We start from the raw sequence: 72,089 nt of genomic DNA on the forward strand, positions 1-72,089 counted from the left end.
ATCCAACACTGCTGCCACCACCTCCCATCCAACACTGCTGCCAACACCTCCATCATCAGCACGTCTGCCACCACATCTCCATCGAATTTCACTGCTGCCACCACCTCCCCTTCCAACGCTGCTACCACGACATCCCCCTCCAACACTGCTGCCACCACCTCCCCCTCCAACACTGTGCCACCACCTCCCCCTCCAACAGTGCTGCCACCACCTCCCCCTCCAACATTGCTGCCACCACCTCCCCCTCCAACACTGCTGCCACCACCTTCCTCTCCAACACTGCAGGCACCGCCTTCCCCTACAACACTGCTACCACCAACTCCCTCTCCAACACTGCTGCTACCACCTTCCCCTCCAACACTGCTGGCACCACCTTCCCCTACAACACTGCTACCACCACCTCCCTCTCCAACACTGCTTCCACCACCTCCCTCTCCATCACTGCTGCCACCACCTCCCTCTCCAACACTGCAGCCATCACCTTCCCCTTCAAAACTACTGCCACAACCTCTCCCCAGCGTCATTGCTGCTACCATCTCCCCCTCCAGCACTGTTGCCACCACCTCCTCTCCAACACTGCTGCCACCACCTCCCATCCAACACTGCTGCCACCACCTCCCATCCAACACTGCTGCCAACACCTCCATCATCAGCACGTCTGCCACCACATCTCCCTCGATTTTCACTGCTGCCACCACCTCCCCTTCCAACGCTGCTACCACCACATCTCCCTCCAACACTGCTGCCACCACCTCCCCCTCCAACACTGTGCCACCACCTCCCCCTCCAACACTGTTGCCACCACCTCGCCCTCCAACACTGCTGCCACCACCTCCCCCTCCAACACTGCTGCCACCACCTTCCTCTCCAACACTGCAGGCACCGCCTTCCCCTACAACACTGCTACCACCAACTCCCTCTCCAACACTGCTGCTACCACCTTCCCCTCCAACACTGCTGGCACCACCTTCCCCTACAACACTGCTACCACCACCTCCCTCTCCAACACTGCTTCCACCACCTCCCTCTCCATCACTGCTGCCACCACCTCCCTCTCCATCACTGCTGCCACCACCTCCCTCTCCATCACTGCTGCCACCACCTCCCTTTCCATCACTGCTGCCACCACCTCCCTCTCCATCACTGATTCCACCACCTCTCTCTCCAACACTGCTCCCACCACATCCCTCTCCATTACTGCTTCCACCACCTCCCCCTCCAACATTGCTGCCATCACCTTCCCCTCTAACACTACTACCATCACCCCTCCCCTTCAACATTGCTGCCACCACCTCCCCCTCCAACACTCCTGCCACCACCTCCCCCTCCAACACTCCTGCCACCACCCCCCTTCCAACAATGTTGCCACCATCTCCTCCTCCAAAACTATTGCCACCACTTCCCCTTCCAACACTGCTGCCACCACCTCCTCCAAAACTGCTGCCACCACCTCCCCTTCCAACACAGCTGCCACCACCACCACCTCCAACTATACTGCTGCCACCACCTTCCCCTCCGACTTCTACCACCACCTTCCCCTCCAATTTCTACTGCCACCATATTCCCTTCCAATTTCTGCTCCCACCACATTCCCCTCCAATTTCTGCTGCCACCACATTTCCCTCCAACGGGTGCTGCCGCCACCTTCCCCTCCAACTTTTCCTGCCACCACTTCCCCTTCCAACACTGCCGCCACCACCACCACCTCAGAAATGGTGCCACCACCTCCCCCTCCAACACTGCTGCCACTACCTTCCCCTCCAACACTGCCGCCACCACCTTCCCCTCCAACACTGCTGCCATCACCTTCCCCTTCAAAACTACTGCCACCACCTCCCCCCGGCATCACTTCTGCCACCATCTCCCCCTCGAGCACTGCCGCCACCACCTCCCTCTCCAACACTGCTGCCATGACCTTCCCCTTCAACACTACTGTCACCATCTCCCCCCAGCGTCACTGTTGCTACCATCTCCCCTTCCAGCACTCTTGCCACCACATCCTCTCCAACACTGCTGCCACCACCTCTTCTCCAACACTGCTGCCACCACCTCCCATCCAACACTGTTGCCAACACCTCCACCATCAGCACGTCTGCCACCACATCTCCCTCCAACTTCACTGCTGCCACCACCTCCCCTTCCAACGCTGCTACCACCACATCCTCCTCCAACACTGCTGCCACCACTTCCCCCTCCAACACTGTGCCACCACCTCCCCCTCCAACACTGTGCCACCACCTCCCCCTCCAACACTGCTGCCACCACCTTCCCCTCCAACACTGCTGCCACCACTTTCCCCTCCAACACTTCTGCCACCACATCCCCCTCCAACACTGCTGCCACCACCTTCCCCTCCAACACTGCTGCCACCACCTTCCCCTCCAACACTGCTGGCACCGCCTTCCCCTACAACACTGCTGGCACCACCTCCCTCTCCAACACTGCTGCCACCACCACCCCCTCCAACTTCACTGATGCCACCACCTCCCCCTCCAACACTGCTTCCACCACCTTCCTTTCCATCACTGCTTCCATCACCTTCCTCTCCATCACTGCTTCCATCACCTCCCTCTCCATCACTGCTGCCACCACCTCCCTCTCCATCACTGCTTCCACCACCTCCCTCTCCATCACTGCTTCCACCACCTCCCCTCCAACACTGCTGCCACCACCACACCCTCCAACTTCACTGCAGCCAACACCTCCCCCTCCAACACTGATGCCACCACTTCCCCCTCCAACACTGCTGCCACCAATTTCTCCTCCAACACTGCTGCATCCACCTCCCCCTCCAACACTGCTGCAACCACCTCCCTCTCCAACACTGCTGCAACCACCTCCCTCTCCATCACTGCTTCCACAACCTCCCTCTCCATCACTGCTTCCATCACCTCCCTCTCCATCACTGCTGCCACCACCTCCCTCTCCATCACTGCTTCCACCACCTCCCTCTCCATCGCTGCTTCCATCACCTCCCTCTCCATCGCTGCTTCCATCACCTCCCTCTCCAACACTGCTTCCACCACCTACCTCTCCAACACTGCTTCCACCACCTCCCTCTCCATCACTGCTTCCATCACCTTCCCCTCCATCACTGCTGCCACCACCTCCCTCTCCTTCACTGCTTCCACCACCTCCCTCTCCAACACTGCTGCCACCATTTCCCTCTCTATCATTGTTTCCACCACCTCCCTCTCCATCACTGTTTCCATCACCTTTCTCTCCATCACTGCTTCCACCACCTTCCTCTCCAACACTGCTGCCACCACCTTCCCTTCCAACACTTCTGCCACCACATCCCCCTCCAACACTGCTGCCACCACCTTCCCCTCCAACACTGCTGCCACCACCTTCCCCTCCAACACTGCTGCCACCGCCTTCCCTTCCAACACTGCTGGCACTGCCTTCCCCTACAACACTGCTACCACCACCTCCCTCTCTAACACTGCTGCCACCACCACCCCCTCCAACTTCACTGATGCCACCACCTCCCCCTCCAACACTGCTTCCACCACCTTCCTCTCCATCACTACTTCCATCACCTTCCTCTCCATCACTGCTTCCACCCCCTCCCTCTCCATCACTGCTTCCACCACCTCCCCTCCAACATTCCTGCCACCACCACACCCTCCAACTTCACTGCAGCCACCACCTCCCCCTCCAGCACTGCTGCCACCACCTCCCCCTTCAACGCTGCTGCCACCACTTCCCCCTCCAACACTGCTGCCACCACCTCCTCCTCCAACACTGCTGCATCCACCTCCCCCTCCAACACTGCTGCAACCACCTCCCTCTCCAACACTGCTGCAACCACCTCCCTCTCCATCGCTGCTTCCATCACCTCCCTCTCCATCACTGCTGCCACCACCTCCCTCTCCTTCACTGCTTCCACCACCTCCCTCTCCAACACTGCTTTCACCACCTCCCTCTCCATCACTGTTTCCATCACCTTTCTCTCCATCACTGCTTCCACCACCTCCCCCTCCATCACTGCTTCCACCAACTCCCCCTCCATCTCTACTTGTGCACCACCTACCCCTCTATCTTCCCTGCTTCCACCACTTCCCTCTCTGTCACTGCTTCCACCTCCTCCTCTTCATCACTGCTTCCATCACCTCTCCCTCCATCACTGCTCCCATCACGTCTCTCTCCATCACTGCTTCAACCACCTCCCTCTCCATCACTGCTTCAACCACCTCCCTTTCCATCACTGCTTCCACCACCTCCCTGTCCATCACTGCTTCCACCACCTCCCTGTCCATCACTCCTTCCACCACCTCCCTCTCAATCACAGCTGCCACCACCTCCAACTCCAACCTCATTTCTGCCATCACCTTCCCCTCCAACACTGCTGCCACCACCTCCTCCTCCAACTTCACTGCTGCCACCACCTCCCCTCCAACTTCACTGCTGCCACCACCTCCTCCTCCATCTTCACTGCTGCCACCACGTCCCCCTCTAAATTTACTACTGAAACCACATCCTCCTCCAACTTCTCTGCTGCCACCACCTCCCCCTCCAACGTCACTGCTGCCACCACCTCCCCTTCCAACTTCACTGCTGCCACCACCTCCCCTTCCAGATTCATTGCTGCCACCACATCCCCCACCAACACTGCTGCCACCAGCTCCCTCTCCAACACTGCTGCCACCAGCTCCCTCTCCAACACTGCTGCCACCACCTCCCCCTCTAACTTCACTGCTCCCACCACCTCCCCCTCCAACACTGCTGCCACTACTTCCCTCTCCAACACTTCTGCCACCACCTCCCTCTCCAACACTGCTGCCACCACCTCTCTCTCCAACACTGCTGCCACCACCTCCCTTTCCAACACTGCTGCCACCACTTCCCCCTCCAACACTGCTGCCACCACCTCCCTCTCCAACACTGCTGCCACCACTTCCCTCTCCAACACTGCCGCCACCACCTCCCCCTCCAACACTGCTGCCACCACCTCCCCCTCCAACTTCACTGCTGCCACCACCTCCCCCTCCAACACTGCTGCCACCACCTCCCCCTCCAACTTCACTGCTGCCACCACCACCTCCTACATCGCCAACCTTCAACTCCTCCTCTGTTTCCATCTCTCACTCCAACAATCATTTCATTTCAAAAACAAATTATTTTATCCCAAATTCAAAAAAAGAATAGCTTGAAGTGAAAAGAACTATACTAAGTAGTTGTTCCTGTTTTTTTTTTTTTTTTTTTTTCACAAATTGGCTCTAGGCCAGTTTCTGGTATCGGAGCTTCTTTACATCTTTTCCTTAACGATTTATTTTGCTTATTCCACCTTCTTGCCCTCCTCTGTATTATTTAAGGTATTCTGTTATCATCTTATTCTGCATCTATAATACGCAAAGTGGTATTAACTTAGTAAGCTATATCCAAAGAGTAAATTATTAAGAAAAAGTCCTACTGAGCTCCCTTACCAGACGAGAATACGTGCCAATATCTAAGGTCTCCACTTCGATGAGTTTGAGCTGAGTAAAGTCGTCTGGAGTTAGTAAGATTATTAATACTCTTCTTAGTTTTTTCTTAGTGCTTTCTTAGTCTAATCTCCCTGCTTTCTTAGCATAATCTTAATGCTTTCTTACTTTAATCATAGTGAATTCTTACTTTGATCTTAGTGCCTTCTTAGTATGATCTTAGTGTTTTCTTAGTTTATTCTTAGTACTTTCTTAGTTTAAGCACAGTGTTTTCTTATTTTAATATTAGTGTTTTTTTAGTTTAATCTTAGTGTTTTTTTAGGTTAATCTTAGTGCTTTTTTAGTTTAATCTTAGTGCTTTCATACTTTAATTTTAGTGCTTTCTTAGTTTAATCTTAGTGTTCTCTTAGTTTAATCTTGTTGCTTTATTAGTTTAATGTTAGTATTTTCTTAGTTTAATCTTTGTCTCTGGATTTTTTTATTTAGCTAGGGGAAGACTATTCGAACTGGAGGGGTTAGATACAGGCTCAAATTCTGTTTGGTAAGGGAAGTTCCCCAACACTTCATCCATAGCGAGTCATTTCTAATACGGCTGGCTAATATCGTTTTACACGTTATTTATGCAGTGTATGGCTATGTTTGAAGGATTTATTTAACTCAGAACAGTACAGGAAGGAGTAATTAGCAAAATAAGTCGCTTTAGAAAAGGTGTTAGGGAGCTTCCTTGATTGACGAAAATATTAGCCACACCATTCATTAACCCCTTCACTACTGCCCTCTTACCCTGAATAAAATCAACGCAAGATAGTAAGGATAAAGATAAATTAAGTCACTGGCTTCAAGGTCAGAAATGTAGTCGGTTTAGGAAGCTCCGTAGCACCTCTTCCATAACTACTTATTTCTGGATATGACTGGTTAATATCCGTTATACATTATTTCTAGAGAGTACAGCGATATTGGATGGATAAGCTGTAATATGCAGAGTAAATCGCTATAGTACGCAGCCTCCTCTGCCACTTTGAATATAACCCTGTGAGTTATGTGGTTGTGTAATTTTTGTTTGTTCTTACCTAATTGTTCTTACCTAATTGTATCTTTACAGGAATGAGTCAAGCTCGTATTGTCCCGTGTCTTAGACCATATTTATCGTACATATCCTTAAATTTGTGAATTGCTTTGGCACACACTATTTCATTCGGTAGTGCATTCCATTGATCAATTGCTCTGTTTGGGAAACTGAATTTCCTTACGTCTTTATCACCTCTCTTCTTATGCAGTTTTTTGCAGTGTCCTCTTGCTGATGCTTCTCCATATGTTAAGTAATCATTTATGTCTTTTTTCTCCTTTCCTGATATGCACTTATATAGCATTATCATGTCACCTCTTTTCCTTCTCTCCTGTAGTGTTGGTAGATTCAGTTTATTTAGTCTTTCTTCGTAGCTTAGGTCCCTTAAGCTTGGTATCCATCTTGTAGCGGCCCTTTGAACTTTTTCAATCTTGTCTATATGCTTTTTGAGATGAGGACTCCAGACTATTGATGCATATTCCAGGGTTGGCCTAATGAATGATGTTATTATCCTTCTTAGCATGTCTTCATTTATGTATGTGAATGCTATTCTCATATTTGCAAGCAGTGTATACATGTTCAGTACCTTCTCGCTGATGTGGTCAGCCGGAGATAGTCTGTTATTGATAATCACACCTAGGTCTTTCTCTCTTTCTGATGTGTATAGGGTTTTATTTCCTAACTTATAATCCCAATCAGGTCTTTTTCCACTTTTACCAAACTTGATTACATGACACTTGTCCACATTGAATTCCATTTGCCATGTACTACTCCATTCATGAAGTTTATTTAATTCTTCTTGTAGCTCCCTACAAGAGTCTGTGCTAGTAATTCTCCTTTGTATTTTTGCATCATCTGCAAACATATTCAGATAGCTGTCATTTCCAGTGTTACTGTTTATATCATTTATGTACACTAGAAACATGATTGGTGCCAGCACCGAACCCTGTGGTACTCCACTAGTCACTTCTTTCCATGATGAGTAGTTTCCTCTTAGTACTGTCCTCATTTCTCTTTTTATGAGAAAGTCTTGCATCCAACAAAACAGTTTGCCTCGAATTCCTCCTTGATGGTACAGCTTCCATAAAAGTCTTTGGTGTGGTACTGTGTCAAAAGCTTTCTTGAAATCTAAATAGATACTGTCCACCCATCCTTCCCTTTCCTGTATTGTGTTTGTTACTCTGTCATAATAGCTCAACAGATTAGTAACACATGATTTTCCTTTTCTGAAGCCAAACTGTCTTTCTGTTATCATACTGTGTTCTTCTAGATGATTTACCCAAGCTTTTCTTATAAGTTTTTCTAATACCTTGCTTACAACACTGGTCAGTGATACTGGTCGGTAGTTGAGAGGATTTTGTCTATTTCCTTTCTTGAATAAGGGGACTATATTTGCTTTTTTCCAAATATCAGGTAGTTTCCCTTGACTCAAGGATTTCTTGAAAATTAAAAATAATGGTTTACTTAACTCCTTTGCACATTCTTGTAACACCCAACATGAAATTTCATCAGGACCACTTGCTTTTCCTCTGTCTAATCTACTTAACTCCTCCTGTATTACTTTTTCTGCTATTTGTATATCTGGTAGTATGTGTGGACATGCGTGTTCCACATATTCCCTCTCAAAATTTTTTTCTTCTGTAAAAACTAATTGGAAATTCTTATTTAGTGCTTCACAAATATCTTTCTCTTGTGTATAAGTGATTCCCTCGTCCGTGATGGATTGTATTATATCTTTTACTTTGGTTTTGCTTCTGATATAGCTGTAAAACAGTTTTGGTTGATCACTACTTTTATTTATTATATCCTCCTCAAACCGTTTTTGGGCTTCCCTTCTTATTCTTGTATAGTCGTTTCTTGCCTGTTTGTAATTATTATACGCCCTTTCACTGTTGTGTCTTCTGTATCTATTCCACAACAAATCTCTTCTTTCTTTTGATTTTTTACATTCTGTATTGAACCATTTCTGTATTTTCTTATCTGCTTCTTTGTGCTGTGGGATGTACTTCTGGACTCCTATTTCATAAAATTCACAAAAATTTTTATATACAGCATTTAAATCTTGTCCTCTAAGCTCATTTTCCCAGTCAGCTTCTAAGAAATACTTCTTTAGGTCTTGATAATTTCCCTTTTTATAGTTTAGTCTCTTTTTGTAACTGTCATTGCTGTTTACTATGTCATATGCTATCCTGAAGTTATAATTTAGTACTGCATGATCGCTTTTGCCGAGTGGAGGGTGATATATTAAACTATCAATGTCATTTTCTTGCCTAGTAAATATTAGATCTAGCACTGAAGGTACATCAAGTCCTCTTTTTCTAGTGGTTTCCCTCACATGTTGCGTTAAGAAAAACTCTTGTACGAGATCCAGGAGCTTTTGGTCCCAACAGCTTTCTTGGCTATTTATATCTAGAGTATTCCAATTTATATTTGTATTGAAATCCCCAGTTAGTATAATTCTTTCCGATTTCTCTTCCATTTTATGTAGCAAGGATCTTATACTCTGAATTGTACTCTCTGCCAGGTCCTCATATTCGTCTCTTTCCCATGTGTTTGATCTGGGTGACATATACAAATTGGCTACAATTACTTTACCTTCAGATGTGTCGATCTCTACTGCAATCAGTTCTACTTGTGATGGTATATCTAGGTTTATTTCCTTGACTTTTAGATTTTTCTTAGTTAATATTATAATTCCTCCTCCTTTTTTTAAGTTTCTGTCTCTTCTCCATATATTGTATTCCTCTAAGTTTAGTATGTCATTGGATATCCTTGGTGTTAATTTTGTCTCAGTTAGGCATATTATTTGTGGTTCATTTTCTCTGACATAATCATTCATCTCTAGTAATTTAGATACCATTCCATCCACATTTGAGTACATCAATTTTATCATCTTGTTTATATACTTGTCATGACATGGTTCTACTAACTTCCTCCTTTTTCTTCCATCCTGTTTGTGTACCACTTTCGTACCTGCAACCCGATTACTTTGTAAAAAAAAATTCTTCTTGTCCTCTTCTGATCTTGTGTGCGTGCATGTGTGCATTTGCGACAATACGTCTACTCATGTATGGTGCTAATCAATTAGTTTCGTTTAAAAAGGCTCAACATGCTTTCATGCGTCGGCCTTGGTCAACTAATGGCGGCTGTCCATGTTGCTCGATCTCTAGCAGACCCCCTAATCATTTCTTTATCAGTGAGATCTCACAATGACCTCGTCCCAGGTCTATTCTGGTCTCCCTCGTACAACCTTAGCCTCGACGTTGACACCTCGAACCTTCTGCATCCCACTGTTTTCATCCATCCTCTCAACATTCCCAAACCATCTGTCTACCCCTTCTTATCACAGCTCTAATACAAGTTCATTCAAGTCCCATACTTCCTGTCAATTCTTCAGTCGTTATCCTAACCCCGCCTGCCTTTCATTCAAGTATACATTCCGTCATATCATGTACTTTCTGTGTGTTTCAGCCCACGAACATCCTCTTTCTTTATTGCCCAGGTCTTGCAACAGTAAAAATATTACACTCCTAACACATCCTGCATACAAGGAGCCCATAGAAAGGAGGGAGAGAGCTCTCAATGTCGGGAGAGGCAACGGCTCCTAGAATTTCCTCCCCCACTCCATACCCTAGCCACAGAGCTAGCTCCTGCCCCACTTGCAGCACATAACATGTCTCCCAAATTTAAAAAAAAAAAAATCCTCTCACACTCAGGAGACTCTCCAACAGGACCAATGCTTTCACGCCTGTAAATCTCTACATCCTCTCCTCGACACAGCACATACGAAATAGGCATTATTTAGTAGCCTATCTCTAATACCCTACATCCTTTGTGCACCCACTTATCACAAACACTGTTCAAGATGCAGTTACGTCCCACACCCTTGAGGCAAATTCGACGTGGCCACACTCTTCTGCTTTCACAGTACCGCCACCAACCCTAGATATCGTCACTTTTGATTTATCAACGTTTGCTCTTAAACCCTTGTATCCCATTCCGTTTCTATCTATCTATCGCCAGACATCTTAATCCCCTAAGGGGTGGCCACAGCCCACTCCGCAGTTTCACTGCCCTGCTCCCAGCTCACACCCGCCTCTCTCATATACCTCTCCACTCCATCCCTCCATCTCATCCCTGGCCTCCCCCTCCCTCTCACCTCCTCCACCTCACTCACATACACTCCACTCGTCAGTCTCTCGCTCTCCATCCTCTCCATATAGCCAAACTAGCTCAGTGTATTTCTCCTAACGCTTTCTGTCACATCCACATCCACACCACAACACTCCTTCACTCTCTCACTTGTTAGTCTGTCTCTCCATGTGACTCCACATGCTCCTCTCAAATAACTCATTTCCACTCCTCTCACTCTTGACTTGTGTCCCTCCAGCAAGGTCCAAGCTTCAGTTCCATACATAACAGTAGAGTTGGTATCATAAAACTGTCATTCAGCGACATTTTTACTTCCATGCTCACTTCCCTGTTTCTAATCAGTGCTTTTAAAGAACCAGCAACCTTTCTTTCTTGCTTGTACCCTTTCAAGCACTTCACCCTCTAAACTTCCATCCTTACTCGTCACATTATTCAAGTACTTTAACGCACTCACATTTTCCATTTCCTCATCATCCAACCTCACTGTACATTCACTGACTCCGTTTCTCTCGAAGACCATAACTTTACTTTACCCTACATTCACCTTTAGATTCCGTTTCTTACACACACTCTTAAACTCATTCAACAAGCCTTGCAGCTCCCCTTCGTCTTCACTTAACAATACAGTATCATCTGCAAACAACAGTACAGGGAGTTTCGAAACACTACTCTCTCTCACTAGGGCCACTCCAACATCCACTGCCCTTATATTTCTTTTATAGCCCGATCCATATACAGATTGAACATGTTTGGAGACATGACACATCCCTGTTTCAATCCAACATTCAAATACGAAAATTCACTCAGTTCATCCGCACTGCAGTCTTAGGACCCTCATCCATACTCTTAACGGTATTCAACAGCTTCCTAATTACTCTGTACATTCTTAATACTTTCCACAGTTGTGTATCCTCCCTGTCATATGTTTTCTCCAAATCCATGAAGGCCGCGTACAACTTCTTTCCCTTCTCCAGAATCTTTTCCATTAAAGACCTAAGGATGAATATATGATCTACACAACCTCTTCCCTTCATAAAATCTCCCTGTTCTTCTCCAACTAATTCCTCTGTTATTTCCCTAACTTTGTCAGTAAGTATCCTACCATATACTTTTCCTATTACACGAAGAAGACAAAGGCCCCTATGCTTACCTGACACTTTTTTCCCCTTTTCCTTTGTACAAGAGAATAATTAAACTTCCGATCCTCCTGGACTTTATCTTCCTCCCAAGCCAATCTGCACATCTTCCACATTCATTCTATTACAATCTCTCCCCCATGCTTCAGCATTTCATCCCACGCTCCATCAATCCATGGGGCTTTCCCCATTTTGACTTCTTCATTGAATCCACAACTTCCATCCTACTGATTTCTTCCTCTCTTCTCACATCCCTCCTTCTCTCAGCCATTCCCCAGCCACTTATACTCGCATTACTTTCATTCCCTATGTTCAACAGTTCCTTAACGTGTTCTTTCCATCTGCTCACTTTTTCTCCCTTCTCCACTAGCAAGAAACCATTTTTACCTTTCACTCCCCGACTAACATCTTTATCACCCTGTCTATCTTTACCTTTTTCTAGAACATTTTCTTACATTCCCTCCTCTTTACGGTCAAATTCCTTCCAATTTTCTCATCCATACTCTTCATACTCTCTCGTGTTAATCTTTTCACCTCTCTCTTCCTCTTTACATATAACACCTTCTTCCGTCTCTCAGCTTCCTCCACACCCCTGCTTCCCATCCACTCACTGTATGCTTTTTTCTTTTGTGCCACATCCTGTCTCACCTCTTCATTCCACCATACTATTCCCTGCACCCCCTTTCGTCTTCTTTTCACCCCACACACCACCTAACATGCTGCACAGATTTCTCCTGGGAATATCTGACACACCAGTCCTGTATGAGACAGCCCTAGCATGTTCCAGATCATATTTACCCAGTCGTTCCTCCACTTCTCTCTTATATTCAGTTTCTCCACTCCTAAATCTTTCCCCTGTCTCCCATTCATTCTCCTTAGTCAAAGCAGTCATCAGAATTCATCTCCCAACGGAGTCGGTCACATAAAAAAAAAAAAAAAAAAAGTCACCATGTTAAGCAATAAGGGGCTCAAAACTGAAACCTGACGCACGCCAGCATTCGCGAAAACCTCATCGCTCAAATTTCCATTCACTTTCACTTGGGTGCAGGCACCTTGTACACTTTCTCCAAAAAGTATCGGTGCACTGTTCCCGCGAAACAATAACGCCACAGACGATGTATATTGCAAAATGCCCATTGACTGCACCCCGCGCTAGCAAACCTGATTTCATAAGGATCTACGAGTACTATATCACATGTTGGGGACATTTCCTAAGAGCTATATTATGATAAAAATATTCATATGAGCAAATGTTGATCTTCTAGGGACATTACTTGCTGTATTGGTCATTTCCGACATCATCGGAACACTCCTGTGCGATACTTTTTGGAGCTAATGTACATCGCCATAGCTACTCTAAGCAGTCACAAAGTCTCTGATTTCAGATTTTGTCCTATATACCCGCTTTCTGGCCCTACCCAGGGCAGCCAAGTATTCCTGTGTTACCACCCTTTGTCCATTCCCAGAAAAGTCTTCTCTGCTCCTTAACTGTGGCTGCTTCATCTTCAGCACCATGCAGTCTTGCTTTGGTGGGCCCGTATTCCATCGACACTGAATCAGTAAACTTTAAAGAAACTGTTTTTGAGAGCTATGCAGGCTGACTGTCTACAGCTCCCTGTTCAGCAACCCCTCTACTCATCTCGCTATAGGGGACATCTCTTACTGCTCTTTTTTTTTTTTTTTTTTTCAACTAAAATATTATCCTGTTCGGTGCAAAGGTCCATTTCTTTACTACCCACATTTTCAGCAACATGTTGCTTTTTAGTAATTTTTATTGCTCCACTCACTCCTCACTCTTAAGTTTTACATCCTTCCTCAACCTCCTATCACTCCTCCTGACCAGGAAATAATCTGGCTACTGGTATTCCCAGATTCAAATGCAATCATCCTACTCCCTCTCTCCCTAAAAAGTACTTTGCACACTTTAGTGTTCATTGCTCCCTCAGACTATAATATTCTCTCCCCTTCCCTATTTCTTGAACCATATGAGCATTCCCTGTGCACTCCTTATCCATGAGCTGCAGCATCCACGCGACCGTTTAAATTCCCATCCAAAATGACAATCTCATCATCCTCTGTACCACCAACCTCGCATATCAAATCCCCAAATCTTTCCTTTTCACCATCATCCAAGCCAGCCTGTGGGGCATACGCCAAAATAAATGTAAGCAGGAGCTTCCCAACCAATGTTTTCCATTCTATAACCCTTTCATTTAACTCTTAATACATCCATAACTCGTTCCACCCATTTCTCTTCGATCAGCATACCCACATCGCTATATCCGTTCACACACTATCCGTTCAGAGGAAGAGAGGTGGTGAGGTGGGCAATGTGAATGCTTGGGATCGAGGAGCGGCTTGTTAGGGTCGCAATGGCCATGTCTGTAGGTGCTCACACCCTGGTACGGGTGAATGGGGATTTGAGTGATGAGTTTTCCGTGACTGTTGGTGTTCACCAGGGGTCAGTTCTGAGCACCTTGTTAATCATAGTACCTGAAATCCTCTCACGTGACTTCAGAAATGGACTCCTGTGGGAGATGTTGTATGCTGATGATTGGTGTTGGTTGCAGAGAATGAAAGGGAGGCGGAGAAAAGATTTAGAAAGTGGAGAGATGGTATGGAGCATAAGGGCTTAAGAGTAAACACAGATAAAACAAAAGTTGGTATCTAGGGCTGGGGGCGGTACTATCAAGGAAGGGGGAGAATGGCCATGTGCAATTTGTCACAAGGGCGTGTGAAGTAATTCCATCTTGTGCAGTGTTTATGATAAGTGGGTGCATAAGACATGTAGTGATATTAGAGGCAGACTGCGAGATAATGCTGATTTCATATGTGTAGTTTGTCGGGGAGAGCATGTGGATATTGCCAGGCATGAAAGGACTGAACTTGCTGGTGAGTGTTTTGAATGTGTGGAAGAGTTTTGTTATTGGAGACTTGTTATGCACTGGATGTGGGGCAAGAGCTACTGTGGCTAGAGTGAGGAGTGGTTGGAGCTGTTGCCTCTCCTGACATTGAGAGGGCCCTCCCTCAGTCCTAGTGGATCTTGTATGTGGCATGTGTTAGGAGTGTAATATATGGTAGTGAGACCTGGGTAATGAAGGAAAAAGATATTCATAGGCTCAAATGTACAGAAATGGCAATGATTTGGTGGATGTGCAGTGTGTCCTTGAGTGCAAGGCCTGGAGGGGCTAGGTTTTCGATGGAAGAGTTAAGAGGTAGGATGGGACCGGAGTGTACTGGTGTTGTAATGAGGATATGTAGATTGAGATGTTTTGGGCATGTGGAGAGGGTGGGGGATGATAACTGGGTGCAAAAGTAAGAAGTGTTAATGTTGGGAGTAGGGCAGTGAGACGTAGGCCGAGAAAGACCTGGGACGAGGTCCCAGGAAAGTTGCCAGAGATCGAGACGCATGGAAAGCCACCATTAGGTGACCAAGGCCGATGCATGCAAGCATGTTGGAGCCTTCAATAAAGAAAACGACGGAAACGACACATCGCTTCCAAAATAATATACACCTACAGAACTTCCCAATAATTTTCCTAACTGACCATTCCCTGAACCTAACTTTCCGTATGCAGTAGACATCTACCTGCCTCCTGGTAAACGTTTCCACTACTTGCCCACCTTTACCTTTCAAGCTACCTACATTCCAAGATGCCACTCAGAACCCCATGGGTGATTTGTTCTCCTCAGGCTTGCATTTTACACATGTCTTTGATTTAGTCATGATAGGTAAATAAAGAAAGGGATGGACAACATCCCCTGCCCTCCCACACAGCCCCAAGTAGAGGCAGGGGGCCAAGGACACGTAGCCCACCAGCCATGGCCAGTGGCTGTGGCAGTGCCCTCAGGGCATCCTGCCTAGACAGCTAAAGGGACACCTTTCACACTTTTGTTCCGTAACTGACCCCTTATCATACATCGAATTATAGGACAACATCTTGGGACACTATTCCCGGGTTTAGGCCATTCTGTGTTTGATAGAAGCCACATCCTGGAAACCACAATGCCCTGTACCCTCAGGCTCAGATCTGAGCCCCATCCCATCCTGGCCCCAAAGCTGCACCAACAGAGCCCGCACTGTACCCCTAGTCAGGTCCACCAGAAGATAACTAGAACAACCTTTCTGGCTGCATTCCCTTGCTGGCATCAACCCCGGTGACATAGTAGTGTACAGAATGTGGTATGTCAAGTGCTTGTAGTATAGTACATGAGACAGAAAAGTGTTCGCATTATTCCTATTTTCCTCCACAGAAACTGATGGCAACCACTGAGTATAACCCCCATAGTCTTAGAAGAATGGCAACCAGTAACAGCTTGATGGCGACCCCAGAAGGCAAGATGACCCTAAACAGCAGGATGACAATATACAACAACAAAATGACTGCAGACGACGAGATGACATCCTAGGATGGCGTGACTGCAACAGCAGAGGAAAAACGGCAACCTTTAATGACAAATGGCAACCTTGGATGGCGAGATGGCAACAAAAGAAGACAACCAAAGAGAACAAGATGGCAACCCTGGAGAGCAAGAGGAGCCAGCCAGAGAAGCCATCAGTGTCTGGGTCAAAAGTGACATAGGAAGCTTCCGAGCACATTTCCCTCAGTGATTTATTTTCCTTACACCCAAGCTTTCTCTAGCATGCTGTTTGTAGTTTTAATATCGATAACCTGCATCAGTAAAAAGATGAAAGTTATAAGTGTAGACTAAATTGGTAAGGAAGAGTTGTTTGGAAGCATCCGAAGCCACACAAAATATGAGGCTGTAGCGTGTATTTGTAGGTGATGTAGTAGGGATGATGAAGCAGTTATGGCAGCACTTGTATACCGTGACTCTGGTAGGCAATCCACTCCTTCGGCACCTTTAATGTTTCTCTGTTTCCCCAGGTGATAGACACTGATACTAGGGAGAAAGAAGAGACAGAATTGGAACCAGCTGAGTGACTTTAATGTACCCGTGTGTCCCCAGGTGATAGACTGATGCTAGGGAGGGAAGAGAGAGAATTGGACCCAGCTGAGAGAGACCAGAGACATGGTAGCACCAGACAGGACAGGTTGAAGGTTGTTGTTTTTTTGTTTTTTTTTCTTCTTTTAGGGTTTGATTTGTGTGTGTGGTTCTACAGTGAGCAGGTTAGAGAGGAATAGGAGGGCAAGCCAGCTGTAGATGGAGATAGGTTATTGCACAGAGAGGTAGAGAGGAATAGGAGAGCAAGCCAGCTGGAGAAGGAGATACCTTATTGCACTAAATTCACTGATATACTTCGATCTATCTAACTATAGCCAGACGCCATAAGCCCGTAAGGGGTGGCCGTTTGACTCTGAGTTAGTTGCTTTATGGGAAGGGGCACTAACCCTCCACCAACCCACATGCTGACACGTAGGAAACACTTATAAATTGGTTATATGGTTACCACCAAGCACGGCAAATAGTTTCCTGGCTGACAGGAAACTGTTTTGCTTGTGATTCATGACTCAATGTAAAGCCACCTGAAAAGGAAAGAAGAGTAATGAAAACTGACAGGAAATTGAGAGATATAGGAAAAGAAAGGGGTAGACGAAAAAGAAAAAATGAAGGAAGAAATAGGCAGCACTACATTAAGTGGGTGGATGATGGGTCGCCACCAACTGCCAACAATATTCTGATTATGAGCGAAGGCAAAGCTCTAGCGAGTATCGTCAAGTGGCATTTTCTCATATATGAGTGGCCAGACCAGGCCAGATCATAACGCTTTTGAGAAGCTTATATCTCAGCAACCAGTTGGTGCACGTGACATGCGCCAAGTGCAGCATGTCAAAAACCTTCAGAAGAGGGCCACAGGCCAGACAGTTTGTCGTAAAAGGATGAAACTTGGTAGGTAGATAGCCATCGAAATTATCTAGGCATCCCTAGGGTTTAACACCACATTTCAATGCTTTCAGATTTAAATGGCCTCACTCGTACCTCGCCGACAAAGGTGATTTACTGGTAATACCTGAACTATTTTGTGACATACTAGAAACTTTTTTTTAGTGATACCCTATACCTTCTTCAGGCACAAAATAATCCATGGGTATAGATGGCAAGTGTTGAGAAGGGTGGGTGGTGTACTGAATGAACGGAAGGCAGTGATTGATTATGTGTGTGTGAACGAAAGGATGCGAAGGTGTGTAATGGATGCAAGAGCATATAGAGGTTGGGAGAGTGGACTTTCTGACCACCACCAAGTGGTGGTCAGGATCAAGGTCCAAGTGAAATGAAGAAATAGAAGAAGGGTAGGACGGGAGGAAGTAGTTTATGCAAGGAGAGTGGAAAGGTTACAAGTGGATGAGAAAAAGGCAGAATATAAGAGGGAAATGGAGGAGCGATTGGGTAAATATGGATTGGAGCTGATGGGGGATGTGGCAGGTGTGTGCAAGATATTCACGGAAGAAATCTGTGCGGCATGTGAGATGGAGTGGGGTGAAGAGAAGACGAAAGGGGGTGCAAGGAACAGCATGGTGGAAGGAAGAAGTGAGAGAAACTGTGGCACAAAAGAAGAAAGCATATAGGGAGTGGATGAGAAACGGGGGTTGGAAGAAGTTGAGAGATAGAAGAGAACGTTATATGTAGAGAGGGAGAGAGAGGTGAAAACATTGGTAAGAGAGTGTAAGAAGAGAGTGGATGAGGAATTTGGAAGGAATTTGAGTGGAAAGTGGAGGGAATGTAAGAAAATGTTCTGGAAAGAGGTAGAGAGAGTTAGACAGGGTGGCAATGAAGTTAGTCGGGGGAGTGAAAGATAAAAATGGTAGATTACCAGTGCAGAAGGGAGAAAAAGTGAGCAGATGGAAAGAACACTTTCAGGAATTATTGAACATAGAGAATGAAATTAATGCGAGTATAAGTGGCTGGAGAATGGCTGGGAGGAGGAGTATTGTGAGAAAAGAGGAAGAAATAAGTAGGATGGAAGTTGTGGAAGCAATGAAGAAAGTCATAATGGGGAAAGCCCCAGGAATTGATGGAGTGTGTTGTGAAATGCTGAAGCATGGGGGAGAGAGAGTAGTAATATGGATGTGCAAGATGTGCAGATTGGTCTGGGAGGAAGGTAGAGTCCCAGAGGATTGGAAGTCAGGTATAATTATTTCTTTGTACAAAGGAAAAAGGGAAAAAGAAGTGTGTGGTAATCATTGGGGCATTTGTCTTCTTAGTGTAATAAGAAAAGTATATAGTAGGTTACTTACTGACAGAGATCGGGAAATAATGGGGAAATAACAGAGGAATTAGTTGGAAAAAAGAAGGAAGGTTTTAGGAAGGGAAGAGGTTGTGTAGATCAGATATTCATTTTTAGATCTTTAGTGGAAAAGTTTCTAGAGAAGGGAAAGAAGTTGTATGCAGCCTTCATGGATTTGGAGAAAGCATATTACAGGGTGGATAGACAAGGACTGTGGAAAGTATTAAGAATATATACAGTAGATGGGAAGTTGTTGAAAGCTGTGAATAGTATCCTTGAGGGTGCTAAGGCTGCATTGCGTGTGGATAGTGAACTGAGTGAAATTTTCTACTTGAAGATTGGATTGAAACAGGGATGTGTCATGTCTCCATGGTTGTTCAGTCTGTATATGGATGGGGTTATAAAAGAGATACAAGGTAGGGCAGTGGATGTTGGAATGGCCCTAATGAGAGAGGGCAGTGTTTGGAAACTCCCAGCACAGATGTGGGCAGATGATACTGTGTTGTTAAGTGAAGATGAAAGGGAGCTGCAAGGCTTGGCGGATGAGTTTGGGTGAGTGTGTATGAAACTGAATCTGAAGGTGAATGTAGGGAGAGTAAAGTTATGGTCTTCGAAAGAAATGTAATCAGTGAATGTACAGTGACTTTGGATGAGGAGGAAATTGAAAATGTGAGTGCGTTTAAGTACTTGGGTAGTGTGATGAGTAAGGGTGGGAGTTTGGAGGGTGAAATGCATGAAAGGGTACAGCAAGGAAGAATGGTTGCTGGTTCCTTGAATGCAGTCATAAGAAACAGGGAAGTGAGCATGGAAATGAAAAAGTTACTGCATAACAGTATTGTGATACCAACTCTAACGTGTGGAAGTGAAGCTTGGACCTTGTTGGGGGGACAGAAGTCAAGCGTGAGAGCAATGGAAACGAGTTATTTGAGAGGGGCCTGTGGAGTCACATGGAGAGAGAAACTGACAAATGAGAATGTGAAGGAGCGTTGTGGTGTGGATGTGGATGTAATAGAAAGCGTTAGGAGAAACACATTGACGTGGTTTGGCCATGTGGAGAGGATGGTGAGTGAGAGACTGACGAGGAGAGTGTATGTGAATGATGTGGAGGGGAGAGAGTGAGGGAGAGGCCTAGGATGAGATGGAGGGGTGGAGTGGAGAGAGATATGAGAGAGGGGGTGTGTGAGCCGGGGGTTGGGCACTAAAATGGCGTGGGACAGGGCGACATGGAGGCGATTTGTTTGTGGCCACCCCTTACGGAATTAAGGCGTCTGGCAATAGATAGATAGAAAATCACTGCCTCCTGCCAGAGTAACTTAACATACTGCCGCCATAGCTACTCCTGTACTTTGTAGACATGCATTACATATGTGAGCACTTGTGAGAAAATAATTATAATAAAAAGACAAGTTGTATATCAAATTTATTCCACCTTTCATGCTATAGTTAGAAGTGGATAAAAGCATACGAAAATAAAACCCACATTTCAACTTTAAAACTGTCAGATCCAGTAGACTATGTTATAAACTCCAAGGGTGTAAAACCCTTTTTTCAACTTTGATGACTGAATTTATCGATAAGGAGAGCAAAACTAGGACTTCAATCACTTAGGCTTTATTAATGGATACCTACTGCAAATTAATAATGGGTATGGTAAGTTGTAATGACAGCGAGAGTCCCTGGGTCCAATTCCTGGTATATTAAGTGATTAGCCCTAATAGCCTCATCTAGGCTGGAATTTATAATCGTCCACAATGCTAGTTTCACGTGGTACCTGCAGTGTTTCTTGCTACTGCCAGGCTATTTCATACGCCTTAAAGAAGATACCTGGTGGTGCTCAGGTACACTAGGCCTACAGGTCATCTTTGATCTCTTGGTAACTTATATCCAAGTTATATTTATTGTTGTTCTTTTAATCTCATGATTACTTCTTAGTTACTTTCATCTTTTAGTTACTTAGGTCTATGCTTTATATAACAATACCACTTCATACCAGCACTGTTTATACCATGCTTTATGCTAGCACTGTATACTTATCCGCACTCAATAGCAGTTTCATACATGTTTTTTATCAAAGATCCTATTCAAATCTTTTCAGTCACCAGAGTATGCAGAAAGTCCTCATAACTCAGGCCTGTCGTGGAGTAAAAATGCTATTACAAGTTCCATTGCTACCTATGGAACAAATTTGTCATCTTCCTAGTTTGGTACTTTCTGTGTCAAGCTTTCAGAACACATCGGAGGCATAGTAGGAGGGCTGGCTGTGTTAGGAAGAGGGCTGGCTGTGTTCGGAAGAGGGCTGCCTGTGTTAGGAAAAGGGCTACCTGTGTTAGGAAGAGGGCTGCCTATGTTATGATGAGGGATGCCTGTGTTAGGAAGAGGGATGCCTGTGTTATCAAAGACGCTGCAGGTAGTTTACCATTGTACCCTTTTGTCCAAAACATTTTCAGTGTAGGTAATGGTCATTCCTTTTACTTATGCCAGTATTTCAAAGGAAATCCAAATACCGATTCCTTTGCAATGTTGTTAAAGCCATTCCAGGTTCCAGCCACATTTCATAGTGATCCTTGACAAAATTCATCAGTGTTTTCCAGTCAGGTAGACACTGTCCCCTTATCATAGCTTATCACCAGCTGTGAATGAGGCCCAGAGACTAATTAATTAGAAGGTTGGATTGATTTAGTTAGGGAGTGGTAGTGGGACTCAGTTTTCCTTGGACAAGGAAAAGGAAAGAAAATGCACAAACTTCCAGTGTTTTTTTTTTTTTCTGCATCTTTACGTAAACTAGTTCATGATAACCTTTCCTTTCTTCGTAACTAGCACTAAATTAGTCTTCAATATTCTAAGTGGCTCTGGAGATATCGTAATACCTCTCCTTCAGCGACTTAATATGCGCAATACAATTCAGTATCCCCTTGTTTCTTACAGATACCAAATAGCTAAAATAAACTACCAGTTCCAGGCGCAATGCTAGTAGGTGCGCGGTAGCACAGTGAGTAGAGCGGCAGCATGCCAATCTGCTGGACCCGGGTTCGATCCCCGGCGAAATAGAGGTACATTTAAAAAATATGGCAGTGTCCGTAGTGACGTGCTATTGAGCTCGGATTCGACTCCCGGCTGATATAGAGGTAAATTTGTGATAGTTTGGCAGACACATAGTGGTCTGCCTGTGGTGGTGGTGTTTGACGTCAGCCACTTAGTGGTCTGCCTTGGGGAGGGGGAATGTAAAAGTAGATAGATTCACACATACTCTAGACTGACACACATATACATTTACACAAGAGACACACATTCACTTACACAAAACATTCACACCTACATGCACTTACACAAGTCAGTCACACACACACATGCGCAAAGACACACACAAAACCACATATGACAGGCACACACACAGACAAAACATATACATAAGAGTAGGTGGTGGAATGGAAGGGGGTTTTAGTTCGAAGGCCAAAAATCCAATATTGGATTTTTTGGACTTTGAAATAAAACCCCCTTCCATTCCACCACCTACTCTTATGCATGTGTTATGTCTGTGTGTGCGCCTTTCTTATGTATGTAAGTGTCTTCATGCGTGCGTGTGTAAGATCAAGTGTGTGAAAGTGCATGTGACTTGTGTAAGTGCATGTGTGTGTCTTTTATAAGTCTGTGTGTGTGCCTGTTTTGTGAAAGTGGATGTGTGTGTCTGTGTAGTGTGAGTGTGTGTGAAGCTATCTACTTTTACATTCCCCCCTCCCCAAGGCAGGCCACTAAGTGGCTGCCGTCAAACACCACCACCACAGGCAGACCACTATGTGACTGCCAAACTGCCACTAATTTACCTCTATTTCAGCCGGGAGACGAACCCGGGTCCAACGGTAGGCCACTACGGACACTGCCATATGTTTTAAATGTACCTCTATTTCGCCGGGGATCGAACCCGGGTCCTGTAGAATGGCATGCTGCCGCTCTACTCACTGTGCCACGGAGGACACACTAACGTGATGCCTGAAACCTGTGGTGTATTTTAGTTATTTGGTATCAGTAAGAAACAAAGGAATGCTAAATGTAAAGTGTAAAGTAAGTGGCAAAGGAAGAGTTGTTAGGGTCCAGAACCACTTTGAGTATTTATAAGTGAAGAATATCATTTGTACTTATATATACAGGAAGGAAAGAAAAATTGCAACAGTATTTTTATTTATTTTTCCTTACTTAAAAATAATTTTCAATACTATTTTTTTACTTCCCCTCTGTTGTTTTTATTTACCGTGTCTCTTCAGACTCGTATGGCTCACTCAGCTGGACCAAATCCCCTGACATCACCTGAAAAAATATGCTAGAGTTGTGCTGGTCATGCCGGGGTTAATGCTAATTGTATTAACTCTCTCAGGCTCCTATGAATCACTCTCAGCTGAATAAAATCGTCTGGTTCAACTGGAATGTCACTAATTGTCCCGAATATCGGCGGGTTAACAAATGCCTAAGCTAACCCTCTAATACTAGGGTGTACTCTATGTCCAGCTGACGGGGGGGACTATGTTATTCGGCTGAGAGTAAGTCACTGGAGCCTGAGAGAGAGATTATGATCTTTATTCACCTTAACTTGGCGGAAAAAGCATTGGTCATCCCTGCATCTTAATTTCTGACCCGTAGACAATGCATTAACACTACAGTACGATGCTGGTTAAGAAGAAATGACAAGGAAAGGATGCAGGGACGTAGTATTGTCTGATTCTACCACTGAGCTACGAGGAATAAGCTACAAAAAGACGAAAAATTCTGCCCAGTTAGTCTATAGCTACAGCACAGCATTCAAGGTGGAGAGATGGCAATTCTAGGTCAAGTTAAAGGAAAAAGAGCAGTGTCGTCCGATTGACCAAATCCCTTCGTGGCAGTGCAGAGGTGGTGCCATCTTGTGTGGGGAATGCGAGAATTCCAGCCCATTCAGCACGAGGATGCAAATCTAATTTCTCAAACTGAAAGGGTTAGATAAAATATTACTGAGCCCTTCCATATAACAAAGCTACCCACAGCTATATATAACCGTCTGGGGGAAATAATAATAATATTTAAAAAAGCCTACATAATGTAAAAACATCTGTCCACTTCTGGCACTCGATCCTTGGCGCCTACAAGACAGCATAGTCAGTCTGCTGACGTCACCTTTTATTCTTACTCTTTCCTAGGCTTCACACGATCTCTAAAAGCTTAAAAAAAAATCTCTCATAATGAAAAAAAGAAGAAAAAAAAAACAGTCTTTACTAACCCACAGATATAGAAGAAAATATTTACCGTGTTCAAGCTAGTAGCACATCCCACCCAACACCATTCCAACACCCTGCACCCCACCTAGAACCGCTCCAATCCAACAACAACCCACCCGACCCCCATCCTACCCCACTACACCCCACCCAACTCCAATCCTACCCCATTACACATAACTCAAAGCCGATCCCACCCCATTAAACCTCACCCAACCAATATTCAACGCCACTGTACCCCTACCAACCGAGATCCTACCACACTATACCCACCCAACCCCGATCCTACCCGACTAAACCCCACCCAACCCCGATCCTACCCTACTAAACCCCACCCAACCCCGATCCTACCCCACTAAACCACACCCAACCGGAATCCTACCCAGCTACAACCCATCCATCCCCGATCCTACCACACTGCACCCCACCCAACCCCGATGCAGCCCAGCTGCACCCCACCCAACCCCACCCAACCCCGATCTAACCCCACTGCACCCCTCCCAACCAAACCCAACCCCGAGCCTACCCCAGTGAACCCCACCCAACCATGATCCTACCTCACTGCACAACACCCAATCCCAGCCAACCCCGATACTACCCCACTGAACCCCACCCAACCCCACCCAACCCCGATCCTACTTCACTGCACTCCAACAAACCCCGATCTTACCCTACTACACCCCATACAACCCCAATCCTACCCTAGTGCACCCCACCCAACCCCAATCCTACTTCAATGCACCCCACTCAACCCCACCCAACCCCGATCCTACCCCATTCCACCCCACCCAACCCTGATCCTACCCGACTGCACCCCACCCAACCTCGTTCCAACCCCACTGCGACCCATCCAACCACGATCCTACCCCACCGAAACACACCCAACCCCGACCCTAACCCAATGCGCCCCACATAATCCAGACCCTACTCCATCGGACCCCACCCAACCCCACCCAACCCCGATCTTACAGCACTGCACCCCACCCAACCCCGATCCTACCTGACTGCACCCCACCCAACCCCGACCCTACCCCACTGCACCCCCCAACCCCACCCAACCCCGATTATACAACAATGAAACCCGCCCAACCCCGATCCTACCCCACTTCACCCTCCCAACCCGACGTAATCCCGATCCTACCCAACTGCACCCAACCCAACTCCGATCGAATCCCACTGAACCCGACCCAACCCCACCCAACCCCGATTCTACCCCACTGCACCCCACCCAACCCCAATCCTACCTCACAGCACCCACACCAACTCCGATCCTACCCCACTGCACACAACCAAAACCCAATCCTACCTCATTGCACCCAACCCAACCCCGATCCTATCCCACTGCACCACACCCAACCCCTCTCAACCCCACCAAACTCCGATCCTACCCAACTGCACCCTCCAAACCCCACCTATACCCTATTTTACCCCACTGCACCCCACCCAACCACGATCCTATATCACTGCACCCCACCCAATCCCGACCCTACCCCACTGCACCCACCCAACCCCACCAAACCCCACCCAACGCCGATCCTACCCCAGTGCACCCCACCCAACCCCACCCAATCCCAATCACACCCCACTGCACCCCAGCGAACCCAATACAACCCAGATCCTACCTCACTGCACCCATCTAACCCCCATCCTACCCCACTCCACGCCATCCAACCCCGATTCAACATCATTGCACCCCACTCAACCACGATCCTACCCCACTGCACACTACTCAACTCCACCCAACCCCGATCCTACCTCACTGCACCTCACCCAACCCAGATCCTACCTCACAGCACCTAATCCAACCCCCATCCTACACCAGTGCAACCCACCCAACACCGACCCTACCTCACTGCACCCCACCCAACCTCACCCAACCCCAATCCTACCCCATTTCACCCCACCCAACCCCGATCCCACCCCACTGCATCCCACTCAACCCCGATCTACCCCACTGCATCCTACCCAACCCCGATCTTACCCCGCTGCATCCCACCCAGCCCTGATCCTTCCAAACTGGACCCTACCCCACCCAAACCGGATCCTATCCCATTTCACTCCACCGAACCCTAAACCTACCCCACTGCACCTTACCCAACCACGATCCAACACCACTGAACCCCACCCAAAACCTATCCGACCACACTGCACCCGGCCCAACCCCGTTCCTGCCCCATTGCACTCCACCCAATCCCTATCCTACCCTACTGCATCCCACTTAACCCCAATCCTACCCAACTTCACCCCACCCAACCCCGAACCTACCCCACAGCACCCCACCCAACCACGATCCTACTCCACTGCACCCCACCCAGCCACGATCCTACCCCATTTCACCCCACCCAACCACGATCCTACCCCACTGCACCCCACCCAAAATCTATCTGATCACACGGCACCCCACCCAACCCCGTTCCTGCCCCATTACTCTCCACCCAACCCTTATCCTACTCCACTGCACTCCACCCCACCCCAATCCTACCCAACAGCATCCAACTCAACCCCGATCCAACTTCATTGCGCCCCACGCAATTCTGATACTACCTCACTGTACCCCACCCAACTCCGATCCCATTCCACTGCACCCCACGCATCCTCGATCCTACCCCATTGCACGCCACCCAAGGTCTATCCTACCCCACTGCACCCCACCCAACTCCGATCCTATTCCACTGCACCCTACCCAACCCCTCCCCTACTCCGCTGCACCTCACCCAACCCCGAACCTACCCCACTTCACCTCACCCAACCCCGATCCAACCACACTGCACCTCACCCAAACCCGATCCTACCCCACTGCACCCCATCCAACCCCGCTCCTACTCCACTGCACCACACCCAACCCTGATCCTACCCCACTTCACCCCACTCAACCGCGATCCTACCCCACTGCATCCCACCCAAAATCTATCCGACCACATTGCATCCCACCCAACGCAGGTCCTGCCCCATTACATTCCACCCAACCCCTATCCTACTCCACTACACTCCACCACACCCCGATCCTACCCGTCTGCATCCCACGCAACCCCGATCCTATCTCATTGCGCCCCATGCAACTCTAATCCCACCCTACTGCATCCCACCCAACTCCGATCCTATCCCACTGCCCCCCACCTAGCCCTACGCCTACCCCACTGCACCCCACACAACCCCGATCCTACCCCACTGCACCCCACCCAAACCCGCTCCCACCCCACTGCACCCCACCCAACCTCGAGCCTACCCCACTGCACCCCACCCAACCCCGTGCCAACCCACTGCATCCCACCCAACCCCGATCATTCCCCACTTCACCCCACACAACCCCGAGCATACCCTACCTCAGCATATCACTTGAAAATAATTTTAAAGCAGAGTGATTTAAAAATATTATCCATTGCATGGGTTATGAAGTGTCTGGTGAAGCAGTGTTGGATAAGGTGTAGACGTGCTGTAGGATTGGTATTGTAAGGTTACTTTTGGTTGGGGTAGAGAAAAGGGTAGAGTACGGTGTGGTAAGATAGAGTTGGGTAGGATAGTCAGACTAGGTAGGTTAAGTTTGGTTGGGTAGTGTAAGGTTGATTAGGGTAGGGTATAGTCAGATAAGGTAGGGTAGGTAGGGTAGGTTAGGGTAGGGTAGGGGACTCAATAAAGGTTCTTCAGTTTTGGTACTGTGGTTTCAGTTTGGGTAGGGTTCAGGGGTTAGATATAAATTTCACTGGGCCCTCCTATAAGACTAGGCCACTCACAGCTGAGAAAATCGTCAGAAGTTAGCAACAGCAAAATATATAAACGTCTACATGAAACTTAAACATCTAGCCTCCTCCGAGACTCGAATCTTCGAGCGTATGACATGGTGCTCGCAATCTGTTTACAGCACTTTTTAATCCTGTTCTTTGTTTGCCTTCAGAAGATTTCCAACAGTTTAAGAAAAACCCTCTCAGGATGATGGGACAAAAACATTAACCCCTTCAGACCGATGGGGACAGGTGTTATGGAGCCTAATTAGCCTTACCATGAAACATGTATTTATTATTTTACCACCTGGGTATATAGGTCATGCCGACGAGAAGTCTACCCTAAGCTCAGTAAACTCGTTTCGTGTGTGTGTGTGTGTGTGTGTGTGTGTGTGTGTGTGTGTGTGTGTGTGTGTGCATGTGTATAAGTAAGGCGTCACCAGAATGAAGGGGTTGATGCAATGATGTGAAAATGCTATGTGTCTTGCAATCACTCACCCGCATGGCCAAAAATTCATCTCTTGGGCATTCTTCCTCAGTCTGCCACTCTCCCTCCCTTCCACCTCCATTCTTCTAACCCAGTGTATCGAAGCATGGTTTTGAGTTTGGTCTGGTACTTTCTGACTTTACCTTTAGTGTAAACTTTAGTAGGTGGTCAGCTTTTGATTCATTCTCCCTGAAAAAGAAAAAAATAGTATCCGTTCATTATACTCATTATTCATACTTACTGTTAAGAATGAGGTGGATAAGAACAAGCAGAAAAAGGGAAGAGGGAGAGAAAATGAACACAAAAATCTAAAAAATAAGTAAATCAATAAATAAAGGAGACCTGTCATTGGGGTATCCAGTAATATGGCCTTTGGTCCCTTTTTCCCAGCATTATAAAATGTATATACATAGAAATAATATAGACTGTCTTCAATGTTCCATATTATGTTGGTTCATATTCTCAAAACTAAGAGGCCGAAGGAGTATGAAAGACCATAGTATTGACGGTCACTATTGGAAGACGTGTGTCATCAGATATACAACCCAGGATGTCACATTTGAGTTCATAATTTGATATATGTATATGATACCAAAATATGTGCATTTATATCTGGGGTGGTTTCAGTTATCCTGAAAATCCCTACATCTTCAGGACCATGACGCCATTTCATTATCATTCTTGACACAATCTCTTGACTATAATTGTCTTAGGAGCGAGTTCAGTAGGTAAATGGGTTGTAAACATGTCCCACTAACTCTATTAGCTACCAGATACCTCTTCTAAGATCGATAAAATTGCGCTGATGGGCTTCATCTCATGAAAAGTGTGTTAGAAAAGTTAGACGGCGAGGTTGTGTGTGTGTGTGTGTGTGTGTGTGTGTGTGTGTGTGAGAGAGAGAGAGAGAGAGAAATATGGCACTGTGGTCTGTGTTAGTGTGAAATGTGGCAGTGTGAAATTGCCTACCTATCTACATATCAATCAGTCTATCTATCTGCCATTCTGTCTGTCTATATGTCTATCCATATATCTGTTTATCTAAATCTAATCCCACAGGCGAATGATAGTGGCATCGTATTAAGAGAAGTACTACTTACTGTAGCTTTAAACGGAGATAAGTGTTGGCTGACTGGCTCATTGACTGGCTCTCTGGCTGGCTTTGTAACTTCCTTTCTTCGTGGCTTTTTCCTGCCTTTTTCTTGGCTTTCTTCGTAGCTTTTTCCTGCCGTTCTTCCTGGCTGCCTTTTTCCTGACCTTCTTTCTGCCTTTCTTCATGTTATTCTTCCTGGCTTACTGTGGACTTCATGCAGTTCCTTACGTCTGTCTGTCGACAATAATAATAATAATCATCATCATCATCATCATCACCGCATGATCATCATCATCATCATCATCATCATAATCACATTACTATAATTATCATTGGTAGCAGTAGTATTGTTATTATTATCATTATTATTATTATTATTATTATTATTATTATTATTATTAAGAAGGCATGGATCAGTGAACCTGTGACAGAAGAGTGGAAAAACGCAGTGACTGTACCCCTGTACAAATATAAAGGTGAGCGATTTGAGTCCAAGAATTATCGTGGAATAGGTCTATTAAGGGTGGTAGGGAAGGTATGTAGAAGAATTATTATAGAAAAAGTAAGAGAGATATCAGAAGTCCTAGTAAGTGAGGAAAATGGTGGCTTTGGAGTGGCAGAGGATGTGCGGATCAAATATTTTCAGCAAGACAGATGTGGAGAAGGCAGCCGCTGCTGCCTTTCCCTCGTTCGCCAGTTTCCCGTCCCCGCTACGCTCTAATTCGAGAGCTTGTTCCTGCTTTTTTCCCTGACGGGCTCTTATGTTTGCCCGTGCCCCAACAAGTGCGGGGGGAATATTTCAACAAACAAACAAACAGGGCAGGTCGAGATGCATTTCAATCGTTTTGAAAATTTGCTTATATCCACATTAATAATATTGCAAACCATTAAGAGCTAAAAGCACACAGTATTTACCATTAAAGTTGTTTGGCATATATTTGTCATACCGTATATTCCTCCAAATATCCAAAGAAAAACAAATATGCATATTAGGTAATAAAACATTGTAAGTAGACCAAGACTTGAAACAATGAGCAGTAAAGCAGTCTGAGTTGGCCAAAGTCGTAATGGAACAGCCCTGAGTCTAAGGCAACACCACTGAAGGAAAAACATGAAGCAGGTAAGAAACTATTCATGTAATAACTACAGGAAACCATTGACTTACTTCAATATTTTCATGTAGTTATTACGTGAATAGTTTCTTACCTCCTTCGTGTTATTCCTTCAGTAGTGTTGCCTCTGACTCAGGGCTGTTCCATTACGACTGACCAACTCAGACTGCTTCACTGTGCATTGTTTCGAGTCTTGGTCTACTTAGAATGTTTTATTTCTTATTATCCAGCTTTGGTTTTCATTGAGTATTTGGAGGAATATACGGTATGAGGAAGATATGCTAAACAACTTTAATGGTAGATACTGCGTGCGTTTAGCTCGTAACGGTTTATAATGGTTATATGGATACAGAAGCAATTTTTCAAAAAGATTCAAACGCATCTCGACCTGCGCTACCGTCGTCACTGCCCACTTCTGTAATAAAAACTTAGACATTGAAGGGGCTTTAACCTTCATATCTTATCGTACAACGCTGAATATGTAATTGATTATGACTACCGATAACACATGATTGACGAACATAATCTTTTCATACTTTATTACATCAACGTCACAGTTCTGCCGTGTGTATGTTTGTGTCCGTTGTCACGTCGTTATACAGACTCGCCGACCAGAAAGGGGTGGGGGCTGCACAGACCCACACACACCCGAACCTCCACGAACTTTTATGAGTGACTACCTTTTAACGGTTCATCGAGTTTCATGCAGCCACGACTCAATACTGAAGCTGTGCATTGACCTAGTTCAGTCAGGTAAAAACAAACCGACTGTTGAATAAAACACATGAGGTCAGGGGAAGTTTCAGTGGGTTAGTAAATGAGTTAATAGACTCGCAAGAGGGAATAATAAGACGCGTCGGGAGAGAGAACTGTAAATGATCAGCGACTGAGGAAACTGCAGTACCTACCCCTGCAATATTCTAAGGGGAAATAAATACCTGGTAGTCATTTACTATGTAGGCACTTAAATGATACCATTCTGGTTCACAGGTCGTCCCATTACAGCCAGCTGTCCATTGTTCTGCCCTGACCGTCTGTGTCATATTTACGGCTATTCTGACACGAGACAGGTAATCGATCAAATCCATATTCACAATACGCACACCAGACACTCCCCAGACACGCCCCATCCAGCCCCACTGTGTCATATTTACGACTATTCTAGCACGGTGAAGGTTCCCAATCGATTGGATAAACACCATACTCGCCTCAGGCACACGCCAGACGCCCATAAGTCTCCCACCAGACACACCACCAGTACCTCCAACCCCTCAGCACACACCTAATGTGGCCTGGAAACCATCCTTTAAAAAAAAAAAAAAAAAAAAAATGAGTGAGTGGCACTGGGACGCAAACAGTTTACTTGGCGGCCCTTGTCGGACTAGCAAAAAATTAGAGCACATGCAGAAACAAAACTGTAATGAGTTTGTATACAGGATAAAATGACTGCTAGAGAGAATGGTGAGACACGTGAAAGAACAGAACGTTAAAATGGGATAACAATAACTGCAAGGGATAACTGTAAGGCGCGTAATGAAGGCTATATCTCTCCCCTCACGTTAAAAATACTTCTCTTAAGCAGAATGAAATTCTATACGGCAGCTCGAATGAAATATAAAAAATATATTTTATTCAAGTTTTCATACTGCTTGGACACAAAAATAGTATCCTCTTCATGAGTATTTTTCTTTAAATATAAGAAACACGAATATTGTTAGTCCGGTTCCAGTTATAGCCTGTGTTTGGTAACTCCAGTCTATTACCTTTTTTAACTCAGGGATGACCTATTATAGGAAGGGGATTGATGAGACGTGTATATTAGCCCCAATATGCGAAAAAAAAATCTAAACCAAAAAAAAAAAAAATGTCTAAAAGAAGCAAGACTTAAATTTGAGAGAAGTCCTGGTATGAAAGAGATTTCAATTTCGCGTATACAAAAACAATCCCACTTTATTAGGAGGCAAAACAATAATTGTTTTTAATACTGCAGAAATTATATAAATAAATGAAGAGTATTGTCGTACTTGTCTTGGTTTATTCTATAAATCTAGTGCCTCAAATATATACCACCCAATATGTGAATTTTCTGTGATTATAATAATTTCCAAAATTACCAAAGATAATAATTTCACTTATAATCACAGGATGCCCCATATATCACAATGCTTCGTCCATGTTTCAGAGTTATACCTGCTGTAAGAGGGCCGATACTTTTGGGGAAGGTTGTTTTTTTTTTTTTTTTTTGCCAGACGCCTCAATCCCGTTTGCGGTGGCCACAAACAAATCGCCTCCAAGTCGCCCTGTCCCCCGCCATTTCACTGCCCTGCTCCCAATTCACACACCCCTCTCTCATATACCTCTCCACTCCATCCCTCCATCTCATCCTCGGCCTCCCCCTCCCTCTTCCCCCCTCCACCTCACTCACATACACTCTCTTCGTCAGGGTGTACTTTATATATATATATATATATATATATATATATATATACTGTATATATATATATATATATATATATATATATATATATATATATATATATATATATATACCGTACTTCATAAAAATAGACATTGGCAGGGATGTGCGCCATGCCCCTCCCCCTGTCCTCCATCCACCTCACGCGCATACACTCCCCTAGCAAGTCTCTCATTCTCCATCCTCTCCACAGGGTCAAACCATCTCAGTTATCACTTTCGATCACATCCACATCAACACCACAACGCTCCGTTACTTCCTCATATGCTTGTCTCTCTCTTAAGTCATGACTTCTCATAGGTTCATGTTCTATTTTAAACTTATGTTCTCCTCAGCTTCTTATTTGTCATTATTTGCTAACGTTCGTTCTGAAGCTTACATTCTCTTACGTTCTCTGAAGCTACTTCACGTTCTCTTTTAATCTCCCATTTTCTTTCATCGTCTGATTGAGTTGCCGTTTAGGCATTAGTTTTATTTTTTCGAACAGAGAGGCAACCAAAGAGCAAGGAAAAATTTGATGACGTCACACTTGACGTGTTCAGTGTAGGCCGTGCTGTCGGGGAAGAAGGTCGTTGGCGGCTTCTTCGGGACATTATTCTTCATTAAAGGTAAAATTTATGAACAAAATCTCATCGAATCTTAATTTAGACTAGGTTAATACGCGTCTGAGCCAATATGGCTAATTTAAGCCAGGAGAGTAGGTGTATTGTGAGTTAGTTTGAACTGGAGCCGTTCTGTGGAGGAAGGAATGCTGACATCTTTTCAGGTGACATTTTTCATTAAACATAGAGTTAAGAAAGTGACGATATATTAACTCAGAACAGTTTAGTATGAAACTGAGTAAACATGGATGGACTATGACCAGGATGAGAGGTGTCTTCCTGGAGTAGTATTTAGTGTGTTTTCCAAAATCAAAATTGCTAGGGAAACTTGTGGTTAGGTATAGTTGTTTGTTTCGTAGTTTTTATTCTAGGTGGCATTGGAGGCTTCGTAGCAACTCTTCTTTTGCGAATTATTATGGAAATTATGATATTCGCCGTAATCTGTCGAAGGTCAAGGACACAGGGAAAATTCAGTTATTCGGCTCTTTACACCAGTTGGCAAGCGCTGGTATTGCTGAGTCCTCCTTGTAGAATGTGCTGTTGTTGCTATTACAGCGACCGCTGTTTTCAATGCTATAATTACTGCTACAATTATTATTCCTTTATAATTTCATGTTCTTTTTCAGGTAAATTTTGACCAGGATTGCTAAAGCACTGAGGACAAGACGAGACAACAGGAGAGAAGACAAAGACAGGAGATGGGACAGAAGAAAGCCGCTGCAATACCACCGCAGTTACCACCACCACCATCACTAATCGCCATCACCACCACCACTAATTGCCATCACCACCACCACTAATTGCCATCACCACCACCACTAATTGCCATCACCACCACTCTATTATCACCTCATATGTGGGGAGGCTTCTCACATACAGCTCCTCTCAACAAGATGAAATCAAAGGCTTTTCGCCTCTTTAACTCTGCTCTCCCTGGCTCCATTCAGTCTGTCACATCGCAACACTGTTGCATCAATCCATCTCTTCTCTCACTATTTCATTGGTCACTACTCCTCTAAATTGTCTACTTGCATCCCTCCATCACTACGACGAGTGCGTTGCACCCATCTAGCAGCAAACTCTCATCTCATTTCTTTCCAGCTCTGTAATGCAAGAGTTAACCGTTACTCACAGTCCTTCATGCATGCAATTGTTAATCTCTGGAACTGTCTTCCTTTGTCTGTATTTCCTGCTCCCTGCGACCTCCAGTCACTTAAAAACAGTATGTCGAGACAACACGAAATGAACTGATCTTGAATTTGGCTCTGTCTTATCTTTTTTAATTTTTCCTTGGACGGAACAATTTGTGAGCGTCCAATCTTTGGTTCCTACTTCCTTGCATATAAAAATAAAAACACATCCATTAGTCACCATTACCACCGCCTTATTATCACCACAGCCACCACCACCAATCTCCACTACCACCACTACCACCACCACCACCATTATTATCAGTATTATTATTTTTGTGCATTTTCCGCTGCAGCGAAATAATGTCAGTATTGTAAAGATAAACTCTTAAAGTAGCAGAACTTTTACATTCGCAAAAAAATTTATTGGGACGGTTAAAACGGAAAATATTGTTTCTATTAGCTGTCTGATGGGCCTTTATTAATTTGATTTTATATTTTCAGGCTGATTTGGGCCGGAAGACTTGAGGATGACGAGAGAAGACAAGAAGATAAAAGACAAGACGACCACAGAAAACAGAAAAGAAATTATGAGGAACCGTTATAACCACAACTACCACCACCCCAACCATCGCAACACCCCCACCCCCACCATCACTCAGAAGTAAGGCTATTCTACTGGGTTCTACATGCAGGTATTTTGTACTGCGGCTGTCACGTTGCCTTTGGTTAATTTCGAAAGGATCTGACTTTTTTTTATATCAGTCAATGACATTTTTGCCTTTTAGACATATAACTTAAGGTACCTTTCAACAAAGTACATGTTCATAGATTTTCTTTAGATACTGTCTATAGAATTTCAAACACTTGTACACGAACACACACAAACATACATGGTCATATACACCGGAACACAATCAGGCACGCAAACGCGCCTGCGCGCACGGATGTACACGCCAGCACATGCACATGTACACGTGCACATACATACACATAACAGCACATGTGCACGTGCATATATACATATACATAATATCACATGCATACATGCATGAATCAACATGCAAACACATTCATACTCACGGACATGTTTCCATACGTTTTAATACATAACTTACATAAACTTAATGCATACACAAATATGCACGTGCACGAGAACATATACACATACAAATGTGCATATAGGCACACATACAAAAGTATCTTCACATATAAAAACACATACACATGTACCTATACATTATTCTATATATACATAAACAAGTCCATATTCAAATATACCTACATATATAAATGCATACATTCATGCATAAATACTGCACAGCCGTACATACATACGAACATACGTGCACTTCTTACTGTATATATTAATGTATACATACATGCACAAGTACATATGTACGTACATACATAAAGCCATACATACATAACACACGTCAGATGCATAAACATTACCGTAGAGACACATATTTGCATATACACATACATATATGAACACATGGATGCACATACCAGTACATATATAAATATAGATTTTGCATAAACGTCAGTACGTACTTACATACACATGCCCAGATGCAGATATACGTGCACGCATATATCTGCATACAATCATACTTTCATGGACATCACACAAGAATATACGCGTACTGTACACATAAATACACAGGTACACATACATAAACATGAAAACATGCGCACATACTCGTACACCCAGCTGCATACACACATTTTGTCATTCTTTCTTATGTTTTTCCGTTTATAAATATTTTCACTGCCATACACATTTCCCCACCTGCTAATCCTTTCACCACCATTACCTATATTATTGTATTTTTCGTATCTGCAGACGATTTTATTCTCACTGGGAAAGACTTTTGGAATAGGAGGGGTTGAATGTAACTTTCAACCAGATTTCCCTGAGCTGAGTAAAACCATCCATAATAGTAGGTATAATAGAAGATAATTCTCTCTCTCTCTCTCTCTCTCTCTCTCTCTCTCTCTCTCTCTCTCTCTCTCTCTCTCTTCAACTTTTTACCAAATGACCCTCACTACAATGCCCCACCTTCCCGAACTTCAGTGTTGCCACCACCACTACCACCACTCTCCGACTTCACTGCTGGCACCACCTCACCCCCCAACACTTCTGCCACAATCTTCCCCTCCAACACTGCTGCCACCACCTCCCCCTCCAACACTGCTGCCACCACCTCCCCCTCCAACACTGCTTCCACCACCTCCCTCTCCATCACTGCTTCCACCACATCCCTCTCCATTACTGCTTCCACCACCTCCCCCTCCAACACTGCTGCCATCACCTCCCCTTCTAACACTACTGCCATAACCCCCCCCTTCAACACTGCTGCCATCACCTCCCCCTCCAACACTATTGCCACCACCCCCCTTCCAACACTGTTGCCATCCCCTCCTCCTCCAAAACTCTTGCCACCACTTCCGCTTCCAGCACTGCTCCCAACACCTCCTCTAAAACTGCTGCCACCACCTTCCCTTCCAACACAGCCACCACCACCACCACCTACAACTATATGGCTGCCACCACCTTCCCCTCCAACTTCTGCTGCCACCACCTTCCCCTCCAACTTCTGCTGCCACCACCTTCCCCTCCAATTTCTGTTCCCACCACCTTCCCCTCCAAATTCTCCTGCCACCACCTTCCCCTCCAACTTCTGCTGCCACCACTTCCCCTTCCAACACTGCTGCCGCCTTCTCCCCCTCCAGCACTGCTGCCACCACCTTCCCCTCCAACTTCTGCTGCCACCACTTCCCCTTCCAACACTGCTGCCGCCACCACCACCACCTCACAAATGGTGTCACCACCTTCCTCTCCAACACTGCTGCCACACCTCCCCCTCCAACACTGCCGCCACCACCTCCCTCTCCAACACTGCTGCCATCATCTTCCCCTCCAACACTACAGCCACCACCTCCCCCTCCAATACTGCTGCCACCATCTCCGCCTCCAGCACTGCTGCCACCACCTCCCCTCCAACACTGCTACCACCACCTCCCCCTCCAGCACTGCTGCCACCATCTCCCTTTCCAACACTGCTGCCATCATCTTCCCCTCCAACACTACAGCCACCACCTCCCCCTCCAATACTGCTGCCACCATCTCCGCCTCCAGCACTGCTGCCATCACCTCCCCTCCAACACTGCTGCGAGCACCTCCCATCCAACACTCCTGCCAACACCTCCACCATCAGCACTGCTGCCACCACCTCTCCATCCACCTTCACTGCTGCCACCATCTCACCTTCCAACACTGCTACCACCACCTCCCCCTCCAGCACTGCTGCCACCATCTCCCTTTCCAACACTGCTGCCACCACCTTCCCCTCCAACACTGCTGCCACCACCACCCCCTCCAACACTGCTGCCACCACCACCCCCTCCAACACTGCTGCCACCACCACCCCCTCCAACACTGCTGCCACCACCACCCCCTCCAACACTGCTGCCACCACCACCCCCTCCAACACTGCTGCCACCACCTTCCCCTCCAACACTGCTGCCACCACCTTCCCCTCCGACACTGCTGCCACCACCACCCCCTCCAACACTGCTGCCACCACCACCCCCTCCAACACTGCTGCCACCACCACCCCCTCCAACACTGCTGCCACCACCTCCCCCTCCAACACTGCTGCCACCACCTTCCCCTCCAACACTGCTGCCACCACCTTCCCCTCCAACACTGCTGCCACCACCTCCCCCTCCAACACTGCTGCCACCACCTCCCTCTCCAACACTGCTTCCACCACCTCCCACTCCAACACTGCTGCCACCACCTTCCCCTCCAACACTGCTGCCACCACCTCCCCCTCCAACACTGCTGCCACCACCTCCCCCTCCAACACTGCTGCCACCACCTCCCCCTCCAACACTGCTGCCACCACCTCCCCCTCCAACACTGCTGCCACCACCGGCCCCTCCAACACTGCTTCAACCACCTCCCTCTCAATCACTACTGCCATCATCTCCTCCAACACTGCTGCCACCACCTCCTCTTCACTGCTGCCACCACTCCCTCCAACACTGCTGCCACCACTCTCCTCTCCAACACTGCTGCCACCACCTTCCCTCTCAATCACTGCTGCCACCCCCCCCTCTTCATCACTGCTGCCACCACCTCTCCCTCCATCACTGCTTCCACCACCTCCCCCTTCAGCACTGCTTCCACCACCTCCCCCTTCAGCACTGCTTCCACCACCTCCCCCTTCAGCACTGCTTCCACCACCTCCCTCTTCAACACTGCTGCCACCACCTCCCTCTCCAACACTGCTGCCACCACCTCCCTCTCCATCACTGCTTCCACCACCTCCCTCTCCATCACTGCTTCCACCACCTCCCTCTCCAACACTGCTTCCACCACCTCCCTCTCCAACACTGCTTCCACCACCTCCCTCTCCATCACTGCTTCCACCACCTCCCCCTCCAACACTGCTGCCACCACCACCCCCTCCAACACTGCTGCCACCACCTCCACCTCCAACACTGCTGCCAACACCTTCCCCTCCAACACTGCTGCCACCACCTCCCCTCCAACACTGCTGCCACCACGACCCCCTCCACCCCTGCTGCCACCACCTCCTCCTCCAACACTGCTGCCACCACCTCCCCTCCAACTTCACTGCTGCCACCACGTCCCCTCTCCAACACTGCTGCCACCACACCCTCCTCCAACTTCACTGCTGCCACCACCTCCCCCTCCAACTTCACTGCTGCCACCACCTCCCCTTCCAACTTCACTGCTGCCACCACCTCCCCTTCCAAATTCACTGTTGCCACCACATCCCCCACCAACATTGCTGCCACCAGCTCCCCCTCCAATACTGCTGCCACCCCCCCCTTCCAACACTGTTGCCACCACATCCCCCTCCAACACTGCTGCCACCAGCTCCCTCTCCAACATTGCTGCCACCAGCTCCCCCTCCAACACTGCTGCCACCCCCCCCTTCCAACACTGTTGCCACCACCTCCTTCAAAACTATTGCAACCACTTCCCCTTCCAACATTGCTGCCACCACCTCCTCCAAAACTGCTGCCACCACCTTCCCTTTAAAACACAGCTGCCACCACCTTCCCTTCCAACACAGCTGCCACCACCACCACCTCCAACTATACTGCTGCGACCACCTTCCCCTCCAACTTCTGCCACCGCCTTCCCCTCCAACCTCTGCTGCCACCACATTCCCCTCCAATTTCTGCTGCCACCACATTCCTCTCCAATTTCTGCTGCCACCACCTTCCCCTCCAATTTCTGCTGCCACCACATTCCTCTCCAATTTCTGCTGCCACCACCTTTCCCTCCAACGGGTGCTGCCACCACCTTCCCCTCCAACTTCTGCTGCCACCACTTCCCCTTCCAACACTGCTGCCACCACCACCACCTCAGAAATGGTGCCACCACCTCCCCCTCCAACACTGCTGCCACCACCTTCCCCTCCAACACTGCCGCCACCACCTCCCTCTCCAACACTGCTGCCACCACCTTCCCCTCCAACACTGCCTCCACCACCTCCCTCTCCAACACTGCTGCCACCACCTTCCCCTTCAAAACTACTGCCACCACCTCCCCCCAGCATCACTGCTGCCACCATCTCCCCCTCCAGCACTGCCGCCACCACCTCCCTCTCCAACACTGCTGCCATCACCTTCCCCTTCAACACTACTGCCACCATCTCCCCCCAGCGTCACTGCTGCTACCATCTCCCCTTCCAGCACTCTTGCCACCACCTCCTCTCCAACACTGCTCCCACCACCTCCCATCCAACACTGCTGCCAACACCTCCACTATCAGCACTTCTGCCACCACATCTCCCTCCAACTTCACTGCTGCCACCACCTCCCCTTCCAATGCTGCTACCACCACATCCCTCTTCAACACTGCTGCCACCACCTCCCCCTCCAACACTGTGCCACCACCTCCCCCTCCAACACTGTGCCACCATCACCCTCTCCAACACTGCTGCAACCATCTCCCCCTCCAACACTGCTGCAACCACCTCCCCCTCCAACACTGCTGCCACCACCTTCCCCTCCAACACTACTGCCACCACTTTCCCCTACAACACTGCTACCACCACCTTCCCCTCCAACACTGCTGCCACCACCTCCCCCTCCAACACTGCTGCCACCACCTCCCCCTCCAACACTGCTGCCACCACCTCCCCCTCCAACACTGCTGGCACCGCCTTCCCCTCCAACACTGCTGCCACCACCTTCCCCTCCAACACTGCTGCCACCACCTTCCCCTCCAACACTGCTGGCACCGCCTTCCCCTATAACACTGCTTCAACCACCTCCCTCTCCAACACTGCTTCCACCACCTCCCTCTCCATCACTGCTTCCACCACCTCCCCTCCAACACTGCTGCCACCACCACTCCCTCCAACTTCACTGCTGCCACCACCTCCCCCTCCAACACTGCTGCCACCACCTCCCCCTCCAACACTGGTGCTACCACCTCCCCCTCCAACACTGGTGCCACCACCTCCCCCTCCAACACTGCCGCAACCACCTCCCCCTCCAACACTGCTGCAACCACCTCCCTCTCAATCACTGCTGCCATCATCTCCCCCACCATCTCCACTTGTGCACCTCCTACCCCTCTATCTTCACTGCTTCCACCACTTCCCTCTCTATCACTGCTTCCACCACTTCCCTCTCTATCACTGCTTCCACCACTTCCCTCTCTATCACTGCTTCCACCACCTCCTCTTCATCACTGCTTCCATCACCTCTCCCTCCATCATTGCTTCCACCACCTCCTCTTCATCACTGCTTCCATCACCTCTCCCTCCATCACTGCTTCCACCACCTCCCTCTTAATCACTGCTTCCACCACCTCCTCTTCATCACTGCTTCCATCACCTCTCCCTCCATCATTGCTTCCATCACCTCCCTCTCCATCACTGCTTCCACCACCTCCCTCTCCATCACTGCTTCCACCACCTCCCTCTCCATCACTGCTGCCATCACCTCTCCCTCCATCATTGCTTCCATCACCTCCCTCTCCATCACTGCTTCCACCACCTCCCTCTCCATCACTCCTTCCACCACCTCCCTCTCAATCACAGCTGCCACCACCTCCAACTCCAACCTCATTTCTGCCATCACCTTCCCCTCCAACACTGCTGCCACCACCTCCCCCTCTAACTTCACTGCTGCCACCACGTCCCTCTCCAACTTCGCTGCTGCCACCACCTCCTCCTCCATCTTCACTGCTGCCACAACCTCCCCTCCAACTTCACTGCTGCCACCACGTCCCCCTCTAACTTTACTGCTGAAACCACACCCTCCTCCAACTTCACTGCTGCCACCACCTCCCCCTCCAACTTCACTGCTGCCACCACCTCCCCTTCCAACTTCACTGCTGCCACCAACTGCCCTTCCAAATTCACTGTTGCCACCACATCCCCCTCCAACACTGCTGCCACCAGCTCCCTCTCCAACACTGCTGCCACCAGCTCCCTCTCCAACACTGCTGCCACCAGCTCCCTCTCCAACACTCCTGCCACCAGCTCCCTCTCCAACACTGCTGCCACCAGCTCCCTCTCCAACACTGCTGCCACCACCCCCCTTCCAACACTGTTGCCACCACCTCCTTCAAAACTATTGCAACCACTTCCCCTTCCAACATTGCTGCCACCACCTCCTCCAAAACTGCTGCCACCACCTTCCCTTTAAAACACAGCTGCCACCACCTTCCCTTCCAACACAGCTGCCACCACCACCACCTCCAACTATACTGCTGCGACCACCTTCCCCTCCAACTTCTGCCACCGCCTTCCCCTCCAACCTCTGCTGCCACCACATTCCCCTCCAATTTCTGCTGCCACCACCTTCCCCTCCAATTTCTGCTGCCACCACATTCCTCTCCAATTTCTGCTGCCACCACCTTTCCCTCCAACGGGTGCTGCCACCACCTTCCCCTCCAACTTCTGCTGCCACCACTTCCCCTTCCAACACTGCTGCCACCACCACCACCTCAGAAATGGTGCCACCACCTCCCCCTCCAACACTGCTGCCACCACCTTCCCCTCCAACATCTTCCGCCACCACCTCCCTCTCCAACACTGCTGCCACCACCTTCCCCTCCAACACTGCCTCCACCACCTCCCTCTCCAACACTGCTGCCACCACCTTCCCCTTCAAAACTACTGCCACCACCTCCCCCCAGCATCACTGCTGCCACCATCTCCCCCTCCAGCACTGCCGCCACCACCTCCCTCTCCAACACTGCTGCCATCACCTTCCCCTTCAACACTACTGCCACCATCTCCCCCCAGCGTCACTGCTGCTACCATCTCCCCCTCCAGCACTCTTGCTACCACCTCCTCTCCAACACTGCTCCCACCACCTCCCATCCAACACTGCTGCCAACACCTCCACTATCAGCACTTCTGCCACCACATCTCCCTCCAACTTCACTGCTGCCACCACCTCCCCTTCCAACGCTGCTACCACCACATCCCTCTTCAACACTGCTGCCACCACCTCCCCCTCCAACACTGTGCCACCACCTCCCCCTCCAACACTGTGCCACCACCTCCCCCTCCAACACTGTGCCACCATCTCCCCCTCCAACACTGCTGCAACCACCTCCCCCTCCAACACTGCTGCCACCACCTTCCCCTCCAACACTACTGCCACCACTTTCCCCTACAACACTGCTACCACCACCTTCCCCTCCAACACTGCTGCCACCACCTCCCCCTCCAACACTGCTGCCACCACCTCCCCCTCCAACACTGCTGCCACCACCTTCCCCTCCAACACTTCTGTCACCACCTTCCCCTCCAACACTGCTGCCACCACCTTCCCCTCCAACACTGCTGCCACCACCTCCCCCTCCAACACTGCTGCCACCACCTCCCCCTCCAACACTGCTGGCACCGCCTTCCCCTCCAACCATCTCCCTCTCCAACACTGGTTCCTCCACCTCCCCTCCAACACTGCTGCCACCACCACTCCCTCCAACTTCACTGCTGCCACCACCTCCCCCTCCAACATTGGTGCCACCACCTCCTCCAACACTATTCCAACACTGCTTCAACCATCTCCCTCTCCAACACTGCTTCCACCACCTCCCTCTCCAACTTCACTGTTGCCACCACCTCCCCCTCCAACTTCACTGCTGCCACCACCTCCCCTTCCAACTTCATTGCTGCCACCAACTGCCCTTCCAAATTCACTGCTGCCACCACATCCCCCTCCAACACTGCTGCCACCAGCTCCCTCTCCAACACTGCTGCCACCACCTCCCCCTCTAACTTCACTTCTCCCACCACCTCCCCCTCCAACACTGCTGCCACCACTTCCCTCTCCAACACTGCTCCCATCACTTCCCTCTCCAACACTGCTGCCACCACCTCCCTCTCCAACACTGCTGCCACACCCTCCCTCTCCAACACTGCTGCCACCACCTCCCCCTCCAACACTGCTGCCACCACCTCTCTCTCTAACTTCACTGCTGCCACCACCACCTCCTACATCGCCAACCTTTAACTCCTTCTCTGTTTCCATCTCTCAATTCAACAATCATTTCATTCAAAAACAATTTATTTTATCCCAAATTCAGAAAAATAGCCTGGAGTGAAAAGAACTATACTAAGTAGTTGTTCCTTTTTTTTTTTTTTTTTTTTTTTTTTATACAAATAGGCTCTAGGCCAGTTTCTGGTATCGGAGCTTCTTTACATCTTTTCCTTAGCGATTTATTTTGCTTATTCCACCTTGTTGCCCTCCTTTGTATCATTTAAGGTATCCTGTTATCATCTTATTCTGCATCTATAAAACAGAAAGTGGTATTAAATTAGTAAGCTATATCCAAAGAGTAAATTGCTAAGAAAAAGTCATACGGAGTTCCCTTACCAGACGAGAATACGTGCCAATATCTAAGGCCTCCAGTTCGATGAGTTTGAGCTGAGTAAAGTCGTCTGGAGTTAGTAAGATTATTAATACTCTTCTTAGTTTTTTCTTAGTGCTTTCTTAGTCTAATCTTAGTGCTTTCTTAGCATAATCTTAATGTTTTCTTAGTTTAATCTTAGTGAATTCTTACTTTGATCTTAGTACCTTCTTAGTATGATCTTAGTGTTTTTTTTAGTTTATTCTTAGTACTTTCTTAGTTTAATCACAGTGTTTTATTTTAATATTAGTGTTTTCTTAGTTTAATCTTAGTGTTTTTTTAGTTTAATCTTAGTGCTTTTTTAGTTTAATCTTACTGCTTTCATAGTTTAATTATAGTGCTTTCTTAGTTTAATTTTAGTGTTCTCTTAGTTTAATCTTAGTGCTTTATTAGTTTAATCTTAGTATTTTCTTAGTTTAATTTTTGGTTCTGGATGATTTTATTCAGCTAGGGGGAGACTATTCGAACTGGAGGGGTTAGATACAGGCTCAAATTCTGTTTGGTAAGAGAAGCTCCCCAACACTTCATCCATAGCGAGTCATTTGTAATACGGCTGGCTAATATCGTTTTACACGTTATTTATGCAGTCTATGGCTATGTTTGAAGGATTTGTTTAACTCAGAACAGTACAAGAAGGAGATATTAGCAAAATAAATCCCTTCAGAAAAGGTGTTACGGAGCTTTCTTGATTGACGAGAATATTAGCCACACTATTCATTACCTCCTTCACTACTGCCCTCTTACCCTGAATAAAATCACCGCAAGATAGTAAGGATAAAGATAAATTAAGTCACTGGCTTCAAGGTCAGGAATGTAGTCGGTTTAGGAAGCTCCGTAGCACCTCTTCCATAGCTACTTATTTCTGGATATGACTGGTTAATATCCGTTATACATTATTTCTAGAGAGTACAGCGATATTGGATTGATAAGATGTAATATACAGAGTAAATCTCTTTAGTACGCAGCGTCCTCTGCCACTTTGAATATAACCCTGTGAATTATGTGGTTGTGTAATTTTTGTTTGTGTGCGTGCATGTGTGCATTTGCGTCAATACGTCTGCTCATGTATGGTGCTAATCAATTAGTTTCATTTAAAAAGGCTCAACATGCTTTCATGCGTCGGCCTTGGTCAACTAATGGCGGCTCTCCATGTTGCTCGATCTCTAGCAGACCCCCTAATCATTTCTTTATCAGTGAGATCTCACAATGACCTCGTCCCAGGTCTGTTCTGGTCTCCCTCGTACAGCCTTAGCCTCGACGTTGACACCTCTAACCTTCTGCATCCCACTGTTTTCATCCATCCTCTCAACATTTCCAAACCATCTGTCTACCCCTTCTTATCACAGCTCAAATACGAGTTCATTCAAGTCCCATAATTCCTGTCAATTCTTCAGTCGTTATCCTAACCCCGCCTGCCTTTCATTCAAGTATACATTCCGTCATATCATGTTCATTCTGTGTGTTTCAACCCACGAACATCCTCTTTCTTTATTGCCCAGGTCTTGCAACAGTAAAAATATTACACTCCTAACACATCCTGCATACAAGGAGCCCTTAGAACGGAGGGAGAGAGCTCTCAATGTCGGGAGAGGCAACGGCTCCTAGAATTTCCTCCCCCACTCCATACCCTAGCCACAGAGCTAGCTCCTGCCCCACTTGCAGCACATAACATGTCTCCCAAATTAAAAAAAAAAATCCTCTCACACTCAGAAAACTCTCCAACAGGACCAATGCTTTCATGCCTGTAAATCTCTACATCCTCTCCTCGACACACAGCAAATACGAAATAGGCATTATTTAGTAGCCTATCTCTAATACTACTACATCCCTTTTGCACCCACTTATCACAAACACTGTTCAAGATGGAGTTACGTCCCACACCCTTAAGGCAAATTGGACGTGGCCACACTCTTCTGCTTTCACAGTACCGCCACCAACCCTAGATATCATCACTTTTGATTTATCAACGTTTGCTCTTAAACCCTTGTATCCCATTCCGTTTCTATCTATCTATCGCCAGACATCTTAATCCCCTAAGGGGTGGCCACAGCCCGCTCCGCAGTTTCACGGCCCTGCTCCCATCTCACACCCGCCCCTCTCATATACCTCTCCACTCCATCCCTCCATCTCATCCCTGGCCTCCCCCTCCCTCTCACCCCCTCCACCTCACTCACATACACTCCACCTCACTCACATACACTCCACTCGTCAGTCTCTCGCTCTCCATCCTCTCCATATAGCCAAACTAGCTCAGTGTATTTCTCCTAACGCTTTCTATCACATCCACATCCACACCACAATACTCCATCACTCCCTCACTTGTCAGTCTGTCTCTCCATGTGACTCCATATTCTCCTCTCAAATAACTCATTTCCACTCCTCTCACTCTTGACTTGTGTCCCTCCAGCAAGGTCCAAGCTTCAGTTCCATACATTACAGTAGAGTTGGTATCATAAAACTGTCATTCAGCGACATTTTTACTTCCATGCTCACTTCCCTGTTTCTAATCAGTGCTTTTAAAGAACCAGCAACCATTCTTTCTTGCTTGTACCCTTTCAAGCACTTCACCCTCTAAACTTCCATCCATACTCGTCACATTATTCAAGTACTTTAACACACTCACATTTTCCATTTCCTCATCATCCAACTTCACTGTACATTCACTGACTGCGTTTCTCTCGAAGACCATAACTTTACTCTACCCTACATTCACCTTTAGATTCCGTTTCTTACAAACACTCTTAAAATTATTGAACAAACCTTGCAGCTCCCCTTCCTCTTCACTTAATAATACAGTATCATCTGCAAACAACAGTACAGGGAGTTTCGAAACACTACTCTCTCTCACTAGGGCCACTCCAACATCCACTGCCCTTATATTTCTTTTATAGCCCGATCCATATACAGATTGAACATGTTTGGAGACATGACACATCCCTGTTTCAATCCAACATTCAAATACGAAAATTCACTCAGTTCATCCGAACTGCAGTCTTAGGACCCTCATCCATACTCTTAACGGTATTCAGCAGCTTCCTAGTTACTCTGTACATTCTTAATACTTTCCACAGTTGTGTATCCTCCCTGTCATAGGTTTTCTCCAAATCCATGAAGGCCGCGTACAATTTCTTTCCCTTCTCCAGAATCTTTTCCATTAAAGACCTAAGGATGAATATATGATCTACACAACCTCTTCCCTTCATAAAATCTCCCTGTTCTTCTCCAACTAATTCCTCTGTTATTTCCCTAACTTTGTCAGTAAGTATCCTACCATATACTTTTCCTATTACACGAAGAAGACAAATGCCCCAGTGATTACCACACACTTTTTTCCCCTTTTCCTTTTGTACAAGAGAATAATTAAACCTGACTTCCGATCCTCCTGGACTTTATCTTCCTCCCAAGCCAAACTGCACATCTTCCACATTCATTCTATTACAATCTCTCCCCCATGCTTCAGCATTTCATCCCACGCTCCATCAATCCATGGGGCTTTCCCCATTTTGACTTCTTCATTGAATCCACAACTTCCATCCTACTGATTTCTTCCTCTCTTCTCACATCCCTCCTTCTCTCAGCCATTCCCCAGCCACTTATACTCGCATTACTTTCATTCCCTATGTTCAACAGTTCCTTAGTGTTCTTTCCATCTGCTCACTTTTCCTCCCTTCTCCACTAGCAAGAAACCATTTTTACCTTTCACTCCCCGACTAACATCTTTATCACCCTGTCTATCTTTACCTTTTTCTAGAACATTTTCTTACATTCCCTCCACTTTACAGTCAAATTCCTTCCCATTTTCTCATCCATACTCTTCATACTCTCTCGTGTTAATCTTTTTACCTCTCTCTTCCTCTCTACATATAACACTCTCCTCCGTCTCTCAGCTTCCTCCACACCCCTACTTCCCATCAACTCACTGTATGCTTTTTTCTTTTGTGCCACATCCTGTCTCACCTCTTCATTCCACCATATTGTTCCCAGCACCCCCTTTCGTCTTCTTTTCACCCCACACACCACCTAACATGCTGCACAGATTTCTCCTGGGAATATCTGACACACACCCTCTATGTCCCCCATCAGTTCCATATCATATTTACCCAGTCGTTCCTCCACTTCTCTCTTATATTCAGTTTCTCCACTCCTAAATCTTTCCCCTGCCTCCCATTCATTCTCCATAGTCAAAGCAGTCATCAGAATTCATCTCCCAACGAAGTCCATATCTAAATTACATGAGAGAGCTTCAGTCACCATGTTAAGCAATAAGGGGCTCAAAACTGAAACCTGACGCACGCCAGCATTCGCGAAAACCTCATCGCTCAAATTTCCATTCACTCTCACTTGGGTGCAGGCACCTTGTACACTTTCTCCAAAAAGGATAGGTGCACTGTTCCCACGAAACAATAACGCCAGAGACGATGTCTATTGCAAAATGCCCATTGACTGCACCCCGCGCTAGCAAACCTGTTTTCATAAGGATCTACGAGTACTATATCACATGTTGGGGACATTTCCTAAGAGCTATATTATGATAAAAATATTCATACGAGCAAATGTTGATTTTCTAGGGACATTGCTTGCTGTATTGGTCATTTCCGACATCATCGGAACACTCCTGTGCGATTTTTTGGAACTAATGTACATCGCCTTAGCTACTCTAAGCAGTCACAAAGTCTCTGAGTTCAGATTTTGTCCTGTATACCCGCCTTCTGGCCCTACACAGGGCAGCCAAGTATTCCTGTGTTACCACCCATTGTCCGTTCCCAGAAAAGTCTTCTCTGCTCCTTAACTGTGGCTTCTTCATCTTCAGCACCATGCAGTCTTGCTTTGGTGGGCCCGTATTCCATCGACATTGAATCAGTAAACTTTAAAGAAACTGTTTTTGAGAGCTATGCAGGCTAACTGTCTACAGCTCTCTGTTCAGCAACCCCTCTACTCATCTCGCTATAGGGGACATCTCTAACTGCTCTTTTTTTTTTTTTTTTTTTTCAACTAAAATATTATCCTGTTCGGTGCAAAGGTCCATTTCTTTACTACCCACATTTTCAGCAACATGTTGCTTTTCAGTAATTTGCGTTGCTGCACTCACTCCTCACTCTTAAGTTTTACATCCTTCACCAACCTCCTATCACTCCTCCTGACCAGGAAATAATTTGGCTGCTGATATTCCCAGATTCAAATGCAATCAACCTACTCCCTCTCTCTCTAAAAAGTACTTTGCACACTATCGTGTTCATTGCTCCATCAGACTATAATATTCTCTCCCCTTCCCTATTTCTTGAACCATATGAGCATTCCCTGTGCACTCGTTATCCATGAGCTGCAGCACCCACTTGACCTTTTAAATTCCCATCCAAAATGACAATCTCATCATCCTCTGTACCACCAACCTCGCATATCAAATCCCCAAATCTTTCCTTTTCACCATCATCCAAGCCAGCCTGTGGGGCATACGCCCAAATAAATGTAAGCAGGAGCTTCCCAACCAATGTTTTCCATTCAATAACCCTTTCATTTAACTCTTATTCCATCCGTAACTCGTTCCACCCATTTCTCATCGATCAGCATACCCACATCGCTATATCCGCTCACACTCTATCCGTTCAGAGGAAGAGAGGTGGGCAATGTGAATGCTTGGGATCGAGGAGCGGCTTGTTAGGGTCGCAATGGCCATGTCTGTAGGTGCTCACACCCTGGTACGGGTGAATGGGGATTTGAGTGATGAGTTTTCCGTGAATGCTGGTGTTCACCAGGGGTCAGTTTTGAGCACCTTGTTAATCATAGTACCTGAAATCCTCTCACGTGACTTCAGAAATGGACTCCCGTGGGAGATGTTATATGCTGATGATTGGTGTTGGTTGCAGAGAATGAAAGGGAGGCGGAGAAAAGATTTAGAAAGTGGAGAGATGGTATGGAGCATAAGGACTTAATAGTAAACGCAGATAAAACAAAATTTGGTATCTAGGGCTGGGGGCGTTACTATCAATGAAGAGGGAGAATGGCCATGTGCAATTTGTCACAAGGGCGTGGGAAGTAATTCCATCCTGTGCAGTGTTTATGATAAGTGGGTGCATAAGAGATGTAGTGATATTAGAGGCAGACTGCGAGATAATGCTGATTTCATATGTGTAGTTTGTCGTGGAGAGCATGTGGATATTTCCAGGCATGAAAGGACTGAACTTGTTGGTGAGTGTTTTGAATGTGTGGAAGAGTTTTGTTATTTGAGACTTGTTATGCACTGGATGTGGGGCAAGAGCTACTGTGGCTAGAGTGAGGAGTGGTTGGAAAAAGTTCAGGGAGCTGTTGCCTCTCCTGACATTGAGAGGGCCCTCCCTCAGTGCTAGGGGATCTTGTATGTGGCATGTCTTAGGAGTGTAATATATGGTAGTGAGACCTGGGCAGTGAAGGTAGAAGATATTCATAGGCTCAAATGTACAGAAATGGCAATGATTTGGTGGATGTGCAGTGTGTCCTTGAGTCCAAGGCCTGGGGGGGCTAGGTTTTCGATGGAAGAGTTAAGAGGTATAATGGGACTGGAGTGTATTGGTGTTGTAATGAGGATATGTAGATTGAGATGTTTTGGGCATGTGGAGAGGGTGGGGGATGATAACTGGGTGCAAAAGTAAGAAGTGTTAATGTTGGGAGTAGGGCAGTGAGACGTAGGCCGAGAAAGACCTGGGACGAGGTCCCAGGGAAGTTGCCAGAGATCGAGCAGCATGGAAATCCGCCATTAGGTGACCAAGGCCAACGCATGCAAGCATATTGGAGCCTTCAAAAAAGAAAACGACGGAAACGACACTTCGCTTCCAAAATAATATACACCTACAGTCCTTCCCAATAATTTTCCTGACTGACCATTCCCTGAACCTAACTTTCCGTATGCAGTAGACATCTACCTGCCTCCTGGTAAAAGTTTCCACTACTTGCCCACCTTTACCTTTCAAGCTACCTACATTCCAAGATGCCACTCAGAACCCCATGGGTGATTTGTTCTCCTCAGGCTTGCATTTTACACATGTCTTTGATTTAGTCATGATAGGTAAATAAAGAAAGGGATGGACAACATCCCCTGCCCTCCCACACAGCCCCAAGTATAGGCAGAGGGCCAAGGACACGTAGCCCACCAGCCATGGCCAGTGGCTGTTGCAGTGCCCTCAGGGCATCCTGCCTAGACAGCTAAAGGGACACCTTTCACACTTTTGTTCCGTAACTGACCCCTCATCATACATCGAATTATAGGACAACATCTTGGGACACTATTCCCGGGTTTAGGCCATTCTGTGTTGGGTAGAAGCCACATCCTGGAAACCACGATGCCCTATACCCTTAGGCTCAGATCTGAGCCCCATCCCATCCTGGCCCCAAAGCTGCACCAACAGAGCCCGCACTGTACCCCTAGTCAGGTCCACCAGGAGATAACTGGGACAACCTTTCTGGCTGCATTCCCTTGCTAGCATCAACCCCGGTGACATAGTAGTGTACAGTGTGTGGTATGTCAAGTGCTTGTAGTATAGTACATGAGACAGAAAAGTGTTCGCATTATTGCTATTTTCATCCACAGAAACTGATGACAACCGCTGAGTATAACCCCCATAGTCTTAGAAGAATGGCAACCAGTAACAGCTTGATGGCGACCCCAGAAGGCAAGATGACCCTAAACAGCAGGATGACAATATACAACAACAAAATGACTGCAGGCGACGAGATGACATCCTAGGATGGCGTGACTGCAACAGCAGAGGAAAAACGGCAACCTTTAATGACAAATGGCAACCTTGGATGGCGAGATGGCAACAAAAGAAGACAACCAAAGAGAACAAGATGGCAACCCTGGAGAGCAAGAGGAGCCAGCCAGAGAAGCCATCAGTGTCTGGGTCAAAAGTGACATAGGAAGCTTCTAAGCACATTTCCCTCAGTGATTTATTTTCCTTACACCCAAGCTTTCTCTCGCATGCTGTTTGTAATTTTAATATCGATAACCTGCATCGGTAAAAAGATGAAAGTTATAAGTGTAGACTAAATTGGTACGGAAGAGATGTTAGGAAGCATCCAAAGCCACACAGAATATGAGGCTGTAGCGTGTATTTGTAGGTGATGTAGTAGGGATGATGAAGCAGTTATGGCAGCACTTGTATACCGTGACTCTGGTAGGCAATCCACTCCTTAGGTACCTTTAATGTTTCTCTGTTTCCCCAGGTGATAGACACTGATACTAGGGAGAAAGAAGAGACAAAATTGGAACCGGCTGAGTGATTTTAATGTACCCGTGTGTCCCCAGGTGATAGACTGATGCTAGGGAGGGAAGAGAGAGAATTGGACCCAGCTGAGAGTGACCATAGAGATGGTAGCACCAGACAGGACAGGTTGCAGGTTGTATTTTTTTTTTTTTTTTTTTTGTATTTTTCCTTTAGAGTTTGATTTGTGTGTGTGGTTCTACAGTGAGCAGGTTAGAGAGGAATAGGAGGGTAAGCCAGCTGTAGGTGGAGATAGGTTATTGCACAGAGAGGTAGACAGGAATAGGACAGTAAGCCAGCTGGAGAAGGAGATTGCTTATTGCACTAAATTCACTGATATATTTAGATCTATCTAACTATAGCCAGACGCCATAAGCTCATAAGGGGTGGCCGTTTGACTCTGAGTTAGATGCTTTATGGGAAGGGGCACTAACCCTCCACCAACCAAAATGCTGACACGTAGGGAACATTTATGAATTGGTTATATGGTTACCACCAAGCACTGCAAATAGTTTCCTGGTTTACAGAAAACTGTTGGGCTTGTGACTCATGACTCAATGTAAAGCCACCTGAAAAGGAAAGAAGAGTAATGAAAACTGACAGGAAGTTGAGAGATATAGGAAGAGAAAGGGGTAGACAGAAAAAGAAAAAATGAAGGAAGAAATAGGCAGCACTACATTAAGTGGGTGGATGATGGGTCGCCACCACCTGCCAACAATATTTTGATTATGAGTGAAGGCGAAGCTCTAGCGAGTATCGTCAAGTGGCATTTTCTCATATATGAGTGGCCAGACCAGGCCAGACCATAACACTTTCGAGAAGCTTATATCTCAGCAACCACAGGGCCAACCACCTCGTGGTTTGCACCATATGATAGCCCAATTGTGTAAGATTTGTTTTTGACAGGTTTCATCACACCCAGGTGGTGCACGTGACATGCGCCAAGTGCAGCATGTCAAAAAACTTCAGAAAAGGGCCACAGGCCAGACAGTTTGTCGTAAAAGCATGAAACTTGGTAGGTAGATAGCCATCGAAATACTCTAGGCCTTCCTAGGGTTTACGACCACATTTCAATGCTTTCAGATTTAAATGGCCTCGCTCGTACCTCGCCGACAAAGGTGATTTACTGGTAATACCTGAAGGGAGAAAAAGTGAGCTGATGGAAAGAACACTTTCAGGAATTGTTGAACATAGAGAATGAACGAAATTCGAGTATAAGTGGCTGGAGAATGGCTGGGAGGAGGAGTAATGTGAGAAAAGAGGAAGAAATAAGTAGTATGGAAGTTGTGGAAGCAATGAAGAAAGTCATCATGGGGAACGCCCCAGGAACTGACGGAGTGTGTTGTGAAATGCTCAAGCATGGGGGAGAGAGAGTAGTAATATGGAGGTGCAAGATGTGCAGATTGGTCTGGGAGGAAGGTAGAGTCCCGGAGGATTGGAAGTCAGGTATAATTATTTCTTTGTACAAAGGAAAAGGGGGAAAAGAAGTGTGTGGTAATCACTGGGGCATTTGTCTTCTTAGTGTAATAAGAAAAGTATATGGTAGGTTACTTACTGACAGAGATCGAGAAATAATGGGGAAATAACAGAGGAATTAGTTGGAATAAAACAGGAAGGTTTTAGGAAGGGAAGAGGTTGTGTAGATAAGATATTCATTTTTAGATCTTTAGTGGAAAAGTTTCTAGAGAAGGGAAAGAAGTTGTATGCAGCCTTCATGGATATGGAGAAAGCATATTACAGGGTGGATAGACAAGGACTGTGGAAAGTATTAAGAATATATACAGTAGATGGGAAGTTGTTGAAAGCTGTGAATAGTATCCATGAGGGTGCTAAGGCTGCATTGCATGTGGATAGTGAACTGAGTGAAATTTTCTACTTGAAGATTGGATTGAAACAGGGATGTGTCATGTCTCCATGGTTGTTCAGTCTGTATATGGATGGGGTTATAAAAGAGATACATGGTAGGGCAGTGGATGTTGGAATGGTCCTAATGAGAGAGGGCAGTGTTTGGAAACTCCCAGCACGGATGTGGGCAGATGATACTGTGTTGTTAAGTGAAGATGAACGGGAGCTGCAAGGCTTGGCGGATGAGTTTAGGTGAGTGTGTATGAAACGGAATCTGAAGGTGAATGTAGGGAAAGTAAAGTTATGGTCTTCGAGAGAAATGTAATCAGTGAATGTGCAGTGAGTTTGGATGAGGAGGAAATTGAAAATGTGAGTGCATTTAAGTACTTGGGTAGTGTGATGAGTAAGGCTGGGAGTTTGGAGGGTGAAATGCATGAAAGGGTACAGCAAGGAATAAAGGTTGCTGGTTCCTTGAATGCAGTCATAAGAAACGGAAATGAGCATGGAAATGAAAAAGTTGCTGCATAACAGTATTGTGATACCAACTCTAACTTGTGGAAGTGAAGCTTGGACCTTGTTGGAGGGACAGAAGTCAAGCGTGAGAGCAATGAAATCGAGTTATTTGAGAGGGGCCTGTGGAGTCACATGGAGAGAGAAACAGACAAATGAGGATGTGAAGGAGCGTTGTGGTGTGGATGTGGATGTGATAGAAAGCGTTAGGAGAAACACATTGACGTGGTTTGGCCATGGGGAGAGGATGGTGAGTGAGAGACTGACGAGGAGAGTGTATGTGAATGATGTGGAGGGGAGAGAGTGAGGGAGAGGCCTAGGATGAGATGGAGGGGTGGAGTGGAGAGAGAGATGAGAGAGAGGGGGTGTGAGCTGGGGGTTGGGCAGTAAAATGGCGTGGGACAGGGCGACATGGAGGCGATTTGTTTGTGGCCACCACTTACGGGATTAGGGCGTCTGGCAATAGATAGATAGAAAAACACTGCCTCCTGCCAGAGTAACTTAACATACTGCCGCCATAGCTACTTCTGTACTTTGTAGATATGCATTACATATGTGAGCACTTATGAGAAAATAATTATAATAAAAAGACAAGTTGTATATCAAATTTATTCCACCTTTCATGGTATAGTTAGAAGTGGATAAAAGCATACGAAAATAAAACCCACATATCAACTTTAAAACTGTCAGATCCAGTAGACTGTTATAAACTCCAAGGGTGTAAAACCCTTATTTCAACTTTGATGACTGAATTTATCGATAAGGAGAGCAAAACTAGGACTTCAATCACTTAGGCTTTATTAATGGATACCTACTGCAAATTAATAATGGGTATGGTAAGTTGTAATGACAGCTAGAGTCCCTGGGTCCAATTCCTGGTATATTAAGTGAGTAGCCCTAATAGCCTCATCTTGGCTGGACTTCATAATCGTCCACAATGCTAGTTTCACGTGGTACCTACAGTGTTTCTTGCTACTGCCAGGCTATTTCATACGCCTTAAAGAAGATACCTGGTGGTGCTCAGGTACACTAGGCCTATAGGTCATCTTTGATCTCTTGGTAACTTATATCCAAGTTATTTTTATTGCAGTTCTTTTTATCTCATGATTACCTCTTAGTTACTTTCATCTTTTAGTTACTTAGGTCTATGCTTTATATAACAATACCACTTCATACCAGCACTGTTTATACCATGCTTTATGCTAGTACTGTATACTTATCCGCACTCAATAGCAGTTTCATACATGTTTTTATCAAAGATCATATTCAAAATTGTTCAGTCACCAGAGTATGCAGAAAGAAGTCATAACTCGGGCCTGTCGTGGAGTATAAATGCTATTACAAGTTCCTTTGCTACCTATGGAACAAATTTGTCATCTTCCTAGTTTGGTTCTTTCTGTGTCAAGCTTTCAGAACACATCGGAGGCATAGTAGGAGGGCTGTCTGTGTTAGGATGAGGGCTGGCTGTGTTCGGAAGAGGGCTGCCTATGTTAGGAAGAGGGCTACCGCTACCTGTGTTAGGAAGATGGTTGACTGTGTTAGGAAAAGAGGCTACCTGTGTTAAGAAGAGGGCTGCCTGTGTTATGATGAGGGATGCCTGTGTTAGGAAGAGGGATGCCTGTGTTATCAAAGCCGCTGCAGGTAGTTTACAATAGTACCCTTTTGTCCAAACCATTTTCAGTGCAGGTAATGATCATTCCTTTTACTAATGCCAATATTTCAAAGGAAATCCAAATACCGATTCCTTTGCAATGTTGTCAAAGCCATTCCAAGTTCCAGCAACATTTCATAGTGATCCTTGACAAAATTCATCAGTGTTTTCCAATCAGGTAGGCACTGTTCCCTTATCAAAGCTTATCATCAGCTGTGAATGTGGCCCAGAGACTAATTAATATGAAGGTTGGATTGATTTAGTTAGGGAGTGGTAGTGGGACTCAGTTTTCCTTGGACAAGGAAAAGGAAAGAAAATGCACAACCTTCCAGTGTTTTTTTCTGCATCTTTACGTAAACTGGTTCATGATAACCCTTCCTTTCTTCGTAACTAGCACTAAATTAGTCTTCAATATTCTAAGTGGCTCTGGAGATATCGTAATACCTCTCCTTTAGCGACTTAATATGCGCAATACAATTCAGTATCCCCTTGTATCTTACAGATACCAAATAACTAAAATAAACTACCAGTTCCAGGCGCAACGCTAGTAGGTGCGCGGTAGCACAGTGAGTAGAGCGGCAGCATGCCAATCTGCTGGACCCGGGTTCGATCCCCGGCGAATTAGAGGTACATTAAAAAAAAAATATGGTATGGACCCGGGTTCGATCCCCGGCCAATTAGAGGTACATTAAAATATGGCAGTGTCCGTAGTGGCCTGCCATTGAGCGCGGGTGCGACTCCCGGCTGAAATAGAGATAAATTTGTGACAGTTTGGCAGTTACATAGTGGTCTGCCTGTGGTGGTGGTGTTTGAGGGCAGTCACTTAGTGGCCTGCCTTGGGGAGGGGGGAATGTAAAAGTAGATAGATTCACACACACACAAACTAACACATTTACACAGGAGACACACACATTCACTTACACAAGTCAGTCACACATACACAAAACCACGTATGACAGGCACACACTTAGACAAAACATGTGCATAAGAGTAGGTGGTGGAAGGGGGTTTTACTTCGAAGGCCAAAAATCCAATATTGGATTTTTTGGACTTTGAAATAAAACCCCCTTCCATTCCACCACCTACTCTAATGCATATGTTTTGTCTGTGTGTGTGTGTGTCTTTCTGCGTGCGTGTCTGTGTAAGATCAAGTGTGTGAGTATGCATGTGTATGTGACTTGCGTAAGTGCATGTGTGTGTCTTTTATAAGAGTGTCTGTGTGCCTGTTTTGTGTAAGTGGGTGTCTGTGTAGTGTAAGTGTGTGTGAATCTATCTACTTTTACATTCCCCCCTCCCCAAGGCAGGCCACTAAGTGGCTGCCCTCAAACACCACCACCACAGGCAGACCACTATATCACTGCCAAACTGCCACAAATTTACCTCTATTTCAGCCGGGAGTCGAACCCGGGTCCAACAGCAGGCCACTACGGACACTGCCATATGTTTTAAATGTACCTCTATTTCGCCGGGGATCGAACCCGGGTCCTGTAGAATGGCATGCTGCCGCTCTACTCACTGTGCCACGGAGAACACATTAATGTGCTGCCTGAAACCTGTGGTGTATTTAAGTTATTTGGTATCAGTAAGAAACAAAGGAATGCTAAATGTAAAGTGTAAAGTAAGTCGCAGGGGAAGAGTTGTTATGGTCCAGAACCACTTTGAGTATTTATAAGTGAAGAATATCATTTGTACTTATATATATAGGGAGGAAAGAAAAATTGCAACAGTATTTTTATTTATTTTTCCTTATTTAAAAATAATTTACAATACTATTTTCTTACTTCCCCTCTGTTGTTTTTATTTACCGTGTATCTTCAGACTCGTATGACTCACTCAGCTGGACCAAATCGCCTGACATCACCTGAAAAAATATGCTAGAGTTGTGCTGGTCAGGCAGGGATTAATGCTAATTGTATTAACTCTCTCAGGCTCCTATGAACCACTCTTAGCTGAATAAAATCGTCTGGTTCAACTGGAATGTCACTAATTGTCCCGAACATCAGCGGGTTAACAAATGCCTAAGCTAACCCTCTAATACTAGGGTGTACTCTATGTCCAGCTGACGGGGGGGACTATGTTATTCGGCTGAGAGTAAGTCACTGGAGCCTGAGAGAGAGATTATGATACTTTATTCACCTTAACTTGGCGGAAAAAGCATTTGCCATCCCTGCATCTTAATTTCTGACCCGTAGACAATGCATTAACACTACAGTACGATGCTGGTTAAGAAGAAATGACAAGGAAAGGATGCAGGGCCGTAGTATTGTCTGATTCTACCACTGAGCTACGAGGAATAAGCTACAAAAAGACGAAAAATTCTGCCCAGTTAGTCTATAGCTACAGCACAGCATTCAAGGTGGAGAGATGGCAATTCTAGGTCAAGTTAAAGAAAAAAGAGCAGTGTCGTCCGATTGACCAAATCCCTTTGATGGCAGTGCAGAGGTGGTGCCATCTTGTGTGGGGAATGCGAGAATTCCAGCCCATTCAGCACGAGGATGCAAATCTAATTTCTCAAACTGAAGGGGTTAGATAAAATATTACTGAGCCCTTCCATATAACAAAGCTACCCACAGCTATATAGAACCGTCTGGGGGAAATAATAATAAATTTAAAAAAGCCTACATAATGTAAAAACATCTGTCCACTTCTGGCACTCGATCCTTGGCGCATACAAGACAACATAGTCAGTCTGCTGACGTCACCTTTTATTCTTACTCTTTCCTAGGCTTCACACGATCTCTAAAAGCTTAAAAAAAAATCTCTCATGATGAAAAAAAAATAAAAAAAACAGTCTTTATTAACCCACAGATATAGAAGAAAATATTTACCGTGTTCAAGCTAGTAGAACATCCCACCCAACACCATTCCAACACCCTGCACCCCACCTAGAACCGCTCCAACCCAACAACAACCCACCCGACCCCCATCCTACCCCACTACACCCCACCCACCTCCAATCCTACCCCATTACACATAACTCAAAGCCGATCCCACCCCATTAAAATCTCACCCAACCAATATTCAACGCCACTGTACCCCTACCAACCGAGATCCTACCCGACTAAACCCCACCCAACCCCGATCCTACCCCACTAAACCCCACCCAACCCCGATCCTACCCCACTAAACCCCACCCAACCCCGATCCTACCCCACTAAACCACACCCAACCCCAATCCTACCCAGCTACAACCCATCCATCCCCGATCCTACCACACTGCACCCCACCCAACCCCGATGCAGCCCAGCTGCACCCCACCCAACCCCACCCAACCCCGATCTAACCCCACTGCACCCCTCCCAACTAAACCCAACCCCGATCCTACCCCAGTGAACCCCACCCAACCATGATCCTACCTCACTGCACAACACCCAATCCCAGCCAACCCCGATACTACCCCACTGAACCCCACCCAACCCCACCCAACCCCGATCCTACTTCACTGCACTCCAACAAACCCCGATCTTACTCTACTACACCCCATACAACCCCAATCCTACCCTAGTGCACCCCACCCAACCCCAATCCTACTTCATTGCACCTCACTCAACCCCACCCAACCCCGATCGTACCCTATTCCACCCCACCCAACCCCGATCCTACCCATTCCACCCCACCCAACCCCGATCCTACCCAACTGCACCCCACCCAACCTCGTTCCAACCCCACTGCGACCCATCCAACCACGATCCTACCCCACCGAAACCCACCCAACTCCGACCCTAACCCACTGCGCCCCACATAACCCAGACCCTACTCCATCGGACCCCATCCAACCCCGATCGTACACCACTGCACCCCACCCAACCCCGATCCTACCTGACTGCACCCCACCCAACCCCGACCTTACCCCACTGCACCCTTCCCAACCCCACCCAACCCCGATTATACAACAATGAAACCCACCCAACCCCGATCCTACCCCACTTCACCCTCCCAATCCGACGTAATCCCGATCCTACCCAACTGCACCCAACCCAACTCCGATCGAATCCCACTGAACCCGACCCAACCCCACCCAACCCCGATTCTACCCCACTGCACCCCACCCAACCCCAATCCTACCTCATTGCACCCAGCCCAACCCCGATCCTATCCCACTGCACCACACCCAACCCCTCTCAACCCCACCAAACTCCGATCCTACCCAACTGCACCCTCCAAACCCCACCTATACCCTATTCTACCCCACTGCACCCCACCCAACCACGATCCTATATCACTGCACCCCACCCAATCCCGACCCTACCCCACTGCACCCACCCAACCCCACCAAACCCCACCCAACGCCGATCCAACCTCATTGCACCCCACCCAACCCCACCCAATCCCAATCACACCCCACTGCACCCCAGCGAACCCAATACAGCTCAGATCGTACCTCACTGCACCCATCTAACCCCCATCCTACCCCACTCCACGCCATCCAACCCCGATTCAACATCATTGCACCCCACTCAACCACGATCCTACCCCACTGCACACTACTCAACTCCACCCAACCCCGATCCTACCTCACTGCACCTCACCCAACCCAGATCCTACCTCACAGCACCTAATCCAACCCCAATCCTACACTACTGCAACCCACCCAACCCCGATCATACCTCATTCCACCCAACTCAACCCCACCCAACCCCAATCCTACCCCAATGCAGCCCACTCAACCCTTATCCTACCCCTCTGCACCCCATCCAACCCCAATCCAACCCCAGTGCACCCCACCCAACACCGACCCTACCTCACTGCACCCCACCCAACCTCACCCAACCCCAATCCTACCCCATTTCACCCCACCCAACCCCGATCCTACCCCACTGCATCCCACTCAACCCCGATCTACCCCACTGCATCCCACCCAAACCCGATCTTACCCCGCTGCATCCCACCCAGCCCTGATCCTTCCACACTGGACCCCACCCCACCCAAACCCGATCCTATCCCATTTCACTCCACCGAACCCTAAACCTACCCTACTGCACCTTACCCAACCACGATCCAACACTACTGAACCCCACCCAAAACCTATCCGACCACACTGCACCCGGCCCAACCCCGTTCCTGCCCCATTGCACTCCACCCAATCCCTATCCTACCCTACTGCATTCCACTTAACCTCAATCCTACCCAACTTCACCCCACCCAACCCCGAACCTACCCCACAGCACCTCACCCAACCACGATCCTACTCCACTGCACCCCACCCAACCACGATCCTACCCCATTTCACCCCACCCAACCACGATCCTACCCCACTGCACCCCACCCAAAATCTATCCGATCACACGGCACCCCACCCAACCCCATTCCTGCACTATTACGCTCCACCCAACCCTTATCCTACTCCACTGCACTCCACCCCACCCCAATCCTACCCAACAGCATCCCACTCAACCCCGATCCAACTTCATTGCGCCCCACGCAATTCTGATACTACCTCACTGTACCCCACCCAACTCCGATCCCATCCCACTGCACCCCACTCATCCCCGATCCTACCCCATTGCACGCCACCCAAGGTCTATCCTACCCCACTGCACCCCACCCAACTCCGATCCTATTCCACTGCACCCCACCCAACCCCTCCCCTACTCCGCTGCACCTCATCCAACCCCGAACCTACCCCAATTCACCTCACCCAACCCCGATCCAACCACACTGCACCTCACCCAAACCCGATCCTACCCCACTGCACCCCATCCAACCCCGCTCCTACCCCACTGCACCACACCCAACCCTGATCCTACCCCACTTCACCCCACTCAACCACGATCCTACCCCACTGCACCCCACCCAAAATCTATCCGACCACATTGCATCCCACCCAACCCAGGTCCTGCCCCATTACACTCCACCCAACCCCTATCCTACTCCACTGCACTCCACCACACCCCGATCCTACCCGTCTGCATCCCACCCAACCCCGATCCTATCTCATTGCGCCCCATGCAACTCTGATCCTACCCTACTGCATCCCACCCAACTCCGATCCTATCCCACTGCCCCCCACCCAGCCCTACGCCTACCCCACTGCACCCCACACAACCCCGATCCTACCCCACTGCACCCCACCCAAACCCGCTCCCACCCCACTGCACCCCACCCAACCTCGAGCCTACCCCAGTGCACCCCATCCAACCCCGTCCCTACCCCACTGCATCCCACCCAACCCCGATCATTCCCCACTTCACCCCACACAACCCCGAGCATACCCTACCTCAGCATATCACTTGAAAATAATTTTAAAGCAGTGTGATTTAAAAATATTATCCATTGCATGGGATATGAAGTGCCTGGTGAAGCAGTGTTGGATAAGGTGTAGACGTGCTGTAGGATTGGTATTGTAAGGTTACTTTTGGTTGGGGTAGAGAAAAGGGTAGAGTACGGTGTGGTAAGATAGAGTTGGGTAGGATAGTCAGACTAGGTAGGTTAAGTTTGGTAGGGCAGTGTAAGGTTGATTAGGGTAGGGTATAGTCAGATAAGGTAGGTTAGATAGGGTAGGTTAGTGTAGAGTAGGGGACTCAATAAAGGTTGTTCAGTTTTGGTACTGTGGTTTCAGTTTGGGTAGGGTTCAGGGGTTAGATACAAATTTCACTGGGCCCTCCTATAAGACTAGGCCACTCACAGCTGAGAAAATCGTCAGAAGTTAGCAACAGCAAAATATATAAACGTCTACATGAAATTTAAACATCTAGCCACCTCCGAGACTCGAATCTTCGAGCGTATGACATGGCGCTCGCAATCTGTTTACAGCACTTTTTACTCCTATTCTTTGTTTGCCTTCAGAAGATTTCCAACAGTTTAAGAAAAACCCTCTCAGGATGATGGGACAAAAACATTAACCCCTTCAGACCGATGGGGACAGGTGTTATGGAACCTAATTAGCCTTACCATGAAACATGTATTTATTATTTTACCACCTGGGTATATAGGTCATGTCGACGAGAAGTCTACCCTAAGCTCAGTAAACTCGTTTGGTGTGTGTGTGTGTGTGTGTGTGTGTGTGTGTGTGTGTGTGTGTGTGTGTGTGTGTGTGTGTGTGTGTGTGTGTGTGTGTGTGTGTGTATAAGTAAGGCGTCACCAGAATGAAGGGGTTGATGCAATGATGTGAAAATGCTATGTGTCTTGCAATCACTCACCCGCATGGCCAAAAATTCATCTCTTGGGCATTCTTCCTCAGTCTGCCACTCTCCCTCCCTTCCACCTCCATTCTTCTAACCCAGTGTATCGAAGCATGGTCTTCTGTTTGGTCTGGTACTTTCTGACTTTACCTTTAGTGTAAACTCTCGTAGGTGGTCAACTTTTGATTCATTCTCCCTGAAAAAGAAAAAAATAGTATCCGTTCATTATACTCATTATTCATACTTACTGTTAAGAATGAGGTGGATAGGAACAAGCAGAAAAAGGGAAGAGGGAGAGAAAATGAACACAAAAATCTAAAAAATAAGTAAATCAATAAATAAAGGGGACCTGTCATTGGGGTATCCAGTAAAATGGCCTTTGGTCCCTTTTTCCCAGCATTATAAAATGTATATACATAGAAATAATATAGACTGTCTTCAATGTTCCATATTATGTTGGTTCATATTCTCAAAACTAAGAGGCCGAAGGAGTATGAAAGACCATAGTTTTGACGGTCACTATTGGAAGACGTGTGTCATCAGATATATAAGCCAGAATGCCACATTTGAGTTCATAATTTGATATATGTATATGATACCAAAACATGTGCATTTATATCTGGGATGGTTTCAGTTATCCTGAAAATCCCCACTTCTTCAGGACCATCACGCCATTTTATTATTAGTCTTGACACAATCTCATGACTATATTTGTCTTAGGAGCGAGTTCAGTAGGTAAATGGGTTGTAAACATGTCCCACTAACTCTATTAGCTACCAGATACCTCTTCTAAGATCGATAAAATTGCGCTGATGGGCTTCATCTCATGAAGAGTGTGTTAGAAAAGTTAGACGGTGTGTGTGTGTGTGTGTGTGTGTGTGTGTGTGTGTGTGTGTGTGTGTGTGTGTGTGTGTGTGTGTGTGTGTGTGTGTGTGTGTGTGTGTGTGTGTGTGTGTGTGTGTGTGTGTGTGTGTGTGTGTGTGTGTGTGTGTGTGTGTGTGTGTGTGTGTGTGTGTGTGTGTGTGTGTGTGTGTGTGTGTGTGTGTGTGTGTGTGTGTGTGTGTGTGTGTGTGTGTGTGTGTGTGTGTGTGTGTGTGTGTGTGTGTGTGTGTGTGTGTGTGTGTGTGTGTGTGTGTGTGTGTGTGTGTGTGTGTGTGTGTGTGTGTGTGTGTGTGTGTGTGTGTGTGTGTGTGTGTGTGTGTGTGTGTGTGTGTGTGTGTGTGTGTGTGTGTGTGTGTGTGTGTGTGTGTGTGTGTGTGTGTGTGTGTGTGTGTGTGTGTGTGTGTGTGTGTGTGTGTGTGTGTGTGTGTGTGTGTGTGTGTGTGTGTGTGTGTGTGTGTGTGTGTGTGTGTGTGTGTGTGTGTGTGTGTGTGTGTGTGTGTGTGTGTGTGTGTGTGTGTGTGTGTGTGTGTGTGTGTGTGTGTGTGTGTGTGTGTGTGTGTGTGTGTGTGTGTGTGTGTGTGTGTGTGTGTGTGTGTGTGTGTGTGTGTGTGTGTGTGTGTGTGTGTGTGTGTGTGTGTGTGTGTGTGTGTGTGTGTGTGTGTGTGTGTGTGTGTGTGTGTGTGTGTGTGTGTGTGTGTGTGTGTGTGTGTGTGTGTGTGTGTGTGTGTGTGTGTGTGTGTGTGTGTGTGTGTGTGTGTGTGTGTGTGTGTGTGTGTGTGTGTGTGTGTGTGTGTGTGTGTGTGTGTGTGTGTGTGTGTGTGTGTGTGTGTGTGTGTGTGTGTGTGTGTGTGTGTGTGTGTGTGTGTGTGTGTGTGTGTGTGTGTGTGTGTGTGTGTGTGTGTGTGTGTGTGTGTGTGTCGTAGTGAGAAATATGGCACTGTGGTGTGTGTTAGTGTGAAATGTGACAGTGTGAAGTTGCCTACCTATCTACGCATCAATCATTCTATCCATCTGTCATTCTGTCTGTCTGTATGTATATCTATACATCTGTCTATCTATCTAATTAATCTAAATCTAATCCAACAGGCGAATGATAGTGGCATCGTACTAAGAGAAGTACTACTTACTGTAGCTTTAAACGGAGAGAAGTGTTGGCTGGCTGGCTCACTGACTGGCTTTCTGGATGGCTTTGTAACTCGCTTTCTTCCTGGCTTTTTCCTGCCTTTTTCTTGGCTTTGTTCCTAGCTTTTTCCTGACTTTCTTCCTGGCTGCCTTTTTCCTGACCTTCTCTCTGGTTTTCTGGTTTTTCTTCCTGGCTTACTGTGGACTTCATGCAGTTCCTTACGTCTGTCTGTCGACAAAAGTCTTCATCATTATCATCACCGCATCATCTTCATCATCATCATCACATTATTATAATCATTAGTAGCAGTAGTGATATTGTTGTTATTATTATTATTATTATTATTATTATTATTATTATTATTATTATTACTGTAATATTATTATTATTATTATCATTTTTATTATTATTATTATTATTATTATTATTATTAAGAAGGCATGGATCAGTGAAACCGCGACAGAAGAGTGGAAAAACGCAATGACTGTACCCCTGTACAAAAATAAAGGTGAGCGAATTGAATGCAAGAATTATCGTGGAATAGGTCTATTGAGGGTGGTAGGGAAGGTATATGGAAGAATTATTATAGAGAAAGTAAGAGAGATATCAGAAGTCCTAGTAAGTGACGAAAATGGTGGCTTTGGAGTGGCAGAGGATGTGTGAATCAAATATTTACAGCAAGACAGATAGTGGAGAAGGCGTGTGAGAAGGACTATATTATGTTTATGGGATTTATGGATATGGAAAAAGCGTATGACAAAGTGGACGGAGAAGGACTGTTGAAGGTTTTGCGTATGTACGGTGTAGATGGTAGGCTGCTAGGTGCCGTCAAGAGTTTTTATGATGGTAGTTAGGCAAGTGTATGGGTAAATGGGCATCTAAGTAATTGGTTCACAATCAATGTGGGCATGCGACAAGATTGTGTGATGACTCCATGGTTGTTCAATATGTATATGGATGGGGCAGTGGGAGAAGTAAAAACTAGAGTAATGAAGAAAGGGATGGCGTTAGTAATGAATGGTGATGGATAGAATATCTCAAATTTGTTGTATGCTGATAATGAAGTGTTACTTGCAAATACCGGACAAGAGCTTGGCAGACAAGTTCAGAGTTCTGTAGATGTCTGTGAGCGTCGTGCCTTGAGAGTAAATTGATATAGAAAAGAGTATAATGATGGTTACTGAGAGAGAAGGTGACTTCCAGTGTGATGTTACACTGAATGGAGAGAGACTGGAATTGGTGAGAGAGTTCGAATACGTGGGTACAGTGATAGAAAAGAGAGGAAAATGTGCAAAAGAAGTGGAAAGTAGAGTGTCACAAGGAAGGGAAGTAGCTGGTGCTATGAAGGCCTTGATAAAAAACTGAAGCTTGAATGTTGCAGCTGCGCGAGGCTTACATGAAGTAGTGTTAGTGCCAACTTTTACTTATGGATGTGAGTCTATGGTGTGACATGAAAAAGAAAAGTCAAGAGTAAGAGCAGTGGAGAGGGGACTGCTGAGGAATGTATGTGAAGTACAGAAAGTGGATACGATACAGAATAATGTGATTCGTGAGAGATGCGGAGTGAGGAAGTCTATGGACACCAGAATCGAAGGGGGAGTACTGAGATGGTTTGGTCATGTAAAGAGAATGGATGACAATACAGTGGAGAAAAGGGTATATCAGAGCGAGTTCGAAGGAAGTAAGAGGCGAGGTAGGCCAAGAAGAAGGTGAAGGGATATGGTGGATGAGTGTGTGAGGAAGAGAGGTATGGAAGTTGGTGAGGCTAGGGGACTGACAAGAGACCGAGCAGGCTGGATGAATTTTGTGCGGAGAAGTGCATAACCAGGGTTTTGGCACCCCTTTTTAACGTGACAGCGCTCGGACTGACTCTATCAAATAGGTATATGTGATGCTACAGAACGTGGTGATTTTTTTTTTTTTTTTTTATTTTTTTTTTTTGGCCTATCTGATGGGGCCAGGATTCCTTGGGCTTGAATGATGAGTGAATGGAAACAAGGCCAATTGAAATGGCAAACTTAGGCTGCGTGGACGTTGCTACTCTTGCCCTAGGGTGGGAAAGGAGGTCCGGATGATGTTGATGATAATGATGATGGTGATGATGTGATGATGATGATAATGATTATGATGATGGATGATTGATGATTGATAACTGATCGATGATGATGATGATGATGATGATGATGATGATGACGATGATGATGACGATGATGATGACGATGGTGATGATGATGATGATGATGATGATGATGATATTATTATTATTATTATTATTATTATTATTATTATTATTATTATCATTATTATTATTATTATTATTATTATTATTACGACCATCATCCACTCACTCGATATAGTGCGGCCTACTTCTTCCTTAGCCTTTAACATTCTTTTTATGTGCCTGCCCTCCTCCCTTCATATTTCTCCCATCTTTCCTGTCACTTCTTATTGTTTTTCTTTCCTGTACAGGTGGCTTTACATTGAGTGACAAGCCAAATGGTTTCCTGTAAGCCAAGAAACCATTTACAACGCTGGATGGTAACCATATAACCAAACCATACGTGCTCCCTACGTGTCAACAAGTGGGTTGGTGTAGGGTTAGTGCCTCTCCCCGTAAAACATATAACTCAAAGTCAAGTGGCCACCCCTTACGGGATTGTGGCGTCTGGCAATAGATAGATAGATAGATTATTATTATAATTGCCCTCTCTCCATGTTCAATAGATGAACGCTAGAATATGATGCTAATCACGAAGCGCCAAATAAATGAAGCCGCAGCATTGTCTAATTTTCCCACTGAGCTACGTGAAAAAAACTATAATACAATGCTGGTCACGAAGAAGTGCTATGAAGGATTAATTCTCGCTATCACTCTCCCTCTAATTAAAAGGTAAGATGCTCAGCAAATGGAGACATAACAGCAAATCGATAAAATATCTCCCAATTAACTTTCTTAATCTATTATGGACATATTATTTTTATCTATGTATGGCCAGACTACTTAATTTAGGAAGGGGTAGCCACAGACAAACTGCTTCCAAGTCACCTTGTCCTCCAGCATCAGTCCGTCCTCCCTCCAGCTCACACTCCCCTCTTTCATATACCTCTCCATCACACCCCTCCACTTCTTGCTCGGTCTCATTCTCCCTCTCTCATTTTCCACCTCACACACATACACTCCTCTAGTCAATCGCTCATTCTCCATTATCTACACATTGCCAAATCATCTCAGGGTACTTATTCCAACGCTTCCCAGCAATCCACATCTACACCACAACTCTCCTTCACTTCCTCATTTACCGGTCTCTCTCTCCACGTAACTCCACATCCACATTAACACCACAACACTCCTTCACTTACCCATTTGTCTATCTATCTTTCCAAGTAACTCCACATATACGTAACACTACATCGCTCCTTCACTTGCTCATTTGTCTGTCTCCCCACGTAACCCCACATCTACTTCAACATCACAAAGTTCTTTCACCTTCTCACTTATCTGTCTGTCTCTCCATAAAACTCCACATGCTCCACATTCACACCAATACCACATCGTTCCTTCAATACCTCATTTATCCGTCTACTTATCCACGTAACTCCACATCCACATCAACACCACAAAGCTCCTTCACCACCTCATTTATATGGCTCTCCACGCAACCCCAAATCCACATCAACACCACAGACCTCCTTCACTTCTTCATTTATGTCTGTCTCGCCTCGTAACTCCACATGTATATAAACACCACAATCCTTCTTTACTTCCTCATTTATCTGTCTCTTCACGCAGCTCCACACCCATATCAACATCACAGCGCTCTCTCACTTCATTTGTCTCTCTCTCTTTCCACGTAGCTCCATACTCCTCTAAGATTGCTTATTTCCACACTATTTTTAACACAAAAAAAGGCGATATGGTTCAGTTGAAAACTGATAGCTATCAAAGAATAGGAAGAGGAAAAATTAAAATCTAGCGCCAAGTAGCAAAGACAATATGACACTAAGGTTAGAAAAGAAAGTTACAAGATAATGAGTGTGTGGAAAATGGCTAAAAAGGAGGAAATTGCTTTAAGAACAAGAATTTATAAACTAAAAGAAAAGAAAAAGAACAGGAAACGTTTCTAATAGGAGCGGAGAAGCAAAAAACGAACAAATTAAAGACGAGATAAAAACAATACGGAACAAAAACATCAAACGTGCAACAGGTCTGGGACTCACTTGACACATCTCCCAAAAGTAGAGGACGGCCAAGATCAAATAAAAAAGGGAAGCACTGGCGACGGATAGCTCGATAAAGAGGGCAGTCTAAAAGTATATGGGAAACAGACAAGGGGGTGTCACAACTCGAACAGATCGGAGGAGGATCCCCGGACATTAAATGACCATGGGTGAGACGGGTACGGCCAATCTGTAGACCGGCCAACGCTGTCTCCCGACGGCGATTTCGATGGCAAGGGCTGCACCAAGAAACAATGGAGGGCTTAACAGCATGAAGTTTGGCATTTATAGCCAACAACCAGCAAGACTGCCATCCATGTGACAAAATTTTGGAGAAAGCAGGGAAGAAGTCAGTGACGGGGACAGAATGGAAAGGGAGGCGAGGCGACCGGACGGCAGCACAAGCTAAGGCGTCGACACGTTCGTTGCCTGGGATACCGACGTGACTAGGCACCCAACAAAACCGTACAGACTTGTGCTTTACAGACATCCGGAACAGCCATTCTGGGATCCGCAGAACTATAGGGTGACTGAGAGGCCAAGCCAACAGAAAAAGGGCACAGAGAATCGGAAAACAAAATAAATGGCGTAGATGGATAGGTTGAAGCTTGCCACACGGCAAAAGCTATCAAAGAACTGATGAACAATATCCTTGCTTACCTCTTTATCTCAGCAGGATAGGGAAGTTGTTTTACCACTACTAACACTGACAAAATATATACCCAGCTTCAGCGTCCTCCCCCTCTCACGGTCAGAGGGTAACTGACGGGATTCGAAGCTTCTAGGTTCTCCGAGCTCCAGTTCGAAACGGACTCGTTCCTATCATGCTGGGTAAAATTTTTAATGCCATTTCAACACTACCTTTTTCATCTTAATTTGCCTAAAATTAACTTCTCCCCTCGTAAATGCCAAACGAATAAATGAATAGCGAGAAGGAACTAGTACCAAGCCTAGAGAGGATGTGTGGCACTGTGGCAGCAAAGAACGAAGGACAATTAAATTAGATGCAGAACACGCAGAGCAGAGAGAAGAGAACAACAACAATAGGAACCTAGTGCCAAAATCCAACGCAAAGCCGGATCATCGGCAACAAGTTGTGTACCCTAGGTGGGCCGGGATCACAGACACATTGTGAAAACAATGGGTCAATGGGAGAAATATATCATATCACAGATGGGGCTACTGAAGTAAGGAACGGAATTAGATGTTGGAAAGACATATTATGGAAGGAAAAATACGGTGATTCTCGGAGAAAGTCTGCAAGAAGGGGGATACGTTGGAGGTGAGACAAAAAAGGAAATGAAATAGGTCGGTGTAGACTCTGTAGAGTGTAAAGAGGACTGACTGGAAAATATGGCGTACGGAGAGAATGGTATTGCAACTAGTACAAAGGGAGGGGGCGACCACCAGACATCAAATACGAGTGGGTAAGTCTAGTATGACCAATTCTAAAACGAGCTAAAGCAGTCTCCCACCTCCTATTACGGTGGTAAGGGGTCAACTAGCAGAGCAGAAAAAAAAGCAATAATATTTGAAATAGAGTAAGTAATAAGAACTAGCACCAAGCCCATGAGGACTATATGGCACTAAAACCGGTGTATAAAAATGACGAGTATGCTATGGTGCACTAAAAGCAAAGGGGAAGCGGGGTAGACACTAAATGTGAGGCAAGATACGGGTTTGAGATAGGAAGCGCATGAGGTGTGTGATGGAAAACACAGGGGATTCACCAAGAAAATCGGCTAAGGCAGG

The sequence above is a fragment of the Coenobita brevimanus genome, chromosome 13 (genome assembly GCF_032717465.1).
Source record: "Coenobita brevimanus isolate Jiangsu-jjx chromosome 13, ASM3271746v2, whole genome shotgun sequence".
NCBI classification, from domain to species: domain Eukaryota; kingdom Metazoa; phylum Arthropoda; class Malacostraca; order Decapoda; family Coenobitidae; genus Coenobita; species Coenobita brevimanus.